This window comes from Eucalyptus grandis, chromosome 6 (assembly GCF_016545825.1).
Source record: "Eucalyptus grandis isolate ANBG69807.140 chromosome 6, ASM1654582v1, whole genome shotgun sequence".
Classification (NCBI taxonomy): Eukaryota; Viridiplantae; Streptophyta; class Magnoliopsida; order Myrtales; family Myrtaceae; genus Eucalyptus; species Eucalyptus grandis.
Window position 1 is genome coordinate 26,809,681 of NC_052617.1, and position 71,808 is coordinate 26,881,488.

Below are 71,808 nucleotides of genomic sequence, written 5' to 3' on the forward strand. Positions count from 1 at the left end.
ACCTGAAAACAGAAGGGATTCACTGAAGTGCCCAATACTTTCGACTTTCGAGTTTCGTTCGCTTGCTTCTCCATCTCAAGACCTTATGACGCCCATGGGCGTCAGATGAAATCGGTGCATCGGAGGGCCTTCTGAGGGACCCAAAAATGGGGCAATTAATCTCTTGCTGGAAGAAGATAACGCAATAAATTCACTCCTACCGAGGCACAACAGCGAAGACTTAGTGAAAGGACCATATATGAGTCATTCCTGCTGGTATGTCGTTGCCCATAGGTTATACCAGTACCCACCATCCATAAATTTCTCATTTAAAATCCTGACACCACCATAGCTAATTTTTCGGTCTCTAGTTCTCTTAAATTTCCTCGTGCCAATATACCACAAATAATGTTATGGCGGCCCATTCTCCAGGCTGGGGGGGGAAAGGTGAAATCTTGCGAGAAGATTTCTGATTTTTTTTTGTGTCAGATGTACTGACAAGTAGATGCTGCTAGTTCATGAACTTGGTCGTCCCCATCTAATCTTGTACTTAGCAACTGCCTCCCAGCAGTTATTTTTCGTTTTCGGTCTAGTGGGGATTGCATATCTCACTGAACTCTTCCGTTCATCAACGTCTGCGGCCCCACTAGCATGACAGCTTTCATTTATAAGCAATTTAGAGCAAGAAAGAGTCGCAAACCAGACCTCTCTTCTCCATTTTCTTTCAAAGAAAAGTTACCCATGTCATTTTGCCCAGCATGTACTTGGCCTTGAAGATTCAGACCATGCATTCAATACCACAATAATCACCTCTGCAAAAAGAACAAATCAAAGGACAATCTTGGGCCTTCTTAGGCCCCCTCTGCCTCATGATATCTCTCTCCTGTTGTTGCCAAGGCCATCTCTCTCTCTCAATCAATCCAATTAAGCTTTCTAAAATTCCTTTATAGCAATGTTATAATTCATCATCTCTGATGCACACAAAAACAACCACCAAAACCCAGAAACATCTGAAAATGTCATCCCTCTGTATCTTCGCCTTGGCGATGCTCCATGTTGTGACTCACACATCCTCTGCTCGTTCAATGATGCGAACACCAGAAATGGCCGAGTGGTATGCACTTACAACTTGATCTTGGCTGATTCGCTAACATATGGCATCATCACTTGGAAACAAACTCTGGCTGTTTTTGTTTTCCGTCACATTCCTTAGTTTTGCTGCTAAATTTGAACATGACCAGGAATACAACTCGGAGGCAGCTCGGGACGGGCTCGTGCCGAACAGGGAATCCTACTGACGATTGTTGGAGGTGCGACCCCGACTGGGAATCAAACCGAAAGGACCTGGCTGACTGCGCCATCGGGTTCGGCCGCAATGCCGTGGGCGGACGAGATGGGAAAATCTACGTTGTGACCAAATCCTCCGACGATCCGGTGAACCCACCGCCAGGCACCCTGAGGTACGGCGTGATTCAGGATGAGCCCCTGTGGATCATCTTCGATCACGATATGGTCATCAATCTCGAGCAAGAGCTCGTGATGAACTCATACAAGACCATAGACGGCAGGGGACAAAACATCCAGATATCGAACGGCCCGTGCATAACCATCCAAAATGTGAGCAACATTATCATACATAACATCTACATTCACGATTGCCTGCCTGCGGGGAATGCTCTAGTGAGGAACTCCCCGCAGCTCGTCGGAATGAGAGGCAAATCGGACGGCGACGGCATATCCATATACGCATCCCATGACATATGGATCGACCATTGTACCTTGGCTAGCTGTAGTGATGGGCTGATAGATGCGGTCATCGGCTCGACAGCGATGACCATCTCGAACAACTACATGTTGCATCACAACGAAGTGATGCTAATGGGTCATAGTGATGACTATGTTGATGACAAAAACATGCAAGTCACCATTGCCTTCAATTTTTTCGGTGAAGGCCTGGTTCAAAGAATGCCAAGGTAAGAAATTTAATCGTGCTATGTTTAGTAATGCAGAGAAATTCCCTGAGAGTGTAAACAACAGAGCATCATTTTTGGTGGCCGGACGTATTTGCAGGTGCAGGCATGGATACTTTCACATTGTGAACAATGTGTACGCAGGTTGGGAGATGTATGCAATCGGAGGAAGTGCTAATCCGACCATCAACAGCCAAGGAAATGTCTTCATCGCATCAAATAGTGACCGCACCAAAGAGGTGAGTCGGAATCGACATGCTGTAGGTTTTCAGGCCAGGAATCTTTTTCCTGGTCATTGCCGGTATGAGGTGCTCCTAGCTTCAAATTGACTTGAATCATTCATGGCCTAAACTGAGCTCAGAATGCAGTCATGAAAAAAATTAGGAAGCTTGCCTAAATCTTGTTTATTAAACCCGGCCCTGCTTAATGGCCAAAAACTATGGCTCGGTGACATTGCCGGGCCTCCCTAAGCTGCCTAGGTTATGATTAACTCTGTATCACAAGGACACTTATGGCTTCAACTTCAACCTTGCTTAAATCTTCTTTTCTTTTGGTTAGGTGACCAAGCGGGAAAATACAGCTGGAAATTCAGAGTGGAAGAACTGGAATTGGAGATCAGACAGAGATCTGATGTTAAATGGTGCCTTCTTTACACCTTCCGGGGAAAATTCCGCTTCAAGTTACTTGAAGGCATCGAGCATGGTGGCGCGCCCAGCTTCACTGCTGACTACTAAGGATCCAAGTGCCGGTGCTCTGAATTGTCAGATTGGTGAGCAATGCTGAAAAACATCCTGGAAGCAAAATATCGAGCTTCATTTGTCAAAACTTATTTATTAAAATAATGTAATGTCTGTACTTGAACGGAAATATCGCTGCTTTTGGACTTCCAAACGTTCTGATCTGCGATCAAGAATTGAGTTACACCAGAAACACTTGCTGAAGCATTGACAACTAGGACATGCTGGGTTAAAATTACGACCATGAATTTGAACCAAGGCCGTTTCCGAATCTGGGGTAGCTTTTTCTCTATCTATCCAATGACAGCCAACCGTGTTAAGGTTCATTCGGTAGTCATCACTACTTGAAATGTCTGGTACCTTCATCGATCCTACTGTCGAGAACTGTAGGATCTATCAGGTACTATCAGTAAATTGCACATTTTCCTTTTTAGGTGGATGTTAAACATGCAAAGTCGGAGGCAAAGCAATGTAAAAGGGTAGGTACTTACACGATCCGGTTCAGGACAATCAAGTGACCTAAGCCATCTCGCCCTTTTATTCGTTTCTGTGCACGGGGCCAGACCGCGAACATGGAACAGCACAGCCTCAGCAATCAGTGTTCCTTACACATCTGGCTTTCAATGAGGCAATAGTCATCACATTCGACCCTCTTTCAAAGAGGAATTCAACCCCCGATGGCATTTGACCTTTCTTCCCGAAGAACCATGAACACTCGTCGGCATTTGCTTGGCCATCAAGACACTTGTTTTAACAGAATATAATTCAAAGGTAAGTGATCCAGTACGTATTAAGAGAAGACAATCTTCACAGGTAAAACTCAGTTTCCTTCCACAAGTAAGACATACATACATAGATTAGTCTTCCCAACACCTTGAGTTTTACAATTACTTTACACTCCCATAATCCGCCATTACAGCGACTGCTTCAGCTTCCAAACCTAAATTTCAAACCCCAAATCACTTCTCTACTTCTCACCCCCCATCCATAGACTTCACCAACGTTCACCTCCACTATACACCATTTGCCACCCATCCGACCAACACTGCCACGCCAAAACACGACCATCATCGTCGTCGTCGTGTGAAACTACTACCCAAATCCATTCTTCTAAGCCAAGTCAATCACATGTCAAAGGGTGGGGAGATTTGAGTCAAGTCGGCGCAATTCGACATAGTTTTCGACTCTTCCCCATGGAGCAATTCTAGTCGGATCTAGCTTTTCACCAACGCTACCTTCCCAAAAACTCCTTCAATGGCCACAACAATGAGAATGTGGAGCTCCAGCAGAAAGCACTTCAAAGAAGGTTATTCTAATGATTAAATTAATTGGATTAGCGATTTAATTACTTAGGTCTATTTAAAATAGATCCAGGACCAACTCCACTAAGCCCCCCACCAACTCCCCCTCCTCTCTCGCCAATCTGATGAAACCCACCATAGCCGTACACGTGTCCCTGGTGCTGACCCTGGCCCACGGGCATCATCCCGTACGCTCCGCCGCCGCCGCCGCCGCCGCCGCTACTCTCACTGTCGTAGGCTCCGCCGTCCTTCTCTCGCACCCCCGCCGTCTTCTCGCCTTCCAACTCCCTGAACCTCTGCAGATACACCTTGAGCGGCTCCACGTACTCCTCGAACCCCAGCGTGGTCATCGCCCACAGCAGGTCGTCGCCGTTGATCGTCTTCCGCTTCTCCCTCTGGCACTTGTCCGACGCCTCCCCCGTCACGAAGCTTATGAACTCCGACACGCACTCCTGCACCGTCTCCTTCGCGTCCTTGGAGATCTTCGCGTTCGCCGGCAGCGCCTTCTTCATGATCCTGCTCACGTTCGCGATGGGGAGGAACCTGTCCTGCTCCCGCGGCGACCAGAGTTCGCCCCCGCCCCCGTTCCCTCCCGATCCATGGCCTCCCCCCGGCGGCGACTCGTTGTCCGAATCCACCATGACGCCGGTTCCGATTACCGCGCGAGCTCCACCGGAGACTGCCGTTCGCCGGCCGCCGAAAAGCCACCGACCGAAGCGGCCGACCGATTGGCAGAGATAACGCTTGCACGAGCAATCAAGCCTTCGATGGTGAAATTCAGTTTGCGGAATTCGGATGACCGCCTGAGCTGCTATAGAGGAACAGCATTCTTCTTCGTCGATAGTCAGACGGCGAACGCCTTCGCAGGACTCGAAGTAGACTCGATCACGGCGAGCGGAAGGCGCACAGCTCGGAACCCGAGGCTGATCGACGTCTCCGTCGGAGACGAACGCCGGCGAGATTATCCGTCTCCGGCGAAGGGAATAGAGAGAGAGAGAGAGAGAGAGAGAGAGAGAGAGAGGTTCTGGGAGGAGAGAGCGAGTTGGGTCCGTTGGATCGTGGGGCATAATAACGACTGCCGTTCGGACACGTGGAGGCACGCGGGCCATTGCTCGGCGATAAGTATTTTTGGGGGAAGGAGGGCGGGGGGACGGAATCCGATTGGTTGGGAGGCGGAACGATCCGGGCCATCGAAACGGCATCTGTCACGTGGGCCGTCCGATCGGGGGCTCCCTTCGTTTGGTCAATTTCTCCATCAGTAATGGCGCTAAAAAGCATCCAATGCCAAATTGCCAATAGCAAATAGCAATTGCAATAGAAAGTAGGTGTAAAAAAACCGAACGAGGCTCTTAGATTAATAGAGCCCTCCACCTAACTGGCCAATGATTATGGTTTTGATTATTCATCCTAATGACAAAGTTTGGCGTTCCACTATCTGAAAAAATTATTTATGAGTCGTGACTCACGGGTGTTGCATGAATATAGACAGATCTTTTGTACTGAGCATAATCATTCACTGTGTCCACTCCCCAAAACCTTCGAGAAAATTAAAAATATGAAATTTAATTAACCAAGTACTTTTTCCTTTCTTCCAAAAAAAAAGTACGGTTTTTAATTAGTTGTCTTATCAGTATTATATTATATGTAATGTTATCGAGAAATTGAAGTTAAAAAAATCTATTTTTATATAGAAGCATTAGGTTCCTCGAGAGGAACCAAGCCTCTTGAGTTTTATCATCATTGGATCTAGAAATGAAAATATATATATATATATATATATATATAAAGGCACCATACTTCCTAGGAACTAAAATCACCCGTGTAAATATTTAAATAAATGCACATATTGTCTTGCTTTCAAATATTTCATCTTTCCCTTATCTTCATAATATTCGAATATTGTAGCGTAGTTTATTCCAAAGAGGGAAAAAAAAAAGGTAAAATGGGCTGATGAATACTCAAAAGAAAAAAATGTAAAATTGGTCAAAGAAAATGAATAAATTGGTAAAAGCAAAAAGCTAACTATCCAATTTATGCTAAAAGGTTTCTTCCATGAAATTTATTATTGGTGCACTTGGTAACCATTTCTCGAAACGATTTTTGCTTTGAAATATTTTTTTTTTATTTTGTTCCTTAAACGAATTTTTAAACATTTGAAAACATTTGGTAATTACACAAAAAATCTATTTTTGAAATAAAAATATGTTTGATATAACCTTTATTTTTTTAATAATTTAGAATTTCTTTTGTTTTTTATAGTTTTATTGCATTCTTTTTAATTTTTTTCCTTTTCTTATTCTCTTCCTTTAGCTGGTGATTAGTCTCGAGGGAGCCTCGTTGGTGGTTGGGCAAGATTGCGCACCTTTTTGGCCGGTCACTAGCCATGATCAGTAGCCAATGACCGATTAAAGGAAGAAGAAGAAAATAAATGAGGAGAAAAAAAATGGCCAACAACTAACTAGAGGAGGAAGAAGAAGAAAATGAATAAAAAAAAACTTAATTCTTGTTTTTGAGAATAAAAAAATAATTTTTATATTTTTTATTCTATTTAAAATCTATTTTCCAAAACAAAAACAATACTAAATGAATTTATATTCCTTTATTATTTTCGAAAAAAAAAATAAAAAAAATACTATTTCATAGGGGTGAGCAGCGATCGGTCTAGGGTCGACCCAGACCGACACTGGACCGGCCAACCCTCGGGCCTTGGTCTTGGTTCGATTCCCAAGAGAACCGGTTGGTCCTTGGTCCCGAAATTTCGGGGACCAACACTATAGGGAGTTGGTCTTCGGTCTAAAAGTTTTTAGTCGAGTCCTAACTCTTGGACCAACCCCACTTGTATATTATATTATATTATATTATTTATAATTCTCTTATATATTCAAACCTAAGTAAAATGTATGTTATATTATATTATATTGAGATGTTCTATCAACAACACTAATAGTAATTTTAATTTAAAACTTTTGTTGAGTATTAATTAAGTGTCGTTTGTTTTGTTTTTTAGGTGTTTAGAAGTTCAAGTGAATTAACAAAATGTGAAGTTATATATTGATGATTTATATTAAGTATTTTGAATTTTTTATGGTTTAATTGTATTTTACTAATGAATTTCAGCTGCACTTTGTTTTTCAATTTATGTCAAATGGTAGAAGTTTTTGAAAAGTAAAATAGTACTGTAGTTGTTACGGTGATTTGTTAATCAAGTGGTGTGAAGCTCATTTTTTGATTGAATAGACTCTACATAATCAAATGCAAGAAAACGTTTTTACATATGATGTCATGAATAGTAAAGATAGATGATTATAAGAACTTTCCATCTTGTCTCATATCTCGATGAGCGATTAACAAGTATAAAATTTCTATTATTGTGTTATCTTAAATTTACTAAATATGTATTGGTATTTATAATATAATTGCACAATGTCGAATCGTCGATGGATGTGTAATTTGAATTTATAGGTTTACTTTTTAAGGGAGTATAAAAAATAAGACGAAAAAAATTATCGATCGATCCCAGGTTGACCTGACCGACCCAATGATAAGATTGGTCCGATCCTTGATCCCGAATACAATAAGATTGATCCGGGATCCTAAAATGAACCAACATTTGTCTGATTCATCCAGAGGTTAAAGGGTGGCTCGGACCAACCGGACCATGCTCACCCCTACTAATATTTCACAAACAAACCCTAATTGTCCTTGCAAACAACCAACCTCATTCTCTCCTTTTCTTTTTCAACATTTTATAGGAAAAATTGTTTTAAGTTCAAAAAATAGCAAAAACTCATTTAATTTCTCCTTTATTTAAAAGAATTCATATAGTGAAAAAAACAAAAACAAAAAGCCAAAAACGGTGTCTAGTATTCTGTTCCGTCATTCAAGTAAAAATAATCCCCAATAGCAAGTGCTACATTCCATTAGTTTCAGTTTTGGCCATACGAAAGAGAAGCATATTACAGATCTTTGTAACATTGAAGCTTTCATTAGAAGCTGGATCACTGTCACGTGTAACAAGGGACATGATTCGAATAAAAAGGCGCTTTGCCAAAGCTTTATGAACAATTTCTCCAGTACCCAACAGGTAAAAATGCAACTGCAAGTGCAAATCATATAAGAAACCACAACAGGGTGCATTAATGATCTAAATCCAGCATAATCAAGAACACTCCCCAAGTAAACCAAGGCTTCAGGGGCTCGCACCCCACCCGAACACTTACTCGGGATCAAGCAACAAGGAAAGAGGTGACGCGGCAATGGAAACAAGTTTTCTCAAGTCCCCATGGTTTTGAATTTGAACATAAGCTAGTTGCGGCACTGCCCGAGCAGCTGAGTAATTGATACATCCTCTTCTTAATTTATAAGTTAGATTGCCAGCATGTACAAATCACTTTGCATGAAAGCTGGCTCTTTCACAACTACTAAACAGTCGGTACAAGATGCACAATGCGAAAAACTAGACACAAAAACTACAACTACCTACACTGTATTTTACGGGTCAGGCCTTCACTTCCGGGGCATCTGCTGCTGGTTCGTCTTTCTCAGCATCACCTTCTCCATCCTCGTCGTCAGCCTCATCGGCAAGTTTAGTGAGCTCTTCCTGGATCATCAGCTTTATAGATGACTTTCTCGGGGTGAGATCTGCGTCGAATTGCTCCGCTGAAAAGTTGCCAACTAATTCATTAGGCTGCCAAAAAAACACTAACAAATGGATTTTCAGCCACCAGCGTACGTACCCACATGTCAAGATATTTTCTACATTTTAAAAGTACCTAGATGGTATGGTTTTCCTTTGGTTTCCATGAAGAACCACCTCACTTGTTTGATTAGGAACATTTCCTTACCGTGAATGACTCATTTACATAAATTTTTGGGGATCAGAAACCCATATACATCATTAATGGTGAGATTCTATAAAACTCTCCTTCTAAAACCCACAGAAGTGCCCTTACTACAATACCAAAGCTTCAAATTACAACAAGCTCATCCATCGAATTTAGATTCAAAGAAAAATTCTAAAAGTACTTGGAAGAGTCGCTTTAGAATCTGAGGGGTGACTCGGATGATAGCATGCTCACTTAACAAAGTTCCAGTTCAAACTTCTGTGTTTCAGCAACTAAACACACTTTTTAATGATAACTCCCTATCCATACTATATCACTTGTGTTTGGGACGATTTGTCCATGGACATGTAATACAACCAATAACACACCTATACCCCATTATTCATTCATGAAGACATAATAAGAATGACTGTACAAGCACACCCCCTTATTGATTATAACAGCATAAGTGCCAAGCCGGCTCCAAAGTACCACAAAAAAATAGAAAAACATTTGGGCAGGTGTGACGAGTTTTAAAAATTCCTATGTCAAAAAAGACCTAAAATCATTCGGCAGAGTCCAGAGGCTGGGTTCACATGCAGCAGATGAAGGTTAAAAGCTCACAGATTTAGCCACCAAGATTAACAGAGGGTCTATTGGGAATGCAACAGAACAATATAACTTGCAAATGACTTGGCAAATCAGCCAGCAAAATGATGAATTGCACGTGCTTAGTATCACAAAAATAATTCAACGTGGAGATAACATACCTAGCTGTTTGAGAATATCGGTGAAAGTGGCCTGCAGAATTGAAAACCCATCATATGTTAGATGCAAATAGCTAATTCAACATAACAGTGTTGAGATTACTCGCCCAAAAGAATAAATAAATAAAGGCATAGACGGAGCAGTTACCCTTCTTCAAGAGGCTGTAATAAAAATGCAAAAGGAACATTTAAGGTGTACAATGCACTTTCCAACCAACAACCACCAAAAACAGAAAAAAGCTTAGAATGGCTTATCTTTTTTGCCACTTAAAAATCAATAATCATGCAAACATCTTGCAAGCAAACAAAATAAACATTTTAGATGATCTGAAGAATCAAGTTGCAGTGTGCACCGAGCAAAGGAAGAAATGCAAAGTCACCAAGCTAAAATCACACCGTATTGAAGTCAACTTCCTTAAGAATTTCACAAATTGCATTTCGAAGCTCAACATTGCTGGGCTTGACAATCCCTTCCTTTGATTTGTCCTTTCCTCTGCCACCTTTTTTCCCTTCCACAATAAAACAAATTTCAGTAGGTTCCATTTAGAACAGTGCATTAAAATGCCATTCCTCACCTTGTTGCACAAAATTCAATTCTAATCGCCCATAGTTTATGTACCTTATCCCACAAATTGTACTTAAGATATGTATAAATATGTGAAAAATCATAAAATTAAAGGGATTCTTATCAATTCAAATGGTACTTAAATGAAAACAAGCATGAAGAATCAATGACATTTCTTTAAATTTTGAGTTGCTCAGCTAGAATGATTGCTCCAAGAGACCCCTATGGTCTCAGCCTGGACCCAATGAAAAGAGGTGTGATCACTTCATGCACATAAAAGTTCACTCAAGCTTCAGATTAGACACTAGCAAGAAGTGAAAGTACATCCCCTCAATAACTATTGAAAAGGAGGGGAGACTGCATTGCATATCCAAAAGCACAAAGAATAACAAATGGAATGAAATGGAGTAATCAACTGACCAGGTTTCTCCTTGGAGGCAGACTTTGCAGGTGTCAAAGACTTCTTGGTTACTTTTTGGTTCTTCTTCCTAGAGAATACCGTAGGACTACTGTCACTGTTGTCATCAACCTTTGTGCGCTTTGATGATGATTTCTTTGTTGTTGCTTTGGGTGGTGGACTTGATTTGTTTGACACCGAACTTCTCCTCCTTTTGGTTTTTCCAACAGTTTCTTTTTTAGCAGATGATTTTGCACGGATTCTTTTCTTTTCCCTGTGTCTTCCTCAGACTCATCATCAGAGACCTCTTTTTCCTCACTTTCTGATTGGTCTGGCATCTCCTCATCAGACTTTTCTGGAACACCATTTTCAGTCTCTTCTTGTTCTTCTTCTTGTTCTTCTTGTTCTTCTTCTTGTTCTTCTTCTTGTTCTTGTTCTTGTTCATCTTCTTGCTCTTCTTCCTTCTCTTCTTCCGAATCATCTTCTGTATCAGAAGCAGGCTTCTTTCTTTCCTTTTTCGAATCATCCTCACTCTTTCTTCGACTCTGAAAACAATCCAACCCATAAATAATGACACACCATAGCAGTGCCAAATGATTGAAAGTTGAAGCCCAAAAAGAAAAATTATTAGAGAAGTAGTAAACACTTCAGGTTGTTGGTTATTCGTGATTGGTTCAGTCATTCAGCTAATGATAAAGAACCATTATCATCAATATCCCAGTGCTTCTGGTAAGAAATGAATGATACCTTGACTGTCCGCCTTGAGGAACTCTTCGATGCAGATGAAGTTCCTTTCACCACCCTCTTGCGCTTTTGGCCCTTCCCAGACTGCCACGTGTCGAGAAGATTAAAACGTGCAAAAATGCAATTGCAAGGAGACCAATCACAATATCAAATGACTTCTCATAAACAATTTCAGATGGCCAACCTCTTTTTCAGCAAGTAACACAGTTGTCGTGGCATGAGGAGCCACCAAGAAGTCAATCAGCTTCGTAACAATATCTTCCTGGAAGTGCAGACCAACTAATCAGTACAAATGACAGTTGGCATTGTAAACAAAGAATATACTATCTTCAAATCAAGCAAACAAGTCAAACTCATTGGCCCTACTACACAGCCAACAAATATCATATGAAATGATCACTCTCAAGATTGCACCTTCACTATGACTAACAGACAATTTCAGGGACCAGAAGGAAAAAGAACCAAGCATTTCCGAAGAAAATAGTGTCAAAAGAGATAAGATTACCAAATGTAATGTTGCACCTACCTTCCTAGTGGATGTCTTTGAGACTGATATGTCAAGTACATCACACAATTCGAGCAATTTCTCTTTAGTACACTTGTCAAATTTTTCCTTCACCTTATTCCTCTGCTTTTCCTGCAGTCACAACATAGTTAAAAATGAAGCTCATAGACAAGCCTTCAGTAATCCACTAAGTCAATAATTTTCAGTAGTTTGCCAGATTAAAATCTCCTCCACTTCCAAACACCCCAACCCCCCCAACAAAAACCAAAAGAAAAGGAAAGAAAAGCAATGCTATAGGCATATATTTACCTCATTATCATGCCATACAAAACCAGAAAACCTTGATATATTACCCTTGATCTGGAATGCCTGCAAAAAATAAAGAAGAGGAAGGTTATCAAACAGTGAATAGAACGCGTTCACGCTCAAGAATTTCAGAACCAAACTACTCTCCTAGGACATCTGTTTAACTCATCTAAAGTGTATAGACAAGAAGAGGGGCAAATCACAGCTGGCACATTGAGAGATAAGAACAAATGTTACCTTCCCTCTCCTCCCAAACAGGATGTTATGCAGCAGCTTAAAGGTGTCATCTGTCTTCCTTCTTGACAATTTGAAAGCCACTGACAAAATGTAGACAGAGTTGTTTAATGCACCTTATCATTCTGCATGGATGAATCCCATAACATGCAGAACCAGGAAAACACGTCAATCAAAGTCATGTGCATTTCCAGGTTTCAGGCATTCTAAATCTCAACACATTCTATAGTAGACCTAAGTAATTGTATGCTGACTGACTTTTGCGTTCACAACCCTTAAAAAAGATGGTTGTTTCCCAGGAACTATGGACACAGTTTCGAGAATTCAGTGAGCTAGAAGAAAAATGAGAGTACCATTGGGTATGTCCTTCAATGGTGTTCCACGGCCCTGCAATTCCCAGATAATATGATCAAATGCAGATCCTACACACACAAATCCAACAACGGCAACAAATGCAGGGTTTGATTTAGTTTTACGCACCTTTTCTATTTGGAAATCTTTAGAGGCATCTCTCTCAATAGATGCCACCAACCGCTCTACAGACTTCCTCTCTCGTACGGGACGATCTACAGTAGGAGTCCTAGGGGTCCTGTCAAGCTCCTTCTTCTTATTTCCTTCAACTTTCCCCCCAGCAGTCCTCTGCCTCCTACGCTTTTTTGTCCCTTTCTCCTCTGTACTTTGCTCAGCCTTCTCTGTCACAGTCTGCTCCTCCATACTCTCGGTCTTCTCCTGTTCCTTCTCCTCACTCTCCTCAACCTTCTTTTCATCATTCTTTTCTTCTTCAGCCTCTTCTTCCTTCTCTTCTCCAAGCTTCTCCTCTTTAATTTCTTCATCCTTTCCTTCCCCATTTTTTACCCCATCAATAACCCCCTTAGTCCCCTCCTCATCATTCTCCTCATCTTCCTTCATTTCCTCAGGTACCTTCTCCTTTTTTTCAGCAGGAGCTTCTTCTTTCAACTCTTCCGTTTTAGGTTCTTCCTCTTCTTTATGTTCTTTCTTATCACAGCCTTCCTTTAAATCCTGGCCTATATCCGCTTTCTCAGTCTCCACTTTCTCTTCATCTTTATCATCTCCCTTTTCTTTCACTCCATTACTTTCCTCAGTTTTTCTTTCAGTCATTACAATGCTGTCGCGAGGTACACTTCCGTTCTCTGCAGGTGCTACTACTGCTTCTGATTCAGAAGCTGCATTTGCCAAACCTTCCTCGCCCATAATTCACTTGATACGAGTTGAATTATTCAATTAATAATGAACTTCTTCACAACCTAACAAGAATATGATGTATCAGTTCATAAGAAACAATTTTGACTGAAACCGGACATACAAGAAATGAAAACATTTTAACATTTCCGTACACATCATCATGGACTTTCCTAAGAGTGAAATGCAAATTCAACACGAGGAACATTGCTCAGTGATCAAAGGAAAAGGTCTGTGCACATAAAAAAATGCTTCAGCTATCTAACCTCAAAAGTTAGCTTTAAAGGTGACCCCTTTGAAGATTCAACTTAAGTGGTTTTAAAGCCAGATATATAACCTAGACTTCCAGGAAGCACTTACTGGCCCGAGTCAAATCACGAGTACAATTTGGAAATGATCCTAATGATAAACCAGTGCCCATAAAGTGAAAAAACCTAAGGAAAGGCTACCTACGGGTCCAATTAAAATAAGTAGTGTACTTCTGAAGTGAGACTCCAACGTGAGGACAGCCTTGCTAGAGTACAGTCAATCCAAAGATCCATTGTAGATGCTGAGCAAAAATACGATACTAATTAAAACGGATAACTCTATACATTAGTAATGGTGATGCTTAAATTCGTATCCAAACCGAGATAGCCCTAAAAATCTCCTTAATACCACGTAAATCCAAGAAATGACCAATCTTACCCCAACAACCGCCATTTTCTATACAAATTGTGGTTAAAGCTACTGAAAATTAAAGGGAAAACCTTTCTACACTCACTGAAGAGGAGGAAAAAAAAGGCATTTAAACACACGGAAAACGAGAAAACAGTAAACGAAGATAGAATCTCACGTTCGGAAACCCTAATCCCAAAAACACTTCAAATCAAAAAACACAACGAGAAAACAGGAAACGAAGACAAAATTTCACGTTCGGAAACCCTAATCCCGAAACAGAGAACCGGGGCGAGCTTCTTTTTTCCTTTCTTTTTTTCCTTTCCGCGACCCGCAGAAACTACAATTACACACTCCTCAGCCAGCAAAACACGAAATTCCAACAGAAGCAATCCGGTCTCTAGAGATTCTCGAAACCCTAGCAACGCGAGACGTCCCCCCCCCTCCCTCCCTCTCGAGTCACCAAAAACGCCAACCGACTCGCGACGGCCCTACCGACCGCACCGCACGGGGAGGGAAGGAGAAGCGAAAAAAGCCAGCGGGAGGCGAGAGCACTTACAGAGGAAAAGCTCGGCGAATTCTAGCTCCGCCGAACAGCCTGAACGACAGCGAGACGAGAAGGAGGGGAAGGAGAAGGAGATGAAGACGCGGTCTTTAGTTCGAGTAGCGTCATGCTTTCCTCTCTCTCTCTCTCTCTCTCTCTCCGGTTTTCTCTCTCCTGACCGGTGCGCCAATGCGGAGGGGCGGAGGAGGGGTAGTGAAATGGAACGGATTTCAGAGGCGGAATTAAAATGCAGTTGAATGTGGGGCGATCCCCGCCGACGGATCGGATCTGCCCCGCCGAGGATCGTTGAAATTTCGACGGCCCGGATGCGATGTTCGTTTCCGAGTGCCCCCAGTACGGGGGGCGCCGGGGGGGGAAGTTGCGAGCATCTGAAAATATTTAAACGGAACGCAGAAATGGAATAAAAAATAAAAATGACTTTTTTCTGCTTTCATTTGTTAGTGAAAAAATATATAAAAATTGAAAAAAAATTGCGCATGATTGTTTTGGTTACGTGTGCATGGCAAGGTGAGACAAAACCAGCTTCTGCGTCTATTTTAGTGACATCGCCCCGTAATTCACAAATAGAAGGTCCCGAGCTTGAATCATTCTTTACATAAAAGAATGTATCAAGTCGTACGTCATATATGTAACGATTAGCCTGAATCCTAATAAGTCGAGCTTTTAGTTGATAGGTAAGTTTATTTTTGTGTAAAAGCACATATCAAAGATTTAAATATCGACATAACTTTGATTTTTCCATTTTTGTTATCATGGACATTTTTCCATTATAAGTCATCTTGTTGATGTAATTGCATGTACATCCTAGCTCAGATATCCTTGCACGTGAGGAGTGTCAAGAGAAAAGATCACAAAAAATCCTAAATTTTGTCTAAAATGACAAATTTACCCTAAATTTTTTTGTAACATTAATCGTGACACATTTATCTCGAACTTTTTTCGTGGCACAAAAATCTTGAAATTATATCCGTGTGACATATTTATCATAAATTATAAGACATTTTTCTTTTACTTAAAAAAATCTTTTTTTTTTTTTTTTTTCTTCTTCCTCTCTCTTCCCTCCATTGAATGTACCTAAGCTGGAAGACAAAGTCGGTTTCTTGCATATACAACCTTTTAGCAGAAAACTACTCTGACCTTTAATTCAGAACTTAGACATACTCAGATATGCTAGAATTGTAACATTTCTAACTATTCCGAGTATCTAAAAAAATTTAAACGGATCGCAAAAATGGAATAAAAAAATGCTATGAAAAAATAAAAATGTCTTTTTCTGATTATTTTGGTTACGTGTGCATGGCACAGTGAGACAAAACCAGCTTCGACGTCTTCTAGTGATATCGCCCCAAAATTCACAAATAGAAGGTCCCAAGTTTGAATCCTTTTGTGATAGTAGTATTTCTTTAGATAAAACAGTGTATTAAGTCATACGTCATATCTATAACGGTTAGCCCGAATCCTAATAAGTCGAGCTTTTAGGGAAAACGTAAGTTTTTTTTTTTTTTTTTTTTTTTTTTTTTGTGTGTAAAAGCACATGCCAAAGGTTTAAATACCGACAGACATCCGATTTTTCCATTGTTGTTACTGTGGACGTTTTTCCATTATAAGTCATCTTGTTGATGTGATTGTGTGTACGTCCTACCTCTGACATCCTTACGTGCGAGGAGTGTCGAGTAATATACCATAGATGTAATTGTGAACTCATTTCCTAAAGGCTTAAATATATGAAAATATAATTTCCAACGGGATGAATATATTATGAATACCAAGAACCTCAATGTACCTATCGTGCTGAAGATCGCATCCCTCATCGTAGTGATGAGTTCTCACCATCCAATGGCGATCTTTTTGTAATTTTAAATTCGTATATTTTTGTTATGGTTGTATTATTCTCTCGATAAAGCTTAATCATATCAGCTTGTCCTTCCTTGTCAATTATTTTTATGGATAAAATGTTAAGTAAATGAAAGTAATTAAATCAAAGCATTGCGCGAAGTAATAAATTTTTTTTAAATGCTAATGAAATATCATTATTTTGGATTGACAAAAATTAGTATAATTTATAAATTGTTAACAAAAAATATCAAGATACCTCATTGTGCATAATGTTTTTAGTGTGTTCTTATGTATTCATCTAACGTCTTACATGCTAGGTATAAGAGTATATTGTCAATATAATAGGGAAAAATGATAAATTCTTTTTTTAAATGCTATAGTAGCTAATGAAATTAATAAAAAGTTCACCAAGAAAGTGAGATTTTGAGATAAGAGGGACGAAAAATGAAATATCATTATTTTGTTTTATTGACAAAAATTTTAGTATAATAATGCATTTTTTTTATAAATTGTTAACAAAAAATATCAATTGGACTATCACTTTAAATTGCAATTGGAAGATTAATGACAAATTAATTTATTTTTATTGTAAATGGGGATGAATGTAGTAATTTAAAGTGAGATTTACCTTGCAGGAGGATTGCCTTCCTTAATGACCTAAATTCTCCTTGCCTTTGGTTTTCATGAGGGGAACCTACCGGTTTGGTACCTAAGGGTCCCCATCACCACCTCCAGGCTCAGCAAGGTGGATTGATGCATTCTAGTCAACCCCATCACAGCAAAAGTACAATCTTGGACTCATCACCTTCTATTCTTTGTTGGCTGTCTACAATTGATCAGGTCAGTCTTTCATGCCATCCAAGTATATTGGGCTAGTGTCATTATTTTACTTATGGCTGTGTTGGATCAAATTGAACAAATTCTCAGACAGTTTCCATGGAAAGGCCCAGAGTTGGGTAGAGAGGGTGCGAAGGAGTCCTGGGAGGATGTCTGTCGCCCAAAAGAGGAGGGGGGCCTTAGCATCCAAAGGCTTCGTGAGTATAACAAGGCCATCATGCTAAAACATATTTGACTTTTGTTTTCAAACAACAAATCATTATGGTGTAAGTGGGTTCACTTGACCTTTTTAAAAAGGACGAACTTCTAAGTAGCCAAAAAGCCAACCTTCTCCTCATGGGCTTGGAAGAAAATCCTCCAAATCAAGACTAAATTTTGCAAAGCTCCTTCTATTGGAGGATTGGGGATGGCTGATCGGTGTCTTATTGGTTTGATAATTGACATCCCAGGGGTCCCTTAAACTTGCATTTTTAGGATTCAACCATTTATGGCTCTAGTCTTTCTAGGCAGGCGACAGTGGCAGACCTGTCCACCAACCATGGTTTGATGGTCAAGATGGTCTTGGATTCTCGAGAGCTTCCCCTTATGGTCCTTGCCCAACACTTAGATTGTTTTAGCTAGAAGGGGAACACTTCTGACCTCTTCACGGTGGCTTTAGTTTGGGAGATCATTAGGAGGAAGAAGGCTCGGGTCTTTTGGCATTCGTTCATCTTGAATAACTTGATTACTCCAAGGTACCAAGTAAACCTGTGGCTTATTGCCAAACGCAAGCTTCCTACCCAAGCTCTGTTATTATCTTATGGTAGGATAAATAGTGCCTTGTGTCATTTTTGCAATGAGGTGCCGGATTCTATAAATCACCTATTTTTTGAATGTCGCATCACTGCTGGCAATTGCTTTCTTTTGGGCCGCAAGATGCAACCTTTTGTGGAGAAAGAGGTTGCGGGGTGAGAACCTCACTTGGGCCATCTCCTTTCTTTCAAGCAAAGAATTCTATAAGTGCATTGCCTATTTCTCTTTTGGTGCTCTCTGTTATCTTATTTGGAAGCACAATAACAACATCCTTTTTAGGGAGCAGAACTTAGCCATTCCAGCGATGAAGAATCATCTTTTTAAAGTCATCAAATACAAGGCCATCACTTTCAAGAGTGTGGACGATACTTTTAGAAACAGGAGGCTGAAGCGTAACTGGGGTATCGATCCGATTATCTTCTTTGCTAGGGACTCTCCTGCTTCCACAAGGCCCTAGCTTGTCTACTGGTTATCGAATGGCTGCTCTCTCTGCGTGCGACTTTCTCCTTGGTGGCTCTTCACTTTTGTCGCTGGCGGATGCGGCCTGAGGTTGTGGGGTCCATCTGGCCTTAGCTACCTAGTGCTGTTTCTTGCTAGGTTCCTTTTGCCTACTGTTTAGGCTGTTATGTGCTTGTTTTTATATGCTTTGTTTGCGGTCTTTTGTTTCACTTCAACTTCCTTCCACTCATTCTGACGTGTTGTCACTTTGAGTGTAAGTTTTTTGCACTGATCTTTTGTAAATTTAGTTCAAAGCTTAATGTATTCTTACCTTTTACCAAAAAAAAAAAAATAGCATCATCCAAAAAAAATAATAATAAGGCTAATGTAGGTAGGGGAGAAACTTGGGAAAAATATAAGTGTCAATATTTTGAGAAAAAAATTATGACCTCCAGAGTTGTTAACATAAAGGAAACATAACATGGAAAACCTATTCATCTTACTTTTTACATAACCAATTTCATCGTAGCATCCCCGATTCATAAGACCATCATGTATAAGTTGCTAGGAAATAAAGCAAGGGATACCATTAAATTGAATTATAAATTGTTCTCAAATTCTCGTTTTTATTTCATTGTTTAAGAGAATGATGGATATAAGGACATACAATATATGCCCAAATCATCAAACGAAGTTGTTTGTGGTGGACCTATGCCGAGAGTTTAAGGCATGTCTAGATTGACTTTTAATCACTACCTTTCACGTTATTAAAATATAGGTTAATATTCTGAAAAACCCCGAACTAATACACCTGTAACAAATTTATCCCAAACTAATTTTTTACCACAAAAAACCTAAAATTGGTACACTTTTGACAAATTTACCCTAAATTAGTATACTTGCGACAAGTTTACCTTATGTTAGTTTCTGTTAAATTTTACTGCCAAATTACTGAGTTAAATGACACGTGACAGTTGACTGATATACCAATTTATGATTTTACTCTTTGTTTGTCACAATTATACAATTTTTGTGATTTTTTTTTGTATTAATTCAATTTAATAGATGGCATATTTATCACAAATATATCAGTTTATGGTTTTTTACGGTTGAATAAATTAGTTTGAGGTAAATTTATTATAAGTATACTAGTGTTTAGAGTTTTTTATGGTCAGTTAGGATAAATTTATCATAGGTGAACCAATTTTGGGTTTTTTATGGTCAAAAAATTAGTTTTTGGTAAATTTGTTACACGTGTACCAGTTTAGGATTTTTCAAGGTATTAATCCTTAACATATTGACACTCATGCACTTTGATTTGTTTATACTTTGAGACACCTGACTTTTTTTTTCAATATATAATTATCGACGAGTAGATTTACATATTTTTCTTCTTATGAGTTATTTAAGTCAAACAATATTTTAAATTTTGATGAAAAATTAAAAAAAAATTTATTTTTGTTTAAAGTCAAACAAATAGGCCTTCAATATGGGAGTCCGGTCAATCTATTTCATCTATGCCTACCAATTGCGAGCTTCCTATCACATTACATATTTAGCATTTTATGGAAAAAATGATATAAATAATCTCTAAACATCGGTCAAATATAAATTTTAATTTGTTCAATGTGATCATTGAATTATACATAAATATTCAATTTAATCTTTAAACTTTTAGTTTGTCAATCTAGCTCAACAAAGTCAAATCAGTTTTGATACTATTCACAAGTTTTCATAATTACATTATTGCCTGGATTTAGGGATATATTTTCAATTCAATCTATTTCCTTAATCAACCAAAAAAAAAAAAGGGAAAATACCACAAAAAATCCTAAACTTTGCCCAAAGTGACAAATTTACCTCAAACTTTTTTTTATAACATAAAAGACTCCGAACTTTGCCAATCGTGACAAATTTACTCCAAACTTTTTTTCGTGACACAAAAAACCTTGATCTTCTATCATTGTGACACATTTACCCTAAATTATAGGGCATTTTAGTCATTTTACTTTTTAAATTTTTTTTCATTTTTTCTTCTTCTTCTCTCTTCCCTTCACTGGCCGTCGGCGGAGGGAAGCCGATGTCCAGCGAGGGTGGCCCTCGACTGGGTCGGGTGAGGGCACCCCTTGCTAGGTCCTCGTCGGCGTCGGGTGAGGGATGCCTTTGCTGGATCTAGTGAAGGCCACCCTCGCTCAACGCAGGCAATGGTGGCCATCGTTGGCGTCGAGCGAGGGCCTCCCTGGCCAAATCTAGCAAGGGCACCCCTTGCCTGACCTAGCCGAGGGCCGCCCTCACTAGTGTCAAGCAAGGGCAACCCTAGCTAGCCCAGCGAGGGCGACCCTCGCCAGACGCCAGCTTCCCTCCGCCATGGCCAGTGGAGGGAAGAGAGAAGAAGAAGAAAAAAAGAAAGAAAAAGGAAAATCAGAAAAATGAAAAATATGAAAAATGCCCCTAGTAAGGTAAATGTGTCATAGTTTGCAAAATTTGGAGTTTTTCATGTCACAAAAAAAAAATTGGGGTAAATTTGTCATTTTAGGCAAAGTTTGGGGTTTTTTGTGGTCTTTTCCCCCAAAAAAGAAGAAGCTATCTTTGAATTACATATTTGGTCTTTATAAATATTATTATAATTTCATTTATGTATATTTAATTTATGATATTTATTATAGTAAAAATCTCATTTAGAGTTATATTATATTTATATTTATTTAAGACATTCAATACAACGTAATTTACCAATAGATTTTTCGTACTTATCTTAATCTAAATTTCTGTTTCTAACTTTTTACATAGAAAGAAAAAAATTTCAAGTTTTTATTTCATGTCTTCATAATTAAATTTAGTTATATCTATAAATTTGAAAATTAAATTAGTAGGAGTATCAACCCGATATAACTCTAAATAATGGTCTGCTTTTACTATTGAGGGAAGATCTTGAGTTAAAATATACTTAAATTGAATTATCGTAGTGTGTTTAAACAGTAACAACAAAAGGCTAAAAAAGTAATAAATAGATAGCCATGCTTCTTGATTTAACAATTGGATTGAGATAAATGATATTAAAAAAGCTGGCAATAGTGTAATTACGAGTTTTTTATTTATTTATGAAAATGGAGTGATTAAATTAAATAAGTCGAAAGTTTATAGACTAAATTGAGCATTGGGGATATTTAAGAATCACATTTAACATATTAGAATTTTAATGATGATATTACATACAGAACCAAAATTTAAAGATTATTTGTGTTGTTTTCTCTATTATAAGTGAAAAATGAGATTTAATTACAACACTAATCATATATATCTCCAATGTAATTATTGAACTTCTAATTTGTTCAACCAAATGCTTAAAAAAAATTTCAGTGTTTCTTTTCTACCAATTCCAGCAACATTCAAGCCCCACACGTCGGAACCAACCAAATGCATTATGTTGAATTAACGTGTCATTGTGCAGTGAAAATCTGTTTAAAATGCAATTAATCATAATTATTATTTTTCATTCCATGAAATTAGTTTTCAATGATCAGAGTAGTTTCCGTCATCCAAACTTAAAAAATCTGAAAGTAATTCCACAAAAAAAATTGTTTTTATCAAACAAACTGACCCTCAATACTCTTTTTATTCTTTTATCAGAACACAACCTTTTATTATCAAAACACAACGGAAAGATCCTGCGAGTAGAGATCACAAATGGTTGAATCCACCACCTTCGCCCTGCTATAAATGAGATGATCCCATATCCACCTACCCGTGATGCTCGCAGGACAAGTTTACCCGTCCGTTTTTTTTGGCATTCATATTAGGTATCTCATGTGTCTCATCTTATAATCATCGATTTACTGGTGTTTTCCCAATCTTAAAAGAAAAAGAAAAGGTTATTGTCAAATAGTGGCTTCCTAAGAAACACAATAATTTATATGCAATGCTTAAAATGTGTAAAACTAAACTCGATATCTAATGGGTTATGGGGTGGGACAATATAGATACGGGTCGAACGATTGTGGATTCAAATGTGAGAGCAATGTTGATAGAGCATAGTTAGCTAATACATTAATGGTAGATGATGAACAAAAACATCAAATTAATCACAAAAAATAACTTTGTTCTAAGTAGATCTTGATCCCTCTTGCGAATCAACTGTGCTTTAATAAGCTAATTTTTTAACAAGATAAATTTATAATTAAATTCAAATAATACATTTTCAACGGTGTCTCCAAAAAAAATGATGGAAAGACGGAATTTCATGTTCGAAAAAGACTGGAGCCAAAATTTTAAAGTTAGATGAGCATAAAGCCCTTTCTTTTCCATCATTTGCCTGCTCAACAAGTAAAGTTTCGAATTCCTCAACTAGGGAGAGATCAAAATGACTTTTCAATAGATTTAAGAACTTGACGTGTAAAGCTTCGAATTCCTTAGCTGGGGAGAAATCAAAGATGACTTTTCAATAGATTTAAGAACCTGACGCGGACTAATTATCTCCACCGATGCAATGCAAGTAACTCTCAAATGCACCCAGACAAGTGAGACTTAGAACGCAATCTGAAGACAAGGACGAAGGTCCACCCGTCGTGGATTTAGCAAAATACCATTTGCTTCACGAAAGCCCTAGTGAGCAGGACATGAGGAGGAAAAACGAAACGTTGAGCTTCAACAGACAGATGGGAAAAGGAAGCAGGAGGGGTGTTCTTTGAACATGAGATCTAAATAGATAGACTGCATCTATTGCAGTGAGGATCATTGAAATTCCAATGGTCCGAATGTGATTTTCGTTTCAAAGTGCCAGTATAGGGAGAATGAGCATCGATAAATAATCGAAATGATTGGAAAAAAATGGAAAATCATTTGCACCTATAAGAATAAAAATTGCTCGTAATGATTTTTGTTCATGTGCTTCTTTTTGCCCAAAAAATTTGTAATCAATACATTTGAAAATCCCAAGAAGGTCACAAGTTTGAATCCGATTGCCAAAGGAATGCTTTTTTTATATGTGAATGTGACTATGTATTAATTTATATGTTACACGTTTCATTGTTGGTCTTTCCTAATAGATTGAGCTTTTAGGGAAGGTACTAAAGCACATATCAAAGGTTTGAATCCCCACAGACCTCTCATTTTCCCCTTTTTGTTATTTTGTTTTGTTTTTTTTTTTTTTTGTTATTTTATTTTTTTGTTCAGGCCATTTTATCGACATGAATGCGTCTACATCCCATCTTGCACGTTCTTACATGCGAAGAGGACTGTCAAGTAATGTTCTATATAACATAAAATCGTTGACTCAATTACTAATGACTTAAATAGTTGGAAAACATAGTCTTCGGCAATGAATGCATTATGAATATCAAAAACCTCGACGTGGCTGTTGCGCCAAGGATTGCGTACCTTGTCATTGTGATCAATTATCATTTTCGTATTGTTGCATTCAATTTTTTTTATTTTTATTATGGACATGGTATTCTCTTGATAAAGTTCTAAAAGAACAATCACGTCGATATCTCCACCCTTGCTTAGTAAGCAAGAGTACAATGCCATGAGCGAGAGAAGTGGGGGGTGAGAGATTATAAAGGATAGTGGGCTAAGTTCAATTGTCATTGTATTGAGAAATACTTACCTCCCAAATTTCTAATGTTAGGGAATTAAAACAACAAAAAACTATTCGTCTTCACTTTTTTTTTGTTGTAATAGTGTGATTCTAGCACCCCCATAGGACCATAATGCATGGGTCAATCTAACATAAGGACGTAAAATATATACACATCTAATCTAACAAAGTTGATTGCAACTCGCATACTTTGACTTACTTTTTCAACTCGAGACACTTAAAACTTTCACATATATACTAATATCGACAAGTGGATAACATATATCATAATTTATGTAAATTAAGATAATTTTCTATCCTTTTTACAAGGAAAAAGTTTTTTTTTTTTTGGTTTTGTGTAATGTCTAACAAACAGGCCTTATAAAATGGGAGCTTAGGCAATCTATTGTGTATTTGCCTAGCAACCTAGGCACCGCCTGCGAGCTTGTGATCACATTCCATTGGCTCTTTAATTTTCTAAGGAAAAAAAATTGAGCAACTCTCATCCGACATGCCTATTCATGAGACTTAGTATACGAGTCTTTAAATAAAATACCTGAATTTCTAATCCCTTCAATTAAATTTTAATCTTTCTTCATTGCCGCTCCTGGCATAAATTTAAGCGTCATCAATCGGTGCTAACCAAAAGTATTTTGTTGAAATCACCGATGCAATCGTGCGATGAAATACTGTTTAAAATGCAAAGTGATTGCTCACGATGATGCGAATGATTTCACATCAGCTTTTTTTGGGTATACATCGACCAGCAAGAAAACTTTAGTTTTTTTTTCCCCTTGAAATTAGAGATTAAGGGCTCGTTTGATAATATTTCTCTTCCTGGGAACAATTTCTAAATATTTTAAGACATTTTGTAACTATATGAAATTTATGTTCCCAGAATAGAAATACGTTTAACATAACCCCAAATATTTTTGTAACTAAGATTTTTCTAATAATTTTATTATATTTTTTTTTCCTTTTTCTTCTCCTTCCTCTAATCAGTTGCCAGCCTCGGCCACACCAGGATTGGCGAGGTCCACGCCAAGTCTTACCTTGGCTTAGTGAGGCTCGGCCTTGCCTTGGTTAGGCAAGACAACCTCACTCAAATCCGGCGAGGCTGAGCCTCGCTTGGCCACCGTAAGGTCGGCCTCGCCCTGGGTAGGTGGCACCAACCTTGCAGTGTCCGGGCAAGCCTCATCTTGGTCGGGCGAAACTCAGCCCTACGGCCATCGTGAAATAAGTATTCTCCGGAATGTTACCAAACAACACCTAAGACATTCGATTAGGAAAATTATACAATTTCAAGAACCTCAATTACTTGAATCACAAGTCCACATAATGGAAAAAAATATGTTAGTTTATTGATCAAAGGGAACTGCAATTATTATTATTATTTTTAAACCCGACACAAAGAGATCCTACAAATAGAGGTGTCGCTGAAGGGATGATTGAATCCAATCACCACCTTTACTCTGAGATAAGTGACAAGATCTCGCGTCCATCCCGTGCTTCACGCGAGGCAAGTTTATAGGCTCATTTCTTGCAAGGCATCTGGGTCAAGATCGTACAATGTGTCTCGTCTTATATTTGTCCTAAGCTTGGCTTGAGGTTAAGAAATTTATTGAAATTTAGTATTACGATTTTTCAAATCCTCGAAAAAATAAGAAAATATACTTGTCAAATAGTAGTTTAATAAAGAAGGGAAATAAAATCCATTTTGCTTAAAACTTGCCTTCCGGGGCACAATCAATATAAATTCTTTCCAAAACAAATGTTTTGGATTCATATTCCATTCCCGTAGTAGCCACCGCTTCAGATCTTTAACCTCTGCAATTTTTAGCAGGGAGTAATCTCCATTATAATGAGATGTCCGCAATCCGCATGGATAATCCCCAACGATCTCAGTAAAAACTAAAAGGGCAGAAACATGCCGACAAATGTGGCTATTGATTGAATTTCCAACTCTTTCCACTTCCTTCATTCATTGTCATCGAAGCTTTCTTTGATTTTGTTAGACAGGAGGTGGGCTTGAGGTGCTCCAATAAGATGGTCCGGACAAATTTAAATTTGATATTTAAAAAAATTTAGATGCAAGGCGGGTCACGAAAAAAAAAGGAAAAATTCCAAATAAGAACATCAAGTGTTCTTATTTTCTCAAATAAAGGCTTGAAATAATCATATCAATTATAAAGAATGGCCTAAAGTGTCATTACCGTTTCAAATAATGGCTTAACCTCACCGGCAAAATATTCTGGCCGATCAATGATATTTTTGTCTGAACACAAGTTAAATTTAAAGTAAATAAGATTAAATTTTTTATCAAAAACTTAGAAAAAATGAAAAACACAGACAACGGTACCCCTTGCCCCTCACCTAGCATCCAACCCTTGTCCAACGACCAAGTTGGCCTTTGTTGCCACCCTACTAGTGATGGGGTAGCCGCCACCCTCCTGCCTATGTTTTCCTTTTCTTTTTTTTTTTAATGTTTTTATGAAAAAAGACAAAATAAAGAAAGAAAAAAGGAAAATATTTAAAATTTTAAAAGATGAAATTGTCATTCATAGATAGTGAGTTCAAGACTTTCTTTGAGATTGATATGCACAATCCAAGTTTTTTTATTTGAAATAAGATCCATTTTAGGTTATTATTTGAGAAAAATGAGAGCATTTCGGACTTTTATTGAAATTAATCTCTAATTTAAGCCCTTATTTTAAAAAAATGATAGCACTTTAGGTTATTATTTGAAAGTTTTTGAAAAAACGATGCTTTATTGCAATGACTAGAGCACCCTCAAGCGACGTCCGTAATCACAAGAGAACCAGCCCCCTTTCGGACAGGGCCGCCCCCCGAATATTAAAAAGAAAAAGAAAAAAAGAGAGATTCGATTCGATTCGAAGCAGCAGCGAGCGTTTTTTTGCCAAAGACTAGGGTTCTTAAAATTTAATCTTAATTTAATGGAAGGGTGCTACTTCCCCCTCATTTCAATCAATCCAAGACCCCCCCCCTCCTTTTTCGCTATAAAGTAGATTCTCCGGGGCGTGCTTGTCCCGACCGATCGAGAGGACCGCAGCGAAGGTTGTCTCTTTTTTTTTTTTTGGGTCCGAACGCATTCCATTCCTCTCTCGATTCCTCGCCTCCGAAGTCCATTCATTCGATCGTCGTGATTTTCTCCTCCTCCTCCTGGTCTGCTTCGCCCCGCGGCGGATCCAAATCCATGATCGTGCGACCCCTATGGACCACCCTCAGGCCGACACCACTCCAGTCGAACAACAACAGGAGGAAGACGAGTGGGGTAAAAGTTCTCGAATTTCTCTCTCTTTTCGTCTGGTTTTCGCGGGTGCCCAGTATTCGTCGGGAGCCAGCGTTGATATCCTTTGGGTGAATTGGGTTTATGGCGATGGGTGTCGTCTGGATTCGGCATTGGCACGGCTGTTGCCGTGAGAGCTTCAGTGATGGGTCGAGTTGGGGCCGATGTTGGTGGCCTTGCTGCTCTTGGTTTCGACATTGGGAGAGGACGAGCGCGTGGCTTGTGTATGATGGGAAGCCGGGAGCTTTTGTTGCTCTTGATACCATGTTGTTGATCTGATCGTGATCAAAGAGTCTGCTCATTTTGTGCTGCCTTCCTTCGAGTCCAAGATTGTGACTGTGGAGGAGGTGGGAAGTAGGTGTTGTAGGATGCTGCATATAGCGAGACATGAGATTTGCAATCCTGGGCCGCCTCCCGTACCAGTGATTGTGATAGAAGGCGGATGCTGCAAAACTGATTTTTGGGATTTTCTGGGGAAAATAGAGATGTCTCCTACGTTATCTGTCATATATGGAAGTATCAACCTAATTTCATAGGCATTACAATAATTAAAAAGAGTAAAGAAGGAGGATTTTTAATGCGAGATCTGAAAACGTGTCTTTTGGGGGTTAACACTGTAAGGTTTTGGGTACGACTTCCAATTCTAAGAGCTTGGATCGAGTAGGTATATCAATATCGATTCGATCTGAGTTCTCTTATTGGATTGTGCATTCAATGAATATTCTCAATAGTATACCTTGAAGCAACTAATGGTTTGGAACAAAGAAATGGAGGAACACAAGTCATGTGGTATCATAGGAATTGATAGGTTGGTAAAAGAAAGAAAGGGTGCAATGAGGCAGAGGATAGGGAAGTACGGGGAAGGGAAGGCAAACACTAGCTTTTCTATGTGATCATATCACGTTTGGTTCTTCGCTATTTGAGAATCACCATTGCATCTCGGTGTAGGTGTGGGATAACCCTTTAGTGCTTCTTTGGTTCTTTGATTCAAGAGATTTCTTCTTTGATTTGATGTATGCCCGGTCCATTCCTTCCTCATTTGTGGGTTCTCTCTACTACTATAAATCTCACATTTGTCATGGGCAAAGCAATGTGTCTGCTCAGAAATTCTGAATCTTTTAGTTATTAAGGGAAATTTGGGGCCATTTTTCTTTTACGAAGTGACATTTTCTTCTGGAGCTATGTTACCACCCTCTTTCCACTTTGGGTCTAATTCAAGGGTTTTCCTTGAATAGCTTAGATGAGACAAATTTATCTTTGAGGATGAGTGCTTTCACCGTATGCTTCACCAACTTCTGCAACATATGTTCTGAAATGTCTATTCTTGAGTTGTTCATGGTCAATGCAGGGCGCTGCATAAAACTCATTCCATAGTCTGTATTTCAATGTATTCTTGTCTTCATTAAGCATAGACTGCCAACTATACTTTGATCTAGTCTGAATCTCTGGTGTCCTTTACAGACAATGATGACTTTGTAATTCCAAGCTTGGGTATAGGTGAACTAGATTTAGCTGGAGGTACTGCACCAGAGGTAGATACGCCATCACCTTCTTCTCCAAAGGTTAGTCAGTGGAGCCAATATGCTGTTACAGTTTCTTGTACTAATCATAAGAAGCTCAGAATTGTTCTCTTGTAGTGTCGTGTGGACAAATAATGTTTCGTGTATGTAAATGTCATATTCCTGCAGGCAAAAAAGGAAGAGACCATTTACCTGGGACCACACGGCGCCCCTCCGTCACAAGCAAAGAGTCAGACACTGAACTCTTCTGGCCGCAAGCAGCGTCTCAAGCAAAAATTGAAGGAAGCAGATAAAAGAATCATTGGCTCTGGGAGGGAGAATAAATTAGAGAACATAAGGGAGCTTGTTGGTGACGGAAAAGCGAGTTCCAATATGTCAAAGGGTTCCTCTAGGGATTGGCTGGATCCACACTGTCAGGAATCCCAGTTTGAGAAGTGGTGTCCTCAGTGAGAGTAAAGGTTCCAACAGCTCAAGACATTTTCCTAAAATATTGAATTGTGGCGACCTCTGTTATAAGGCTTGATGCCTGTGGAGACTTTATATACTCCAAAGCAATGTACTATGACGCTAGTCTGTCAGCTCGACTTTTTTGTACTGTTATCATAAGAGCACCTGCAATAATTGGCTTACATGATCACTTATCGAGCATAAATAAGAGCTTATGTTTCTCAAGTCCTTGGCCGTGGAGTGATGAATTTTTCAGTCCTTTAAGGTTGAGATGCGCTGGTAATGACCTTCATATTGTGGATCGGTTAGGAGTTTCTGTTCATGAGCTAAATGGAAGGATATGGTGCACAAGCCACTATAACTGTCCACCAGTGCCGAACTATTGGTATGAACTGCAAAGTGCAGGTGAGATCTCAACCAGTTTATACTTCTACACGAGTTGTAGTGCTAAGTAATTCAAACACCTCTTTTGGGTAATCTGCATGTGGTTGTGCCAATTGAAGTGCTAATTAATACTGCAATATGATTGTTTGTTCTTGCGATTGCCTTTGGACGCACCTAATTGTTGCTTTAAAACAAAAAAAAAAAAAGGAAGAAACACTACACCAAATTTTCCGTTGTGAGAAGACACGCATTGAGCAATTCCACATCTTTTCCTTCGTTTCTTAAATTAAGTTTGATATAGGATTATATTAACACTTCAGTAGCCGTACAAAGTATGTCTTGCTTTAGCAATTGTGTAGTCCGAGCAAGTCGATAGATCGGTTGCTGTTAAGGTGGCATCATAGAATGCCCAAATCAGTTGAAGCATGATTGAAGTAGAATTCCTTTCAGGATACTTGAAAACCAATGTCGTGGTTAAGCACCGAAAACAAAAGGGAACTGTAGAACAAAACTGATAGTCAAAGAGACGGTAGACTAATTAATTGCCTTCAGCACTCGTTACATTAATCAGGACTTTGTCTGCTCTTTCTTCACAGAATATGAATGTAATGAAATCCTGAACTTGAAGAGCGACAATAATGAATGACAAGCCGGTATTTGTTTCAAGCTCAAAACTGATGGTCAAAGAGACAGTAGACTAATTAATTGCCTTCAGCACTCGTTACATTAATCAGGACTTTGTCTGCTCTTTCTTCACAGAATATGAATATAATGAAATCCTGAACTTGAAGAGCGACAATAATGAATGACAAGCCGGTATTTGTTTCAAGCTCAACTGCTAAAACAATGATTGACTAAGAAAAAGCAAAATACACCCCTCAATGGCATCATTACCATCAGGCGTTAACGTATGGTTCTGACTTCCAATCAGTTGCCAATGAACGTGATTTCATGTTCCCGTTACTTCAAGAACCATCGAGTATAAAACTAGTCAATAGTTCTTGAGTTGATATCTAGAAATTCTAGGCCTACTGCTTGGGGTCTCAGACCATACTGATCTAAATATTCGTCATTGTAGAACTTGCTTAGATGCCTCATCCCATTGTCACAGAGGATAGTCACTATAGCGTGACCCGGGCCTATTGACTGGGCAACTCTGACCGCTCCGACACAGTTCATGGCCGAAGAACTCCCCAGAAAGAGCCCGTCATTTTTTAAGAGGAACCTGACAAAAGATCAGCAGACGAAGCAATCAATCTCCAGTTGAGGTCTAGTAACGAGAACCACAAAAACTTTATTTTCCTTTTCGGCAGCAATAGAAATCTCCATTTTATGAGCTCCTTAGCTATAGTAAGTATATGCATCGACACGGGAGATGGAAAAAGAAAACACACCAACCTTGACATCTCAACGGCCTCCAAATCCATCCCCTGAAAAGCTCCATCAAGATTCGCCATCTTAAAATTCTCCGTTAGTCTGTTAATTCCAATTCCTTCAGTTACAGTGTCGAATGGATTCTTCAGCCTTCGCCCTTCAGCCTCCTCCTTTGTGTACATCACTCCCCTCGTCACCTTATTGAATAAACCAGAACCCGGCGGATCTATAAGAAAGCATTTGACCTTCTGACTTTTCTCCTGCGGCAACAAATTAAGGAACTCATTTGGATAATCAATCACTCAAACAAAATAGCATCTATATTACCACCATAATGTGTGAACTTATCAGAGGAAGAGGTTATACTGACCTGGAGAAATCTTGAAACTCCAGCCAAAGTGCCACCAGTGCCTGCTGCCGCCACAAAGGCATCTATATTACCACCGGTCTGTTCCCAGATCTCAGGCCCGGTACCTTCATAGTGGGCCCTAAAATTTGCAAGGTTTTCGAACTGGTCAGCAAAAAATCCTCCTTTATAATTATGTAATGGACTTGAACTAAGCATCTCTCCATGACAATGGTAGCCGTTGACATGCTCTAATCGTATACCATCTGTCTGCTCATCCATCCTGGATTTCGATGCTAACTCATTTGCTTCTGTTGCTCGTCTCCTTGCGATATTGACAAAATGATCTCTATGTGTAATTGACACTGGCCTCACCCTTTCCACAGTAGCTCCAAGAGCTTCAAGTATTTGAGACTGAGATAAACAGACAGGAGAGAGTCAAAACACAATGCTAAATGGAAGGGAGAGAAGGACAAGATTCTCCCCGGGGCTTAAACATAATTCCACAGACAAGTTAATTGTTGTATACTTTAACAAGGCCACAGGTTGCAACAGCTTTGCTGTTATCATGCATTCTATCTTATCTAATCAAACAGACATTTAGACGTTAGAGATTATGACAAAAATAGCTGTTATGGAAGTTGACCATCATTCCATGAGGGAATGCAAATATAGGCCAAAAGAGTATTTTGCCAAGCTTGAAGAGATAAGGATTACATATATTAAAATACACAATTACATTATCGCACCAATTATGATCCTCTCAAATTCATCAACCAACTGAAAGGAGAAGGTTAGAGCCAAAAAAAGAAAAAAAAGAAAAAAAAGAAACTACGAGTTTGTTTATAACTTCTCAATGAGAAAACACCATGTCAATACCACTCCGCTACCACTGGTCAAAGAGTCAACATTAAGTTCCATTAGTAATATCAGAATCTTGTCATCTATATGATAGTCTAAAACACCTCGAGAGGAGATTATTTTCCTTCCGGAACTTGTTTTTATAAGAATCCAAGCAGTATAAACTATCAACAAGATGGCACAAGCATTTTGTTATTAAGCACCACATGCTGCCAGTGCTGAATATTCTCATGCCAAAGCAACTACCATAGGGAAGAACGCAATTTGTGTATCAACCAACATCAAGAAAGTCATGACGAAAATGTTCCTTCAAGTCCAAACTCATGCTAAATCCAGCTCCTTGTTTCCAACAAGAGGTTTTAGCTCATAAAAGTAAAAAAAAATAAAATTAAATGGATAGAACCTGGCAACTGTGACACATAACATAATGGAACAGCAGCTTTTGTTAGGCAATACAAAACCTTTTCAATGGCAACATCATCTGGGATAACCACATGGCATTTGCATCCATACGCAGGAGCCACCGTGGCAAGGCTAATAGCCGTGCTACCCGCGCTGCCCTCAGTGACCACTCCTCCTCTCGCTAACTTACCAGATCCCAGGGCCTGTTGAATATGAAAGTCAATAAGGAATCCAATGACACAGTCGATCAACAGAGGAAACCAAGTGGCGATTGCAAAAGTCCTTTACCTCCTCGATAATCTTCACGGCAACCCTGTCTTTTACACTCCCACCAGGATTTAAGAATTCGCACTTTCCAAGAATCTGAAGCATAATTTGCAGGCAATTCAATTAACTTTCAAACAGGTAGAAAACCAATCTCCACACTGGACAAATTAAAACGCGCAGCCTCTTCATTTTTCCATTGTTAGAGACGAAAAATATCGACAAAATGACCTTAGAACGGAGTTCGAGCAGGTTATGATCCGATCACTACGAGCACACGGAAACTGATTAGGCATCAGCAGGTTTTACATTAGTTAGAATACAGCTAGAAACCGAGGAATCGCAGCAGCCGGAAGTTCACAAATTCAATTGCGATTGTCATGCCAATGAAAAAGCACTTCGACACGAAAACGATCCACGTCCGAGCAGCCGGTGCACCTAACGACGGCTCGCCGCGGAATTGCACATATGCTTATCATCTCAAGCTACAAAGTAGAGCTCGAAAATTCGATCGATCCCCGGCGAAAGGAGAGAGCGAGAAAGAACGACCGAGCGAAGCAAGAGACGAAGCTAGACACGAGACTTTACTTCGCAGCCGGTGGCGTCGGAGAGGCTGTTGATTGCGGATGAGCGGCGTGTTCCCGATAGCGCCGATCAGTCCGTCCTTGCCGCGCCCGTTCCGCCGCTTCTTCTTCTTCTCCGGCGGCTCCCTCCTCTGAGAGCGGTGGCTGCAGAGCAGGTACGACAGGACGGCCAAGGAGACGGCGGCGGCGGCGACGGCGCCCGCGGCCTTCGCAGGCGCCATCGCGGCGGTTCCGACCGCCGAGCCGAGCCGAGCCGAGCCGAGATCACCGCTGCAACGATGAGGATTGAACCGACGAGGGGACAAGACGAAGTTCGTAAATTGCGAGCCGAGAGAGAAGGCGGTTTAGGGCGAACTCGCGACGGGGACGGAGTAACGGACGTAACGGCGTAATTTTAATGGGCCTGGGCTTTCTGAAGTGGGCCCATGAGAATTCCGTCGTTGGAGAAGGCAACCGATCCGAGTCTAGGCCAATTTTTTTTTTTTTTCTTTTCGGTTAAAAAAATCCCCACGAGTAAAAACTATGTTTACCGTCTTCCCTATAATTTCCAAAAGCTTAAATCGCTCTCCACATTTGCAAAAGATGAACCACACGTGAACCAATCCTCAAAAGCGATATTCGAGCGGCGATCAATGATTACATCGCTTGCATAGTTGATATGACTAGAGACTGGGGTCTTGTTTGATTAGCAAAAAAATGAACAGTTGAAAAAAATTCAATGAAAAGTATTTTTATTATCGACAACAATTTATATATGAATATTTTCCTAGATGATAAAGATGTTTTTCATTTGTTCATTTGTGTAAGCAATACAACTAATCATTTTAAAAAAAATGTTTTTCAAATTGTGTATTTTCTAAAGAAAAAAAACAGAACCTAAGAGCTGACTATTGGGCCCCAATGTTGTAGTTTCGAGCCATTGCTCACTCAAACTAACAATTATATGTGTTATGTATTCCTCGCGTCATGGGGATCATCCGCATAGATAACCCAGAGTTGCAAAAGAAGTAAATAATTAATACTGATTAGTTGCGTACCAATTTAGATCGTCTTATATCATTATGACTACGAAAAGACAATTTTTTATTCAAATCCATGAATCATACATGAATTTATCCAATTTGTCATATATTTTGGCTTTTGCGATTGAAAAACCACGAACGATTTTTCAATTTATAAAAAAAGAGAGAGGGAAATTTTTTTTATGTATAGGTTATGAGATACTATACATATAACTGAAGGACTGGATCTGATTCCAAAAAATGATTTTGGGACATCCGAGCAAGGTTAAATTTTAAGAAAACGGGATTTGAGATGGAGATGACCTTTCGCCCATCTCTAAACATAGGGCGCACTCTTCCACATTGATTTTGTACATTCGAGATGTTACTCCGGAAGCACTCCCAACAAAAATAAAAGCAAACACCGCAAAAACAAAAGCAAACCCTCAGGTCGATATGTCCTTAGTTGAAGTCTACTTATTTATACTTGTGGGTTAGATCACAAAGCGCATGCCATGCAATTGGTTTTGAGTTCATATAACAATCTTGAGCTATGGAATCAAATTGATTCTACTTGGGAACCGAATCAGACTGCCTTGAGAGGCCTTAAAAGTCAGTCCGGTCCAATTTCAGGTTCTTGTTGGAATCGGTTAGATTCCTAGTTTCAAGTGAAGAATCACTCAAAAATCAAATCGATCAAATTGAATTTGACTTGGTTTCGTAAAGCTTGAAAATTCTAATTTTTCTCTTGGCATCTCTTTTTTTTTTTTTTTTGGTAACCCAGGGAACCTCGTAAGCTGACAGCCGGCGAACAAACCCTGGAGGAGCGACTGCGGGACCACCACCATAGTATTCCAAGTAAGAATCCCTAACGACGTTTCTGGGATTCGAACTTCTCCCCTTCATAAGGGAGAGAGCCCAAGCCAACTGCGCCGTTGAGGGCGGTGGTAACTTGGCATCTTTTTCTTTATCTCTCATTTTTCCTTTATTTTCTCAAACCTCACTCAAACATTTCATAATTCTCTATTTCTTTTGCTCGCGAACCTTTCTCCTTGCTAGCTCGCAACTCACCCTTGCTCATTGAACCTCACAACCCTCGCTGGCTTTTTGACTTGCCTTTACTCATTCGATCTCGTTTATCTTTTACTCTAAACCTTTTTGTTGTTCATATTTTTATCCTATAAAAAATGAAACTAAAAAAAAAAGGAACAAAAGAAAAATAGGTTTTCGAGTGGACCCTGAAATCAAACCAACAAACAAGGTAGGTGCTGGGTTCAAAAAATTGGAAACCGATTCTAATATAGTGGGTTTTATCCATTTTGAAACCGATCACTCTTAATGTGTGCTATTTCTATTTCAGATCCTAAATAGGATTTTATGCCCATGTGTGGGATATTACAGTGGTTTCCAAATAGATACCTGTGGTACATTAACAAAAATGATTTGCAATTTTTTTTTTGAAAAATAATTATTTGTATGATTTAGAAATTATCAATAGATGTACAATGCTTTCATTATTGAAAAAACGATATATGCTCAAAATTTTTTGCCGATGATGTCAATAATCTTCATTTATTTGTCGTTTTGCAAACAATAAAAGCTTAATTTTTTTAGCATCACTTTTCCATTCCAAGATAAAAACTAAAAAAAATAAATATAAAAGAAGATCAAAGGGTCCAACAATTATATCGCATCACTCTAATTCATAACTGTTGATTACTTCACCACAATAAGTCGGAGTGATGAAATAATTAATTTACTGAAGAATCATATCATTAACCATGTTTTGTGTGTGCAAATATTATACAATTGATTTCATCCATAATTTGACTTTCTCGTATATAAGTTATTGTCTGAGTTAAAATGTAAATTCCCATGTCATCAATTCGCCATGTATGGCATGATGAGATTCCACCTGTACAGAGTCAATTCAAACCGACATTTTACATTGCCTTATTGGCATGCATCCGATAGGAAATTAAACCCGCGAATAACTTTTTTCTGGGAAAGAAATTTATCAGTACCGATCACGTGAAAAACCTTATTACTCAGGTAAAAATTCAATTGCCGACGTGCACACAGTCCTTAATTTCAATAAATAAAACCATCAGGATCGGAATCTCAAATTTCATTATCAAGAACCACTCGTGACCGGAACTATAACCATAATTTAAAAAAAAATCAGTTGTTGCTATTTTGTCCTCTTTTTCCTTTTTTTTTCTCCTCCCGTCCTTTTAAAAGATGAAATCCAGATCCGTCCAAGGTAAAAAAAAAAAAAAAAAAGGAGCGTTCAGAGTCCCAAACCGTTGAACCTTTGTTGACTATCCCTCCCCAAAAGCCCTTCCCTCCCCCAAAAGAGAGCACAGAAACAGACAACGAAAAGGCAAAGCTCTCAGAGAATATCTGCACACTTCCCCCAAAGGACACTCTGCAACCCTCTCCCCCCCTCCTCCTCCTCAATCATCTCCTTCTCCTTCTCCATCTCCATCTCCATCTCCATCTCCAGCTTCCCGTCCGAGACTCCGATCCATCCATGGAGATCCCGGAGAAGCTGCTCCGCTACAGGTTCCACCTCGTCGCCGCCCTCCTCCTCGCCGCCGTCGCCGCCGCCCTCGTCTACGCCGCCCCCAGATTCGTCACCGTCCTGGCCTACTTCTGGCCCCTCCTCCTCTCCACCGCCCTCTTCCTCGTCGCCGTCGTCGTCTTCGGCAAGACCTCCCCCCCCGCCGCCGCCGAAGCCTCCGGGGAGAAGATCCTCGACTACGTCGCCGGCCAGCCGGAGCAGGACGCCCCCCTCGTAAGCTCCCTCGAGAGCTCCCGCGACGAGTAGCTTCGGGACGGAGGAAAACCCCCCCCCTCCTCTTTTTCTTATAAATATTATTTTTGGTAATTTCTGACTCTTTTCTTCTTCCCCTTTTTTCTTTCCCCTTCGAATTTTCTTCCGTTTCTCTTCTTTCCAGTTGTCCCCGAACGTTGCTTGACTGAAATAAATAGCTCATCAGTGAATTTCTCTTTCCGTCCTTAAAATTACGAATGAATTATTTTACTTCGCTAAAATTTCACGTGATAAATAAAAAAATAAAGAAAAAGGGCTAAAAACCCTGGAAAAAATAGACAGTTTCCGCCGCGAAATAGTTTCTTCAGAATTATCTTTTACATTCGACAATGCGAATAATCCCGTACTGGAATTTTGCTAATCAGCTGGCAATTAGGGCTGCGATTGGTCGGGCGAAGGTACGATCTGGGCTAAACGTGCGCACGGTGCGTACTGCGCACCCCCCGCCCCGCTTTACACGTCCTCGGGAACTCGGGGCGCATCTCCTCGTGTGAAAAGAATCTGCGGGGTATATTTTGGTCCCGGAGAGGTTTTATTGTAATTTTCAATGTACGGATCACGCGTTCTTGTGGAATGTATTATTTTTGCGATTTATCGATATTCACGTGAGATTGTGATATCTCTTCCTCTCGTGGATGGGATGTTGCGACAGGAATTCAATCGCCACCGTTGGCTTGCTAGGTGATTGTTCGATCGTAGGAACTTGATCTAAAGAAATTGAAATTGATCGATGGCCCGAAATGATTTCGAAACCCAAGTTCTATTTATTTTTAAAAAATAATTGATCTGAATTTTTTTTTTTTTAAATAATCGATTGTATTACTTATAAAAGGGAATGAATGAAAAACTATTATTAGTAATAATCTTTTTTTCATTGTGTTCAAAGATTTTTAAAAATATATATTTTAAAATTAATCATTTTTCATGTAATAAATAGAGTTTTAATGTTGAGAAATATCTTTCTGTTTTTGGGGGTGTCGACTCACTTTGTCTATCCAAGTAATTATTGCTTGCCGGAAGAATTTTGGTACGAGGGGTGGATTATGAAAAGTGTGGAAAATAAAAAAACAAGATTGGAACATCGAGATGTGGGCCCCGGTCAATTGGGCCGAGAGAGCCCACCGCGGTAACTCTGACCACGCAAGCCCCTATCTATTGGGCGAGAAAGAAGTCGCAGGGTCGTCATGCTTACGTCACAATCGGCTGGCAAACGTCTCCTCGACGAATTACCTCAATCACTGTCATGGTTGCGTGGGGGCTCGAGACGTTGAAATTATTCGTCTGAAAAGCATTGCCAAAATTTCAAATTGTTGGCGTTAGTTTTCCTTGTATTTCTCCTGAACTTTCCCAATCGTCGTACGCCTATGCTTTGATGGGACACTTGAAGTGCGGTTTTGGTTGGGGGGGGAGAATAGTGCTTTGATGGTGGAATGATGCGAACTCAAAAGTTATGCAATGAGCATTTCTTTGAATGTTTCGTATGAGACGAATTGATTTTACCCTTAGTAAATAGGACCGAACGGCTTATCGGGGGGGTCTCGTGAGCCTTACATCTCGAGAAGCGAGTCATCTCTTGGTACCTTGAAGAGCCATCGGCCTTTGTCTATCTCTATTAAGACAATAGATTTTTGATGTGATTCGACAACACCACTTGAGCACTACCATATCAAGTTACTAGGTCTAGGCCGAGGCTAATCGTGCTTAGTACAATTCCGTGTCAACTGGCGAGATCGTATTCATGTTTCCTCCTTACCAATATAACAAATTTGATTTATTTAGATGTGAATAGTTAAATTATCGTTTTGTACTTGTCGTTCGCTATTAAGATTTCAAATATATGATATTTCATGATTATGGACAAGTTGTTTAACTTGATTTTATGATGTTTTGTTGATAGATTATCGTGATATGTATGGCGAATTTTATGAAATATTAAATATTATATATCAAGTTTGTGTGGATGAGTTGATTTCGTGTTCGGGGTTTATTATGTCTCAGTGGATCTTAGAAGTGTATCGATCTATCAATTCGTTATTGTATTGTGTTGCACTGGTTATGTCAGAGAAAATTGTCTAATCAGTCTTAGACTTATTATACAAATCAATTTAGTCATAAACTTTTTATTTTTTATCAATTCCGTCCTAAATTTTTGCATTAAATTCTATTGTAATTATTCTGGCTAATTTTATTGGACAAACATGGATCACCAGTGATGATTTTACTTTCACATTAGCAATTTGTAGCAAAATTTGAGCAGAATGACTACATTTTCCATTAAGATTTATGATTAAATAGGCAAAATAACAAACAAATAAATTAAGATCAAGTTAAAGTTTAAGATCAAATTATCATCCATATGATAAATTTAAGATCAATTGGCTCATTTTTTGGTTGTGTTGCGTCAACTCACTAATTTTCGAGACGTCTTCCCATTTTGCAAGTCGGCATCATTAACCGATCCTATTGGTTTTGGGCTAATCTGTTCTACGCTTTACGCACTGATGTCTACAGGATATAAACAGGACCCGCGAACACAAATCATGACCCTAATCTCTGTGACTTCTTGCGTGTGATCTAGACAACGACCTGGCATGCTTATTGAGAGAGATTAGTCGGTGGACAAGCGACATCCAATATCCAAAATTCTTTGTTTTTAAAAAAAAAAAAAAAAACACGCACGTTACAAAGAACAAAACAAAAGAAGTCCTGTTCTTGGTAAATAAATTATGGCTATCCACGTAGGCACTGAAATCTTGTCATCCTAATTCGCTACTGCTGCAAACGCGTATCTTGTCCTATCTACTGATTCGGTCTGTCGATTCCTGGAATCGTGAAAAAAAAAGCCACCGACCAATCGCGTTTTTTCCCGTTTCGATCTAAATTTATCGACCCCAGTCACGTTGTCTTTAGCAAGGAGGGTCGTGTTATATATAATGTATTTCTGCCAGTCCTGGTGGAGCACCTGTGGAGATATCCGTGGATTCGTGGGTTGAAAATGGTCTCGAAACTCGAAAACAGGACATTGCAGGACTGTGGGCTTATGCCTAGTGATGGGATAAGATAATGTAATCCTTGCTTGGACATCGTGCTTTATTCTCGTGGGTCTGCGTGATTGACTGACTGTCCATCTTTGTTTTTGGCTAACGTTCATTTGGGGGGTTAGCTTAGCTCTGTTTGCATCGTGATTTCGGGAATCCATTAACAGAGGCTCATTGTGGTTTTGCAACGATGGAAGTGCTGGGATATTTTTTTTTTCCTATGTGTTATCTTCTTTTAGACGTGGGAATCTATGATCTTGTTTGGTTCCATTGAGGAGGAATCCATAAGTGGACTATCGTTTCAAGTAGTTCTATTCCCATAAGATCATATTCCTTTTCTATTGAAAGACAAAGAACTTAAGGTCTTAACAGGAAAATAAAAGTAGCCCTCGAAGATTCACTGATTGAGATGCCATTCTTCTTTTCTTTTCTTTTCTTTTCTCCTTCAAATTTTCCTTTTTTCTTTTGTTTTGTTTGCAAATGCGGGAGTCAAAACCCCGCATATGTGATAATAGCATCCCCATCCCCCAATTCCCTTATCAATTGGCTGAGTGCCCACTGGAGGTTGCGCCTTAATTGAAGATTCAAGATTTGCAACTTTTTTTCTTTTCTAGGTTAGAAGATTTGCATCTTGATAAAGTTCTTGATTACCAAGTATTCAATTATCTTATTTAGGGGGAGAATATTTCAATTTACTTATTTGGCATTAACTATTCTCATGTCTTTATTTTATGAAACGTATTTTGGCAAAAACATGAACTTGTTGTTTGTAGTTGACTGAAGAAAGCTGTTACAAATTGGTTAGTATGGCCTTTATGACTAAACGTCTATGAATTTTAGAAATTCACGGCTGCTGTTTTTTGCAAGAACAAGGGTTAGACTAAAATAGGCTAGAATATGATAGAAAAAAAAATGTGGGCGACCCGTTATATCCTGACTTTTTCTGGTGAATATTACATTACCTTGAAAAGTATAAAATTAGGAATTCAAAATTGTGAGATCGGTGGTGCGGCTACGATGGTCCAACCCTTTTGGCAATGATCACCACCATTGTGGTTGCATGTCTATAGCGATGGTCACATAAGAGGCGGATCAAGATCTAAGATCTAGTTGCACAGAAGACTACCTTCACTATGGGTTGCCTGTTAGCCGGTGCCACCATTGCACAATGTCACTTTTAGCAATAACCACCGTTGCAATGGCTTCGATAATGAGCAATAGTGGTTGACCACCCCCTAGAAAACCAGAATAAGAGAACATGGGGTTTGAGTTGAGAGGTCGAAATCCCAGGTAGGGATAGGCACGGGGGATGCTCTGTAAGACATTGACTTGAACGGGATAGAATTCTGTCCCAAAAATGGACGTGCGAGGCATTATGCGACGCACGGGGCGAGGTCGTATTGGCTGTGCTACTCGACAATTCTATCCGTGTGTTCTTTTTAGTTTTTATGTATTATATAGATTTGTCATAAAAATAGGGGAAAAATCGAACCCTAAGAACGACAGTTTCTCTGTACACAATCTTATAATTTGGGCTTGGAAAGTTTTGAACAAGCTAAAGGCATGATCTTTTCCTAACAAGATATGATTTCGATCTTTACCTTATGTTCAGCATAGGATAACCTCATCTTTAGCACAGATACAATCTTTTGCTCATCTTTAGCACGATAAGCATATCTCTTGAAGTGTTTGCATAAAGAGACTCGCTTTGTAAAATGGAGAGAAACGATGAATATTAAAAGTACCCTTTCACTTTTTTCATCTTTGCATCGATTTATTTTCCTGTTGTCTCTTTGATCCGATCCTCTATCAAACCTGGTATCGGAGCTCTTTTGGTCAGAGCCCTTTTCAAAAAGAGACTCAATTGCTTTTGTATTAGCCTCTCCTATATCCTTTGTTCCCCCGGTTTCTGCTCATGCTACCTATGTTTCCTCCGTTCTCCTAGCTGCAATTACTCCAAATGCAATCTCTACTCCCTCAATTGGTGAGAGAGTCAACGGAATGAATTTTGTGAGTTGAAAAAACACGTCTAATTCCCTTCCTCTTGGCTTCCCAACTTCTTTCCATTATAGAAGGCACTGGACATGCTCCACCACAGCACATCCAAGAGTGGGAGAGCAACTCCAACACAATTCCAACTCATAGTCCAGCATACACAATCTGGCTAATAAGAGACCGTACGGCTTTTGGGTGGACAATGGCCACCTCCACCAAACCAATCGTCACGCAATTATCCAAACAGCGCTCATTAACTTCAGCATGGGCATATCTTTCTTCTTCATTAGTGGCTTAGTGTTCACTCTGGGCTTCATCTCTCTAAATGCAATTGCAAATAATTAATAAAGGCGGAAGATCAGTCACGCAACACATGAAATTTGTGATTAACTCTCAGCCATAGATGATATTATTTCTTAAAATGAATGTCAAACTCATCTATTCCGTGGCCTTGGTAGTGAAAATGACCAACTTGGAATTGAAATTTTGGTGCAAACCCAAGCCAATCCACTTCCCAAGAGGACTTTCATGGTCTTCTCTCATCTCATGAAGGCCGTTTTAAGAAGATAATGATTTCTTATTATTCTAAATAAAGGATTACAAAAATATATATGAGCAAACCCTCTAAACATAAAATGACTATTCTACAATCACTAACATATTTCCTAACACTTCCTCTCGAGTTGGGATGTAGATATCAAATAATCCCAACTTGTTACATAAAATACCCACTCTACTCCCTCGTAAAGATTTAGTAAGTATTTGCAAATTGATCCTTCATCCTTGCATGTTGAAGAATGATCTACTCTTTCTAAACTTCTTTCTTGTACAAAGTGACAATTGATCCTATCTTCACTCATGGAAGATAGGATCGTTTGCAATATGATAGTTGATTGATTATCACAATATTATACCGATGGGTCTGATGTTGAAATGCCAATTTCTGACAATAGAGGGATCCTAATTTGTTGCTCAAATTGACAAATATCAACTTGCCTCAAGGAAGTAATCATCTTTTTTCGAGAATCTAATAACTCATTCATCCACATCGTACGAGGAACGTGTTGAGTCTGTAGTCATTTCATTGCTAAACTCCTCTAGTATCATTCACCGTGTCTCTTTACGAGATGTGCGCTCTTTTAATGCAATGAATTGAAAATGCATGTTGCTTGGTACATTAACACATCTTCCTGCTTCAACTAGAGCAATTCACCTATCACATGTGCCATAACTCCATATTGTACTTCAACACTTCATCGAAAAATCACATGTTGTTTCTTGGTTTTCCAAGCAACTAAATTACCTCGAAGAAACATGCAATTGCTCGAGATAGATCTCCTATCAATAGGATATCCAGCCCAATTTGCATCAAAGAAACTTGTGGTATTTAGATGGCCATAATTCTTTAAAAGTAGTCCTTTACCCGGTGCTCCCTTCAAGTACTTGATAATCCGAAGTACAATATCCCAATGAGTAGTACAAGAAGAACTCATGAACTGAGTCACTGCATCGGCAACAAAAGATATATTGTGTCTTGTGACAGTAAGATAGTTCAACTTACCTATTATCTCTAATACTTCATTGGATTATGTAATAATTTTTCATGTTTTGCATCAAGTTTCACATTGGGTTCCATAATAGTATCAACCGGTTTTGCTCCAAGAAATCCAACCTCATCAAGAATGTCAAGTACATATTTTTACCGTGATAAATTGGTACTTGCATATGAGTAGGCAACCTCAATACCAAGGAAATTTCATAGACGTCTCAGATCCTTAGTATTAAACTTTGTACGCAGAAATTGATTAAGTCATTGAATACTACTTGAATTGTTACTGATAATGATAATATCATCCACATATACCACTAGAAGGATACAACTAACCGATGAGATAGATTTAAAGATTGAATGATCTACTTGACATGGTTTTATTCCAAACTTGATAACAGCATCACTGAACCTACCAAACCAAGCATGAGGAGATTGCTTGAGTCCCTACAAAGCCTTATGTAAATGACATGCCAAATTCTCCCCTTTAGCAACAAACTTGGTGGTTGCTCCATGGACACTTTCTCAGCCAACTCACCATGTAATAAGGCATTTTTGACATCCAATTGATAAAGAAGCAAGCCAAAGTGCGATGCTAGGGAAATAAAGGCATGAACAAACGAGATTTTGTCCATAGGTGAGAAAATGTCATCATAATTAACACCATACCTATGATTATATCCATTTGCAATCAACCAAGCGTTCAATCGCTCAAGTGTGCCATTATGGTAAACCTTAATAGTGAAAATCCAATGACAACCAACATATTGCTTCTCCGCAGGTAAGGAAGTGAGCTGCCAAGTGTGGTTCTTCATGAGCACCTTCATTTCATCTTCCATGGCTTGTCGTCATCCAGGTTGAGCAAGAGCTTTAGTAACACTGCTAGGCACAGAAACATAGGACAAGAATGAGATAAAAGGTAGAATAGATAGGGGATAAACGATCATATGACACAAATTGAAAATAGGATGATGAGTACGAAGATAATAAAAAAAAGATCAGATTAAGGAGCATAATGATCCATAGGGTGACCAACATAAGAGCGTGTACCTTTTTGAGTAGTAATGGGCAAACCGGGATAAGAAGATGGTGCAAAAACTGATGAGGGAATAGATGAATCATGTGTTGGTGAAGACTATACTATTGTAGTGGGAGTTGCACTACGCCAAAGATAGGTGCAGTCAACACACTAAAATCTTGTAAAATGGTGTTGAAGGAAGTGAGTGGTGGAAGTATTGGTAAGACACACCTGCCACCATTAGGAGTTACAATAGGGATCCTCTGAGCATTATAATGTGGTTGGTCCTTAAAGATTATCACATTAGCCGACATGAACACACGACAACGAATGGGCTATATAACAATTGTAATCCTTATGAGTTCAAGAGTATCCCATAAAGACACATTTCTTGACAGGAGAACCCAACTTATCAAGACCTGAAGTAGACAATGTACCAAACAAATACAACCAAAGACACGTAGAGGTAATGGAAAGGAAGGATGATTTGGATGTAAAATAGAGAATGTGTCAACCCCTAAATAACAGAAGTTGGAAGTCGATTAGTTAAGTAGCAGTTTATAAGGATGGCATGGCCCCAAAAAGTTGTAGATGCATGGGAAGCATGAGACAATAAGCAACATGAAGAAAATTGCAATTTTTGTGCTCGGCTACACCATTTTGCTGTGGAATATAGGAACAAAAAATATGATGAATTATACCATGAGAATCAAGAAAAGATTGAAAGCTAGAAGTGTCAGCAAGATACTTTTTGGCATAATCTGATCGCAAGGTTTTGACAAAAGTATGATACTAATTCAACACTTCAAAATAAAATAGGTGAAAGTAATGAAAAATCTCAGTACGGTTTTTTATTGAGAACAACCAAGTTATTTATGAATAATCATCCATGAATGTAACAAAAATATTTGAAACCAAAGATATCGGAGACATGACATGAATCCTATACATTTGAGTGAACTAGCTCAAATGGACTAGACACACAAATTTGAATGCGAGAACGAAAAGAGACTCTATGGTGTTTACTAAACCGACAAGTTTCATATTTAAAGGAACTCACAAACTTGGACTCAAGAAATAAACGTGGAAAAATATTTGGTGACCGATAACTAGCACGCCAATGCATTCAATACACATGAGAGAATGAGCGCTTCACAGCTCTAGCAGCTAGCATCTTCTTATTTGGAGTTTTATTGGGAAGACCAAATATATTTTGAGAATGCAATATATATATATATATATATATATATATATATATCAGCTTCATATGTAAACGCAATTTGCTATCTACGCAAAGCTCCTCTGAAATCTCAATTTGGATTGCAATTTAATGGACACTTTTGCAACTAATTTCTCTAAAAAGATGTGCCTGTAGCTGAAAATACATTCGCGTGGACTAATCACCGCCCGATAACATTTTTGCTAGACAATGAAAACTCGAGATTATTAATTGAAACCAAGTACTATCAAACCCTATTCTCATTCTATTAAAATTTCCGCCCACTTTGGTATATTGAAATACCGGAAAAGGGAAAAGACCAGATGGGTTGAATTTCAAATCCAACCTCAGAAACAAAAGCTGGGGATCGTCAATAAACCCATGAGCCATGATAAAAGCCCAATCGATGGGCCGAAACATTGGGCACTGAAAATATGGGCCCAATCTTTGTACGACGGCCAGAGACAATTTCCTCCCAACAGCCATAGTCTCCAGGACCAATTGAAATTGAGATTTCTATTCTGTTGTTCTCAATGATGTTCACACGGGAGAATGCTAGGAATCGACATTTTAGCACTAACCCGTGGCACGATGACCCGCAATTGCGTGTTACATGATTTTCGTCCACTAAGGTCTCCCTTTCGGCACAATGACCCACGATTGCGTCATGCATTCGATCAACTAATTGATATGTGAGCGAATTCGCAGGGTTTACGTGGTCTGACGCCGTCCCCAAATGAACACACGACCTTTCCCCAAAAGTTGCATAGGCCCATATAATAGGAGATCGACAGGAAAGGTGTCTAACGTTTTGTAGTAACATCATGGGATTCATCGAGTCTCGATGCCATCCAAGAATGAAATTTCACCTTCTTGGTCACGTCGACAGTGATCGCACCGACACCCAAAATCACTAGTTTTCTAGGAAAAGTGCAAGAATGAAATCTCGTCGATGGCTTCGCAAGAAAGGTTCAGAGCGTCCTCTGCCATGGCTGCTGAAACCCTTGCGGTGTTGGAGCCCATCTGAGTACTTGCAGAAGATTAGTGATCTTTGGGCTCCAGTGGAATGACCCAACTTGGAAATGTTGAGGCCCAACATCTTTGGGCCCTCCCACCTTACCGGTTACGTGGTAAACCTCCAACCCTTATGATATATTTCATGTTCGGAAGCCCACCGACTTTGTTCTAAAAGTATTGGAAGATGAGATGATAATGATATTTTCGACCAAAAACGAAAGTAAGAGTACCAAAAGCATACCGCGACGTTTCAGCCGAGTAGCAGAAATATACCTCTACGTTTTCGAACGAGAAGTTTACTGCCTTAACTCAACAGAATTGCGCCTTTACGTGTGAGATAGCCATTTCTCTTCCCAAAGATGCTCCTACACGTTTCCCGGTATCGATCCACGTCCCAAACCTAACCAACAAAATACAAACCTTGACGCTAGCTTGGCTGCCATATCTCCCACCGCTTAGGTCTCTAGCCACTTGCTCATCGCCTCCCATGCCATGCGAAGCCATCTGAGCGATAGATTTTTTATGGGATAAGTACACTAATGGTGCCATAAGTTGTGTACGGCGCTCACTTTGGTGCCAAAAGTTTCCGCCGGATCACTTAAGTGCCAAATAAGAGAAAAAACGATCACTTTGGTGCCACCGGCGAGAAATTCCGGCTAAAATGATTACGTGGCATTTTTATTTAAAAAAAAAAGTTGCTCGGCTTTTAAATAACGTCGTTTTCCATCCTCTTCAAAAAATGACGTCGTTTTGCTCTTGTACGTGGACACCCTCACAAAAATGACGCCGTTTAGCTCATACATGGGTTGAGATTAGGGTTAGGGTTTCTTCCTCGCCGCTCAGCCACCGTTGTTCGCCCGCCAACGCTTGGCCACCATCGCTCGGCCACCGTCGTAGATGCTTGACTAGGTAAGCGAGGAGAGAATGAGATTGTTGCTCAAACAAAAAATGGCAGAAAGAATAGGAGGCGAGGGCAGAGGAGGAGGAGGAAGAAGAGGGGTTGAAGGTGCCGCAACCGGTGCGCCGCCGCCGCCGGTGCCCTTGTTGGTGCTGCTCTGGTGCGCCTCTGGGTGTTGCTTCTTTGGTGCCGTTCGCTGCTGGTGTCGCTCTTCAAGGAAGAAGACAACGTGCCTCCTCTCTCCCCTCTCTCTCTCTCTCTCTCTCTTTCAATTTGGGGATTTAGGGTTTTGATTTTGGGGAAAGAAGCCAAACGACGTCGTTTTTGTGGTTTAGATGTTGATTATGCTCTGATGCCCTTCTTGACTTTCTCTTTCCTTTTTGTTAGAATTTTCAGCTCAATAAATTAGGGCTGACAAAAAATATGGAAAGATCATATTGACTTTCTCTTTCCTTTTTTCAGGTATTGAGTTTTTTATTTTTATTTTTATTTTTAATGTATTAGGGTGAAAAGTCATGAATATTTTTGGCACTTTCCCTTTTTGAACATGAATAGCTAACGATGCGAGTTAAGACTTAAAAGATGAGATTTAAATGAAAATACTGCCGTTTTCTTGTGGCACATACATGGTGATAGGCTGTGGAGGCAGATCGCGATGACTGTAGGGAAAGGGCAACATCGAAGGCAGAACGTGGGGCCAAGGCAAGGGCAGCGATAAGGAAGGTAGAGAGAGGTGTTAGGTTTCCGTTTTTTAGGTAAATTCTGAACTTAAAAGCATTTTGGTCATTTTGGGTTATTGGGTCATCTCTATTCAAAAGTAGAACCGATGATCTTTTAATATGTTACAACAAGGGGATGTAACTCACAAGAGATAGGACATGAATAATTCAATTTTTTTAGGAAAAAACATGGTGAACTATACCAATCTAAGAGGAACTCGAATGTATTGCGTATCACATGCAAAAGAAAACTTTATCTTGTCAGTAATTCAACTGGTGTAGACTCTACAACTCGCCGACAATAATAGCACTAACTTTTGGTCTTGAAGGTGACCACTGTTTTTTCGATACCGATACACCAAATTTCAGGGCGTAACAATTTTCCTTCCACCCGAAGCAATCTAAAGTTTGGAATCACCCACAATGATGCCTCTCTCTCTTTCACCCGAATCGGATCAGACTTTAAATTTAGTTGCTGCTCTAGGTGACATTGACTTCACTGTGAAGAAGAGATAGGGCCCATGCACGTTGAAGAAGAGAACCTGCTTGATGATCTTGATAGGATACGTTATAGACATTGAGACAAGTGACGGAAAGTGGATCTCACTTAGTTTCTCAGCCATAGAAGTGTAAAGGAAACTCAGATTCTCCTTGCCACCTGTGCCAACTACTTTTTTTTTTTTTTTTTTTGTGGGTCGAATTGTGCCAACTACTCAAGGGACGTTTGATACAACAAGTCTCTTTCAAAAATACAAGCAACAGTGTTTAACCTCCCCCATTTTGATGTAACATTATAATCTTCCTATGCTGTTCTGTTCTACTACTAGTTAGACTTATCAAACGGATGGATAAGATTAGATTTGAATTGAGTCGAAAATGATCTGATCTAAATTGACCAATTTCCATACAATACACATCTAGTAATCTATACCCAATTTAATTTGACTCATATTACTAAAATACTTTCATATTGAACACAGTTAATGAAAACTCATATTCAAACTAAGGTGAAAAAGTGAGATCAAATGAGAACAAGAGAGATTGAAAAAGGAGTTATGGAGGTGGGTTGAGTTTAAGTAAGTTAAGAATCCATTTACCACCTATATTATATTAGGCTTTACCATTCTAAATTCATTTATGGACCATTTATTGAATATAACTAACTTATGTAACAACTCAACCCATCATATATTAGTTTAAAATGCTACCTACTGCTAACTTATTCGGTATTTAGCATGTGTTTGCACGAAAAAAGCTTTAGATATTACCATGGCATTACTGGTTAGGATTAGAAAGTTGAGAAGCTTAGACTATTTGGCGGAGAAAGGTCAAATACAATAGTTAAGCAATGTAAAATAATACTTGAAGACTCTCTTGAAGAAGCCATACATACACAAAATATAATTGGGACATTAAGAATGTGATACCATACTAGAAATTTTAACTCAAAAGTCAATAGTCAAGTAATTTGGGAGAATACTTTTTACAGGGACTATTGATGCCATTGTCTATTTGGGTCCCACTAACTTTTCTTGTCTATCAAGAGCCTGTTTTGTTTACACTTAAGCAAAAGCGAAGGGTACATTTTTGCTTTCACGTCAAATTTTAATACACTATCCAAAATATAGAATTTATAAAAGAAGAATATGTGAATTACGTGTCAATATTTGAATGTTGTGAGATTTAAGAGTTTTAATTAAAAAAAATCAAGAAGAAAAAGCCATTTCAGACAGAGCCCGAATGACTGTGATAGAAGCTATAGCAACAACAAAAAAGAAAAACTTCCAGGAGTACTCAATATCTTCTCGATTCAGTTTCCTTATTAGCAAGAGTATGCATATCATTATTTGGATCATGTGTACGGCTACGTATTTTGACATGCATTGTATCTGATTCAAATATTGTACAAGTCCTGATTTATCTACCTTGAACGAGCTTCTTCCCTGAAAAGGCCTGCTGATAATTTTGGCACACTCTAGCTTATGGATGATATCGATAGATGCGTCTCCTTTTGTAGTCATACCAAGATGGGAAGATTGGTGGGAGAGAAAAAGGAAAAGAAAAAAATAAAGAGAAAAAGGAATATGCATCCACAAAGTTAAAGGGTAAAAATAAAAAAAGAGCAGTGGAAGTGTTATAGATTGAAAACCCCCATGCAATTCAATCAAGAATGGAACAGGAGATTCCATGTGCTGATAAAGGAAGCACAGGTGTCCTCTTGATGTTTGAAAAATTGGTATGAAATTGGGAATTATGGTTTTTTGTTGATCAGTTTAATCTGTATTCTCCTTGGAGGAAAGTGAATCTTCTTTTTGGGATTCGTAACTATATTGTCACATCTACATTTATCTTTTTGTCGCCCATACAGTATGTGGGTATGGATGGGTCTGAAAAACCACCAGATGCTTCCACGCGAAAGGAGGGATTCCATGGGAAATTTGGACTTTTTTTCCCTTCTCCTTCAGAGGTTGGTGATGATTTCTCCTCCTTAATGGATTATACAGGGCAGAAAGCAAACCCAATTATGACCAACTTGGTAAGAGTAAATCACTGTACTACAAACCCTAATCCATATTATGTATTGTAATTAAGTGATAAATGGCTCATACTCACACTATATTTTGATGAGTTTTTTTTTTTTGTCATAGTATTTTGATGAGGTTACAAATTCGAATAATGTCCTAGGTGAACCTTTGGCTTGATTATGCCTGACATACAATGCCGCATGTCAAGAGCGGTGGACTAAGTAATTTTAACTTAAATAATCGACAATGACGTGTAATTCTTTTGATAATGCTTAAAGAGTGATAACTCTGCTTTTATCGCCCCTTAGTATACCCTTCTTATGTAAAAAAAAATGATTATTTATGAGCAATAGATTTTCATAAAGTCCAGCGGAAAAAAGATAAACATTGAAATTCTAAATGAGGGTTTGATTATCGAAATAGTGAAACAAACTAGTCAAATTTCATGAAGTTAATAATTTGTTCTTAAAATCGGAATTAATTGGTATATTATGTATTAGAATAATTTTGTGGGACAACTTAAAGAAAATAAGTAAATGATGCTTTCTGAGACCGTTGGGCGTTCCATCAATCAAATGTTAAGGTTAATACTAACTATATGACAGCTACATTAGCCCAAAAATGCCAGATTGGCCTCGGATATATGTGGCTGCGACTCAAACTAAACCAATAACCAAGAATCGTGGCATTTAAAGATAGTTGTGGATCATCAATTTATGCAATCAAGATCAGCCACAACAATCTCTTTCATATGGGTTCTCTGCGTCTGGTGAACTCTAGGCATTTTCTTAAATTGATCTGACACCTGTTTTTATATTGTAAAGTACCGTTTGAGCATGCGAACTTAAGGAAGAGATTAATGATATGCAAGAAGTGGAGAAGGCATCATATTGAGCTAGCTCTTGAATGATTTGCCTTGACTTTCAAAACGTCTTCTTTCTTTTATTTTCTTTGGGTGTTGTGAAAAAAAGGTTTTATTAATCTGGCAAAGGGACAAAAATTCCCTCAATTAGATAAGTCACTAAAGCTGTGTTACCTGTTGGCAGCTAAAGTACTTTCAACTTAATACGGGTTATTTGGGTGGGGCTAGAGTTATATATAAGTGAGATCAAGCATAAGTCATTAAAATATTATGGACAAAAATGCGTTGAGTTCATCAATTTAAATTAGACCCATTTCAGTCCATTCAAAGCCGATTTGATCCATCCATTTAACAGCCCAATTTTTAATTATTATTCCACGCGCGACATTATAGTCCCATCTTCATGTTTGCATCAATGTTTGCAATTTAAGGTGCAATTAAAATTATATTTTCTTTAGGATGTGGTCAGAATAGAAGGTCTTTGGTTGGATCCCATTGAGGTAGTGTAAATAGAATATGGATGAAATTATTCAGAAATAGGTATCTATCACCATTATACAAAGCTATACAATCCAAAACAAGTGTCCTTCTAACTATCTATCGTTAATATTTGTCACATATACTTCAAGAACTAATGCTTTAATTAGCACGCAATTGCACATTAAACCACGAGGAGTTGTTGCTGTTGTTGCTGCGTTTCGATCATGATTCCTTCCTTCATCCTCCGAATGAAATCATCGAACTTCTTGTCCAATTCCTCCGCTGTCATCACATTATTCCCATACCTTATCTCCACGCCATATATGTAATCTTCACTAGTGTCATCCTCTCTCTCTCCTCCACATTCATCTAATTCTTCTTCGCCATCAGGATCAGATGTTGCGGCTATGTTTCTCGCTTCCAAAGTCCGGAAGCCGATATTGTGTTCTTGTTCTTCTTCTTTGTTGTCGTCATTGTCGTCGACCATGCAATCCTCATGAGTATTGTCGTTGTTATTCAACGTTTTCCCTTCTTTCTCAAGGTCTAAATCTTCTTGCACAACGTCAGGGAGAACTCTGTCGTCAATGTCCGTGGCAAGCAGCTTATTCTCCATCATGTGTAAGGTCTCCTTGGGAGGATCTTTATCGCCGGTGCTGTGCCAGGAGGACCTGGTGGTCATGGTGCCAATGAAGCCCGAGATCTGCATGAGGAAGACGAGGATGCCGTTGCAGAGTAGGAAGATGCAGTTCTTGTTGACGGCGTGGGTGACGAGACGGAGCAGGAAGGTGGAGAGATGGAAGTGCCACGGTGGGAGGAAAGAGATGAAAACGGGGCTCGAGAACAAGAGAGAGAAGACAGAGATGGAGAGCAATAGCTTTGTGAAACGACTCAGGTTTTGATGGTTAGTTTGGTCCATGGCTCAAGGTAAGAGAGAGAGAGAGAGAGAGAGAGAGAGAGAGAGAGAGAGAGAGAGAGAGATTTTGTGTATGAGTGGATACAATGTGGAATAGGGTTTGAGATGAGATGATAATAAGTGCATATCATCAAGAGCAGGATCGAATAATATGAAGGGTTGCTTGGTGTGGGAGGTCCTATTTATAGACTTTGAAAAAAAGTTGGAGGCCCATGTCTCAAACTCGATTTTCATCCTACACGTCTCCAGAAGAAAGAGGACAACGTACGGTTGCTTAACGCTCCATAACTATAAAAGAATACACGGAGGGGATTAATTTCCAAATACAACACGTATTAATCGCGTTTAAGATTACATTTAATCGGATGGGATTTCATTTCGATATATCCATAAGATAGAACATTATTGAAGCGATTTAATTTGTATTGGTGTCCGATGGCTTATATAGCAGCACTAAAAATATTAGAAAAAATGTTGAAATTTTTTTAAGCCAGAATTTACTAATGTGGATATCAACCGTCTTATGTGATATGACTGGTGTTAACGTGGACATTTTGTAATAATATTTTAATTCATATCATTTTAATTTTTAATTATTTTTAACATTTTTCTTTTATTGTCAACTGAGACCAGCAAAGGTTACCGAGCCCTCATCGGCCAATGGGTGAGGCCGCCTTATCCAAATCCGAGTGAGGCCTGCCTCGCCGGTTGTGGGTGAAGCCGTCTTGAGAGAGAGAGAGAGAGAGAGAGAGAGAGAGAGAGAGAGAGAGAGGTTATGGTAGGTACGCCTAAGCCTATCGAGTTGGCAAATTCTTAAATCTAACGAGACGTAAATGGTTAAAACAATAATTACATTGATCAAAATAATTGGTGGGAGAGGTTATGGTGGGTACGCCTAAGTCTATCGAGTTGGAAAATTCTTAAATCTAATGAGATGTAAATGGTTAAAACAATAATTTCATGGATCAAAATAATTGGACGGCTTATCTAACAATTAATTTCTACCGGAGTAAAAAAAAATCGGAGGGGTTATTAATGTACTCTCTGATAGGCGTTTAAATTAGAGGTGGCAACCACTGGGATTCGCCCTAGTGGCCACTCTTCCAACATGGAAGGGGGAGGTGAGGGGTTCAAATCCCCACATTCTCAGGGGGGATAGGGTGAGGACGAGTAAGTTTCAGGAGTGGGTTTCGACTCCCACGCCCTGCAAGAGGCATGGCAAAAGTCTGAAAGTGAGTGTAGAGTAGACATAGAGTAGGACTGACAAAAAAAATAAAAATTAGAGGTGGCCCAGGCCCAATAATGGTATTGGGCCAAGCGAGGGAGGACGACACAACCACCCCAGTGGTCTTCGACAAGCTTTATGATGGCGCCGTTGAAGTCGCCTAGGGCAAAAGGAGTTTTGTCTCCTTATCGTTTTTTTCTCTTTTTTCCCGTTGATTTTTTCGATTTCTTTTTTCAATCATCTCACCATTAAATTTTTATGCTGGATATTAACCATTTTTTTTAAATGTTGGATATATCAAGAAATGTTGAAAACTATTAATTTTGTAATTGGTTTTTATCATCATCAATTTGTAACGGTTATATAATGACCATCTATTAATTATCAATAAATTTATAACAGTCTTTTCAACTACTCTTCCTTTTGTTTGAATATTAAATTTTTTTTAAACCACAACCTTGAAGACAAGCAATTAGAAAAGAGAATTTCTTTTCCTTCTACTTTTCTTTTTCTTACCGGGTTATAGACATAGCGTTGTTGTTGTTCTTGTTCTTTTTGTTATTCAGAACGGAATACTGAAGAAGGTTTATTGTATATTAGGAGGATAGCTATTAAAGTCTATCGCATCAAGTTTTATACTTCAAGAAGCAAAATTATCCTTACGGATAGTACATGTCTTAGATGAATGATTTTATTTTCTCATACTTGTCAACAATATTCCAGCAATTATTATCATTTCCATGTTATGTAACAATTTTTCCAACACTTCATAAGGCACTTAGGATTTTATCAAGAATTATCGGGGTTTATTCAAATACAAAGGTGTCTTTAAATGTTTAATGGATAATTTCTATTCTATTAGGAATTTTATAGGGTAGACCAAACACATATTGAGATCGGAACCTACATCAATGGCCAAGAGAAATTCCAAGCTTTTTCCTTCTTGAAGCATAAACAAATGGATCAACCAATCACAATTTGCTATCTACACAAAGCTCCTCTCAAAATCTCAATTTCGGTAACCACTGGGATTCGCCCCAGTGGCCACCCTTCCATCATGGAAGGAGGAGGTGAGGGGTTCAAATCCCCATCTTCTCAGGGGGATGGGGTGGGGACGCGTAAGTTTCAAGAGTGGTTTCGACTCCCACGCCCTGCATGAGGCATGACAAAAGTTTGAGAGTGAGTGTAGAGTAGGAATAGAATAGGATTGACAAAAAAAAAAAAATCTCAATTTTGGTCAAGAGGGGATGGATGCTTGTGCGATTAACTTTCTCAGCAAAGATGTGCTCATAGCAAAAGAACATATTTGCGCTAACTAATCGCCGTCCAGTAATATTTGCGGGACAACGAAAGCTCGAGATTATCAACTAAAACCAAGTACTATGGAACTTATACAATTGACATTTTTCCGCTCACCTTCTCGAATATTTGAAATATGGAAAAGAGAAAAAGGACCAGGTGAGTTGAAATTCAAATCCCAATTTAGCAACAAAAGCTAGACATAAGTGTCATAATTTTCGTACGCGTTCACTTAAATGCCACAATTTATATAGGTTGCTTACTTAAATATCACGACTTTTTAAAACATTCACCATAAATGTGATATCATGTTGAATTTTCAGATTGAGTGATTTTTTTTTTTTTTTAAAATTTTGGCACATAAGTGATTAATTAAAAGTAAATGCCTTTTAGAAGTTGTGGAACTTAAATGATCGTAAAAAAAAGTTATAGTATTCAAGTGGGTTCCGTAAGAATCTTACAAATTAGCCAATGATAACGTTCAATTTATGGCCCAACACATTGAAAACTCAAAATCTGGGTCCACACTCTTTGCACGATGACCCGAGTTAGTTTCCTCCAACTTCATTGTCTTTCGGATCAATTGAAATCGAGCTTTTTGTTCTGTCCATCAGCAGTGATGTTCACACTACAAAATGTTAGGATTCCACATTTTAAGCGAATATTCAGGAGAGGCTTCGGAAAGTCGTGATTCGTGCTACATAAACCTCGTCCACAAAGCTCTCCTTCTGGCACACGTTCGATCAATTAATCAAGTCGCAAGGATTATGTGGTCCAAAGTCGTTCCCGAACATGTGACCTTGCTCAAAAGTTGCGTAGGGCCATACAATGGTAGATCGACGAGAGGTGCCAAACGTTTGGCAGTAACGTCATTAGATTCATGAAGCTTATGTTAGTTTACGTATTAATTTTTCGATGCTGATTTGTCCTAGAAGGCTAGAGATTTTGGTGTTTATTATCAACATGACAACATGACCAAGAGGGCGAAATTTCAGTCTTGTCGAGTCAGTTATGAAAGCTACGCGTGCTTTGTCAAGGGGAGGACACAATTTTAATTAATGGGGGCTAATTTTAAGGTTGGGCCGTTTCACGGTTGGGCCGCTCCTATTCTAAAATATTGAACCTACCTGCATAGGGTCAATTCCTAAAATTTAGAACCTAAAACTAATTATGTAGACCTTAGACTGACCCTACTAGAATGGTCCGGTTCGAGAGTTTGTTTGGGGAATCAATAGATTTTTTGTTTTTGTTTCATTTTTTTTTTTATTTCTTGAAAGGATAAATTTACTCTTTTAGTGCTAAAGCAATGCGACCCAGATATTTTAGAAATTTGCCATGAGTTCACTCATTGCCTATTTTGGGTGCACCTTTATGGCCTTCTGTTTGGAAGAGTGACAAATGATCTAGTGAAAGAAATAGCCTCTAAACTTGGGGAGGTTGTAGATGTGAAATTGGAAGCAAAAGGAAACAGTAATTGTAAGGTTGGCAAAGCAAGAATCAATTTGAATTTGGCTAATCCTCTAAAGACATAAATAATCATCAACTTGAGAAGTAAAAGCTTTGGGTAGAATTTAAATATGAGAGACTTTTGCATTACTGTTATTCTTGTGGAAAAATCGGGTATTATGCAACCGCATGCAAAGATGTACCATATGAAAATTAGGGGTTGGAGGAGAACTTGCTAGGCAATTATGGGCAATGGCTATGAGTGGAAGTGCGGGAACTCAGCCCGTATGAAAAGATCTTTTATGGCAAACAAGATTGAATTCAAGAAGAACAAGACACGATGTCAAAAACCCCCATTTCTACTAAAACTAAAGAAGTTAAGAAGAGGAAGGAGAAAACTAAGTAGCCTATTTTGTCATTGTGCGGACAGCAGCTCTCGGAGGATGATTTTCAATAGAAGGCTGACTACTCTACCTCTCCTTTAGCACTTATGATAATTGAAGACAAAGGAACACAAAAAAGAGGTAGCAATTGCTTAGATGAGGAGTCTACTATGGTGTTATACAAAGAACAGCTGAGGGAAATGGAAACCGAGCTGAACAAGGTCTAGTTAGGTGCAAAGCTAGAAGCACCAAATTTCCTACATCAAAAAAAGGGAAAGATTTTGCCTGTATGGTGCGCAATCCTCAAAGATTCCATCAAGTGACAAATCACAGCTAGTGGAAACCCCTATAACATAGGAGGAGGAGACAATTAAGTGGGCTTTGGTAGCTAGCTCTCATAAGCCACCGGGTAATCCATGAAGATATTAAATCGGAATTGTCAAGGGTTGGGCTCACCCTTGACAATTCAAGCTCAAAAAGTCTTAGTGACTTAGGAAAAGCCCAATATAATCTTTTTAATGGAAATAAAAATCAAGAACAAATGGTGCAAAAGGTGAGATGATGGTTGAAATTTTAGAACAACTTTTTGGTGAACCCAAAAGGAATTGCGGGGGGCTTGGCTATCTTTTGGGATGACCATGTTACATTATCAGTCAAATCGCATTCAAATTATCTAATAAATGTGCACTACCAACTTCAAGAAAATAAACAGATTATGAGAATCACTTTCCTGCATGCCCCAAATGATTTCAAAGAAAGAGTCTTATTATAGGAGGAAATTCAAAGAGCAAGCGTTACAAATCATATACCTTGGCTATGCATGGGCGATTTTAATGAAATTTTGTATCATTGGGAGAAAGTGGGAAAGAGGATAGTAGAATACTTCCGACTTACAACATTCAGAGATTTCCTACATGCTTTCTCTCTAATAGATTTGGGATGTAAGGAGTGTGCGTTTACTTGGGCAAATAGAAGAGAAGTAGAAGAGTATGTAAAGAAGAGGTTAGATAGAGCTCTATGTATTATGGAGTGGAGGGTCGCCTATCCAAATGCTGAAGTTATAGCACTACCAATCATCGGCTCTGACCATAGTCCACTAATTCTAACAATTTTACCAAAGCATGAATGTAGGATAAGAGAATTTAGATGCGAAGCTTTTTGGGTAGAAGATGAGGAATGCAGACACATTGTGAAGAGAATATGGGTTGATTTAGAACCCCCATGAAGAAATATAGCGGAGAAATTGCATCTAGTGGCCAATCAACTTGCTGAATGGAGCAAAAAAAGATTCTTTAATGCACAAAAGAGGATCTTCTAGCTAAAAAATGAACGTCAAACTCTGATGAATAGTCACGAGACACATTATGATAATCATAGAGTTCAACAAGTAAACCAAGAGATTGAATTCTTGTGGCGACAAGAGGAAATGTTTTGAGGAATGAGGTTTAGAATCAATTGGCTGAAATGGGACGATAGAAATATAAAGTTCTTTTATGCAACAACCATACAAAGGAGAACTTGACACTGAATTTCCATATTAAAGAATGTGGATGGGGAGTGGGTCAGAAACAAGGAGAATCTTAAGGAAATGACGAGAAACTTCTTCATCAACCTTTATATGTTAGTGGGTTTTAGAAATTTTCAGCACATCCTAAGCCAAATCCCAACCTCAATTGATGCACCTATGAACCAAAAACTAACTAAACCATCACTATGGAGGAAATTATTGCTGCAACTCACCAATTGGGAGCTACTAAAGCTCCTAGGTAGGATGGTCTAAACGGTTTGTTTTTTCAGCATCATTGACAAGACATTAATCAAGATATCTTTAGGGAGGTACATAATTTCTTTGAAATTGGACACCTAAACCCAAATTTAAACAGAACCCAAATCATCCTCATAAGCTAAAACAATTTTGACCTATAAGCCCATGCAACTTTGCCTATAAGATCATCTCCAAAATCTTTACAAACATAATGAAACCTTTATTACCAAATCTAATTACAAATAGAACAAAGTGCTTTCGTGGGTGGTAGGCAAATTCAAGATAATATTCTAATTGTGCATGAAGTTCTTCATAGATTAAGAACACGGGATAGGAAAAGAAAATTCCGAGCTATCCTAAAGCTTGACATGCAAAAGGCATATGATCAAATTGAGTGGGACTTCCTACGGGAGTGCCAAATCAAGATGGGGTTCGATGAAAAGTGGGTGTAATAGGTCATATAATGTGTTTCAACGGTTTCATTTAGTATTAAATTCAAGGGGGAACTTATGCCATATTTTAAGTCAACTTGAGGTATTCACCAAGGAGATCCATTATCCCCCTATTTATTCATCCTAGTAAGCCATAGTAATAGGTATGCTTTGTGGAATCAAATTAAATATCAATTGTCCCACTCTTTCACATCTATTTTTTGCAAATGATTCTATTTTCTTCCTAGATGGTACAACAATGGAATGTCAAAATTTGGTAACTATCCTACACCATTATTGTTTTGGATTAGGCCAAGCTATAAACCTAAATAAATCAGGAATATAATTAAGCAAAGGCTATTCAGAAAGATTAAGGAGGAATATGGTGTTGAGTTGAGAGTTCCAGAGATTCATAAAACGGGGAAATATCTAGGAATCACATTGGATTTGGGTGCCTCAAAGAAAGAATTGTTTGCCTGAATACTTGCAAGAGTAAATATGAAGTCAGAGAGTTGGAAGGAAAATTTGCTATCAAAAGTCGGAAAGGAAATAATGCTTAAATCAGTGGTGCAAGCAATCCCTCAATATGTGATGTCCACTTTTAAAATCCAGTTTCAATTATTAAAGCCATTGAAAAGAAAATAACAAATTTATGGCGTAGGAATAGCAACAAAATAACTAGTCTACATTGGAGAAGATGAGAAGTTCTTAAGCTTAGGAAGGATGAAGGAGGTCTTAGCTTCAAGGATCTACTCACATTTAACAAAGTTATGCTAGGAAAACAAGCTTGGTGAATTTCCCAACATTCGGAGACTCTTTTGAGTCAAATTATGAAGGGGTTTTATTTTCAAAATTGTGATTTTTGGCAAGCAGGGAAAGGTTCTCGTCCATTGTGGGGTTGGCAAAGCTTTTTAATAGGAAGAGAAGCTATTGCCCCTCAAATTATGTGGGCGCTTGGGAATGGGAAAAAGATTTATAGTATAGAAGATAAATGGTTGAAGAATGGACCAATTGGTGGCCTCGCGATGAGAAATGAGCCACTCAAAGTGGTTGATTTGATAGACATGAAAGTGGCACAATGGAAAGAAACTTTGTTAAGGTCTATGTTTGATGATTAGCAAGTTGCGAAAATCCTAGCTATCCCTATAGGCCTCCCAACTATAGAAGATAAACTGATTTGGACAAACAACAAATCAAGAACTTATACGGTGAAGAGCGGATACTTTAGCAACAAAAAAAAACAACCAACCCACAAACATCAACACCAACATCATCATATTAGGTCAATCCAGAACTCTGGAAGCATATTTACGAATCGGAAATACCCCATAAGATAAAATTCTTTCTATGAAATGCATGCCAAAATACTTTACCAACTTTGGAAAACCTACACGGGAGGAAGATAGTACCTGCACCTATATGCCCAATTTGCAACCTCGAATAAAAAATGATTGAGCATACCTTGCTATTTTGCCATTGGACTTCTCAGATCTGGAGTAAGCAACCCCTGCAAGTCGAAATAAATCGAGTGGGTTTAACCCGATTTGATGAGTGGTTGTGCAAAGTAAAAGAAGATCCAAGGAGCTCACAAAAATTCGATCATATTGCAACCGCCTTATTATGTATTTGGAAAGACAAAAATCACTTTATATTCAGGAAAAATCCCCTCAATCCATATCACACCCTGTTCAAAGCCTTGGTGTTATGAGAAAGTTTTGCAACTTGGAATTGAAAGCCAAAAATACAGATAAAAGGTGAAGACACACCTCAGAAGTGGTGACTCTCGAACCCTAGAACAATCAAGATAAACATCGATGCCTCTTTCCTCAGTAACTTCGAAGCACACCCAACGTTCGTTTCAAACAGAGGGGCTATCTTTTGCAATTTTGATGTTCCCTCAACCTTTGAGCTAGCCTTCAACTCAACTAGAGAAACTGGTGCCGGCAAATTTGACGCTCCCCCAACCTCTGATCCAACTAAAGGAGTGATCAATTGCAACTCTGAAGCATCGCTGTTGACACATATTTTTAAACAAAAAAACAAAAACAAAAACAAAAACAAAAACAAAAACAAAAACAAAAACGACAAAACAAAAAAAGAAAAAAAACACTTAGGGGTCGGGTTGGGTCGGATCCGGCCTGGCTCTCTTCCCTTTCCCCTTGTGCTGGGCCCGAGCCCCCTTTTCTCCTATTTTTTCTTTTCTCTCGCAACCCAAGCCATTACCCCTGCGGCCCAACCCGTGCCAGCCAATCTTCCTCCTCCTTTCATCCTTCGCGTGCGGAACTTGGAGGAAAAAGAAAAAGCACAGCAACGGAGGGGATGGGAAAGATAGTAGAGGGTGAAGCAAAAAGAAAAGACAAGAGCAAGAGCAAATGAGGGGGAGTTGAAGCCAGAGTAGGAGGAAATGGAGAAGGGGGAGGCATTGCTGGGAGAGAACAGGGAAGGAGGAAAGGACGAGAATATGGGAGAATGTGAGGGGGAACTAGAGAGAGAATGGGGAGGGAAAGAGAGTTCTAGGGGAGAGATCTGAAAGAAGAAGGGCAAGACTGCCGCCACCACCGCTGCTGACGTGTCGCTCGACCACCACTACCGCTGTCGTTTCCTTTGGAGCCCAAGTCAGTATTTCACCAAACATCTTGTGTGCGTTTCTCGGAATCAAGCTGGCCGGAGCTTAGCTCGATCGGTTTGGGTGAGCTTCGGCCCCTCTTCGACTTGCTATTAAGTTGCTGTCCATGTGAGTCGCGTTTTAAGACCGCCGGTACTGGTTCCAATCCTGCTTGAGCTGAGAGACCCTGTTCTAGTGGCGCATCCCATCTATTCGACAGAATGTTTGAATCAGATTTGATTTCGTTTCCTTAGATTTGAGCGTTTAACAGCCGTGGCAGGGGTTGCAATGGCCAGCAATGGGCGGTGGATGGCCGGGTGACGACCGAGGGAGGTTGGAGCCGTGAGTCCTCACACGTGTCGTTGGAGCTTGCCTTGAAACCCCCTCTTGTCGTCGTCGAAGCCCTTTGGCCTCGGGGAGTCGAAAGTCGCCTCCACTAACCGGGATGGCCTCGTGCTTTGGGAGAACCGCCCGGAAAGTCGTCGTAACTCCTCTGGTTGCAACTAAGCAATCGTCGACCAAAGGAGGAAGGGCGAGCTGGGCTAGATCTTTTTGGCTCACTCTGCCTCTTTCTTCCGTAACCCACACCCCAAAGTTGGTTTGGGCTGTGGGCCTGCGGACTCTTTTTTTAGGGGAGTGCGCCGCCATTTGAGGCCCAATCTCACCTACCCCCAAGTAGGTCGGACCAAGGAAGGTTTGACCGGCCCACCCCAACCGAGTCGAACCCAGGTCCCATCTTGATCGGACCGGACCCGGCTTGGGTGAAAATAATAAAAAAATATAATTATTTTTTATTTTTTAAAAAATCGGAAGTTAAAAATATGTAGGGTTTGGCTAGGAATTGCTATATTTTGCATTCTTAGTGTAATTAAGCCTTTATTTGCTCGTGTATTGATATATCGCGTGTTTAATTTGCATATTTAATTATGTTTAAATGTATGTGCTCAATTTTACTGTAATTAAGATCTTTGTAACTATAATTATTATTTTAATGATTGCGCACCCGCATGATCACCTCGCATATTAGTGGATAGATGTAAAATCAATCTAAATAGCTTGATAAAAATATTTTCTTTTAAAATGAACAAGATTAGGTACCGAAAAAGCACTAATTGGTCAATTAATGTAATCAAGTCTTCGACCCTATATTCTCTAGTTGCGTAGGAAGTGAGGTACACTCCAAATATCTCACTTGGTTTTTAGCTGACCCCAATAGGCTAGTGGCGACTTCTTATTGCGAGATTCTTAAGAATATCCCAATGTCACGTGAGGTATGGGCTTGTGAGAGCCCGTGCTTAATCATGGGCCTTAGGTTCGTCATTTAGGCAATACCCCTAAATCTTATTCCCTCCCCCGAGGGGAAGGTTGCAACAACCGCCAAGCTTGGATTTGACCAAGGGAGCGGTTGACTGCAGATCTGAAGCAACACTAGGCTTGGATCTGACCAGGGGAGTGGTTGGCTGCAGATCCAAAGCTCCGCTAGGCTCCGATCCGACTAGTGGAGCTGTTGCATGCATCTGCTGTGATTCCCTTGGCAGAATCATAGACGGGTTCGCAAAGTCAGTTAAGGTCAGCTCAGCAGAACAAGCAAAAGCAACAATGCTTGTTGAAACCCTAGACTTTATCTTCTCCAAGTTTCCCTCGAATAGAACAAAATGGAAGCTACAAGTACACTATGACTGCAGTATGCTCGTGGAAAGCGTCTTCACTTTAGTTGGCTTAAGTTGGGAAGTACAACCATTTGTGGACCGGGTCAAGACTAAATTGAAAGAAATCCCAGGCCTTACTTTGGCCCATTGCAATAGAGACACAAATAAAACAACGGATTGGCTAGCCAAAGCCTAATGCATGAATTATCTCCCTAGTATTTGGGTCACTAACCCCCCATCTGCACTTTTAGATATGTTATGTGTTGATGCTCTTGATGTACTTGCAAAGAACTCAGTTTAGTAATAAATATCATCCATATTTTCGACAAAAAAAAAGTGCATTTCCATCAACACACCATTAGAATTGTCATGTTGAGCAACAAAATCGCGAGAAGTGAAATACCGGTAAAAAACAAATAGAAATCTAAAGTAATAGAAAATTATCTAACTTTTCTTTATTCAAGCAAAATGAAATTTAAAGCAACAACAAAAGTTTTTACTCCCCAAAAGCAACAACTTATAAAAGAAGAACACGTAAAATAAAATAAACAATAGATAGTTCAAAATACGTAACATAAAACATGAATTATAGAACTTCATTCCTTATTTATCCATGAAAGATTTTTCAATTTTTAACCACAAGAAAATAAGACAAATGAAAAGCATAATTAAAATGGGTTCGAACTAAGGCTAGTTTGGTTCGGGAACGGGACTGCATAATGCCAGTTCACAATTTTCAGGATTGAGAACCAAATTGTATCTCACGAGAGCCGAATTGCACAGTGCTAGTTCGGTCCGATTCTAGGGTTTATCTTGAATTGGAACTCACTCTAGACTTCATTTGAGATTATGATTAACATCACTTTCAGTTGGGAAATGATCCACTGTTTTGAATCAAGACACAACTAGGTTTTTTCAATAGGAAAAGAATGTAAAAATATACGTTGAAGTTTCACCGTAATAGCAATCAACTTTTTAAGCTGGAAGTTTACTCCCGCAATTGAACAAGTTGGTACATTTGATATAGGCATTTCTCTTTCCAAAGATATTCCTACCCATGGTCTATTTTCATCCCTGCTTCTCTCTCTTTTTGAATGTCTAACTCAAAAACTTTAACTAAGATGTGGGGATTAGAAGCAGCTTGTTGAATTTGATGAATTGGGGGGAGGGGGGGCACCTAGGAAATAACTTACGGCATAACCTAACTTTGATTCCATATTATAATGTCCAACCCAAAAGTTTAAATTAATAGATGGAGGGAGATCACATGTATAAATTCCGTCGACCAACGATGTGATTCATTAATCTTTTTCTCTCATTATGAAATTTTGTGGAATCATTGTCAACTATTTTAGAATTACTCCTCACATGTAGGCTGAACTTTAGCCTAAAATTAATCATGTAAATATATAATGAGGAAGCAAACAAAAGGTCTGTAAAATATTCAAACTTAAGACTGTGAAAATTTATGGGATCACTTTCAATTGTTCTAAAAATGTAAATTATTAGATGAATACGTGATTTAATATTTAAATATTCTAATGTGAGGGAGTGTCACTATGCCTAAGGTCTCAATCTAAGGTCATGGTGGTTATGTTGACTTTGAGAGAGAGAGGGAGAGAGAGTAGCAACAAAGGTGATAATAGGCTATATGTTTTTTAGGTAAATATGTCTAAACCTAAATACATTTTGTGGTTACTTGTTGATCTCTATTTAAAATTAGAAACAATGTTCTTTTGATATGACAACAAGAGGAAATAACGCACAATGTCTAATAACCAGGGTATTGGGCCGATACGTCGATTATTAGACACTGTGTGTGAGCATAGGTCAACCCAGTAGGAAGCCTTGTGACTTTCATCACCTCATCCTAGGTGTGAAAAGCTACTATACCTTCCTATTTAGTGGTAGCCTCTTCGAAGTAGAGAAGGAGAGAATACCCCTAAAGTTTTACGTCTTAAAATTCAGATGAAACAGTTTAAGGACTTATTTAAGTCCACAACTCACAAGAGATGGCCTATGAACAACTCAAATTCTTTCTCAGAAATATCATAATGAACTATTCGTAATATATTGTGTTTTGTTAGTAATTCTACTGGTGAAGACTCAAGTTCTTGAAATTATTGGCAATAAGTTGCTCAGACTTGGAATTTAACCTCTGATGATGATTTTGAGATTGGTAGTGCAGAAATTGCTTCTCTACTACGTTATTCCCAAATTGAATGTCTATTCTTTATGTTTTACTTTGTTGTGGACTTCCTTTTTATTATTTATTTATAAAAAAAGATTAAAGTTGAATACAAAAATTCAACGTTGTAAATATGATATCCCTATAGTATCTTAATAAAATATAAAGTAACTCTCTAGGAGGTAATAAAAAGAATATTTTATTCAAGCACTTATTGATTCCAAGATTAGCAAGTCGGGCGGCAGAGTGATATTCTTCTCGAAAGTTATGTTGCACTCTAAACTCAAAGTGAAAGCGGCCCGATCTTTAGATATCTTGAAGGAAAGTAGGGCAAGCATTATCAATCATAAGCTTTGGACTAACAAAATTAGTGATGGTTTAAAGTCAATCTTAATTATGATCTTATGAACACCAACTCATTTTGTGAAGTTGAATCCCAACCGCAAAACCCAAAGTTTTATTTGTGTTGAAAAACATATTGCTATGAATGCCGCAAAACCACTGAAGCAGTCACCCCTTTGTTTTTGAATAAACCCCTTGCACTAGCAAGTCCTTGGTTGCCTTTAGAGGCCCCTGGAGTTTTTAGTTTAATCCACCCGAAAGGTGGAGGTCCTATCTAACCAAAACTGGGGAAGTGCATGATTTACTTAACATCGAGTTATTTACAAATGAAACTTTAGTGATTTCCTTTGTGTATGGCCGAATGATGGGAATTCGATACCCTTTATTTATGAGATTTGAATTCAACCACCACGAAATCCATTAAGAAGTATTTTTTTAAATATTGTTGTGGGACAAACTCAAGCGATATCCTTCGAATAAGTGAACAATCCTTTAGAACATGTAAAGTTATTTCCACATGAGATTCCTATCTAAAGCAATATAGATTTCCTTCCAATTTGCAAGAGTCTTCAATTCATTAGTAGCAAGACGAAAATTCTAGTACGCTCAGGTCCTTACAACTTTCAAATGGTCAATCATATACCATCATATTCTTCATCGTCTATCCTGATAATAACACCTTACACACTAACTTAACAGAAAAAGATTGGCTTCTAGTGTCCTCCCACCAAAGAGTATCTTCCCCATCAGAGGCTAATAGAATTTTGATAGATCTGATGTGAAAGATTTTTTATGGTATAATTCCCCTAAATATCTGAAAATTCAAATTTCCATTTAGCACATAATCACAAACTTTTCTCTCCATCTTGGAAGGAGATGGTTGGGTACAAATGAATCCACCTATTTGTCGAAACCTAACATGACTTCCATTTCCAAAACTCCATATAGCTCATTCTTGTAAGGTTGGCCATACACTGACAATCTCTTCTATCGAGTCACCAGATTTAGCATGAAAATCAACTATCTGTGAACAATATTTATGGTTAGAATTTGCACCCAAAGATTATTTGATTGATTTTTGGAATTCCATGTTAGCTTCATCATAAATCCTTGATTAGTCGGTTCAAGAGATTTTAAAATCAAGATCACAGCATCTCTTAGGCTTGTAAATGGACCTCCTTTTTTGGTTTTGAAGGTGACCACTGCTTTTTCTATATGGACCATTTTTGAGGGCACAAAATCTTTCCTTTCACTTGAAGAAATCTAATGTTCGGAATTGTACACAATGATACTATTCCCTCCCCTCCCCCCTGGCCCGAGGGCCCCTTTTCTCTCGATCAGATAGTGAATTTAGTTGTCATGAGATTGACTTCATTCTGAAGAAGATATAGGCCCCTCATGCATGCTGGAGAACACCTACTTTATGAACTTGATACATTATAATGAGACAAGTGATTGAAAGTGAAACCTATTTAGTTTTTAGCCATAGAAGTGTAAAGAAAACTCATATTCTTCTCGCCACCTATGCCAACTACTCGTGTTTTAATACAACAAGTCTCTTTCAACAATACAAACAAAATATTTCACCCCTCGCAATCCTGATGTGACATTTTAACCTTCCTATTGCGGTTCAATTCAACTGACTCCTACTAACTAACTGATCATTAATTGGGTATCGGTTCAAATGACACAAGCTTTGGATACTATTGTGGCATTGCCGCTTAGAGTCAAAATTCAAAATTAATATCTCAAAAAATCCCAAATTAGTACATTTGTGATAAATTTACCATAAATTAGTTTTTTAACCACCAAAAACTCTAAATTGGCACACTTTTGAGAAATTCATCTCTAGTTGATATACTTGTAACAAATTTACTCTCAATTAAATTCCATTCAATTTCTAAATTAGATGACACGTAGCAGTTGACTAGTATATTAATTTGGGATTTTACTTTCTATTCGTCACAGTTGTATTGGTTTTATGTTTTTTTTTTCATGGTATTAATTCAATTTAATGGGGGTATATTTGTTACAAATATTACCGGTTTGGGTTTTTGGGGATAAAAAAAATTTGTTTGGGGTAAATTTGTCATAAGTGCATTGGTTTGAGATTTTTTGGTTGTCATTTGGAATAAATTTATCATAAATGTACTGGTTTTAAGTTTTTTGTAGTTAAAAATTAGTTTATGGTAAATTTGTTATATGTCTATTAGTTTGGGGTTTTTCATGATATTAATTCATTAGAAAGTTAAACTTTTACATGGGAGAGGTCTTTGAAGTAGTACTTTAACACTTGCTAGAAGAATGGGGAGCCATATATACATGAAATCAAATTTCAGTATCGAGAATCTGATATTATATTGAAACTTTCAACTCAAATGAAAATAGTCCAGTGATTTTGAATAATACCTTAACGCTGACTATTGATGCCATTATCTATTTGGGTTCCACCATCTTTTTCATGTGTATGGAGGACCCGGTTGTTTATACTTAAGCAAAAGCAAACGGTAAATTTTGGCCTTCCCACAAAATTTTAAGTACTATTTGAATTTCAAAATATTATGAAAAAAAATATATGATTCGTTTCAATATTTGGGTTTTGTCAAAGTTTTAAGGGTTTCAGGTAAAAAAAAAAGAAAAAGAAAACAAATCAAGTGCATTAGTTGTAAGATTTGTATTAAGTAGACCGTAAAAAGTAAATATCATTTCGGATATATCTTAAATGATTATGATGGATGCTGGAGGGGGCAAAAAAAAAAAAAACCCTGGAGTTCCCAATATCTTCTCCATACGTTTCCTCATTACCAAAGGCATGTATTTTACAAATTTTGACCTATGTCATATTTGATATAAATATTTCACGAATCGTAATTTATATACCTTAAATGGGTTTCTTTCCCAAAAATACTTGTTGAATTATTTGGGAAACCTGAGAAACACGCTAGTTATGGATAATTGAAAGATGTCTATTTTCGTGGTCACACCAAGAGGGGAGATTAATGGGGGAGAAAGAGGAAAAGCAAAAATGAAAGAGAAACGGGAAGAAGATGCATCCACAAAATTAAAGGAAACGCAAGACAAAAAATAAGGGGCCAAAAAATCCAGGTTGCTTGAGCAGTGGGAGCATTGAAAACCCCCCCATGCAATTCAATCAAGGATAGAACAGGAGATTCTGTGTGCTGATAAAAGAAGTACAAGTGTCAAGTTGATGCTTAAACATTGGCATGAAATTAGGTATTATAGTTCTTTGTTGATCAATTTGATATTTATTCTCTTCCAAGGAAAGTGAATCTTCTTTTTGGGATTTGTAACATCTACACTTATGTTTTTATACCCCATTATATGTGGATCTAGGTGGAATTGACATCCCGGCAAATTGTTGAATGCATGGGAAATGTGGGGATATCACTCCTTTCAGGGGTGGTGATGGTTTCTCTACTTTAATGGATTACATGTATAAATATAGGGTTTGAGGAGAGCGTACAAAGAGAACCAAATTCATGATCGTGTTGATAAGAGTAAAGCTCTATTTATTTAATAAAAAATGAATAATTTGCAAAATGGTTTCTTTAAAATGATCGTTTATATAATTTTTAAAAAGAATTAACAAAAAATATTTTCATTTTCCATAATTTTTTTTATATAAATTGATATCATTAATGAAAATATCATTTATTAACTAATTATTTTTAGTCAATACAAGTGATCATTTTAGGAAAATATTTTTCAACTCATTATTTTTTTGTGAAACAAATGGAGCCTATATCACTATTCCACCAAATGCTAATTAATAGTTTATGAAATAGAATAATCCTATGTGACAACAAAAAAGAAATTAAGTAAATTATACATGACATCTACATTAGCCAAAAAAAGCCAAATTGGCCTAGGATATATATGGCTGTGGCTCAACCTAACCCTAGAAAGCCAAGATTAGTAGCATTTAATATTAGTTGTGATTTATCAACTCGTGCAATCCACACAATAAAAATCCCCCACGACAATCCCTTTCACATGGGTTCTCCGTGTCTGACGCGATCAAGGCATTGTCACAAATTGATCTGATCCCAAAAGTCAAATGCGAGACTTTATCGGTATTTCCTAATTAATTAAACCTATTTTTAGGAAAATTATAAAAAAAAATGCTTAACGTGTTACATGTCAATTCATTTCTAAACCTGTAAATTATTTCAATTTTTTTTTTCTAAACCTTCTAATAATTTAACAGTTTATTCCAGCAAATTTTAGTTAGAAATTGCTAACGCGAATACTAACTGTTCTACATGACACGACTGACATTAACATGAATAATTTTTTTAATTAAAAAAGATCGATTTTTAAAGCATTTTTTCAATTGTTAATTTATTTTTTCTTTTCTCTTTTTTCTTCCTTAGCTGGTTGTCAAGCCTTAGCGATAGCCAACGATCAACCATAGGTGAGGGCTAACCTCACAACTGTCAGGTGAGGCTCGCCTTTGCCCAAATCTAGTCAAGTGGAGCCTTGTCGGTCTCAAGTGAATATTCAAGGATTTTGAAGAATACTTTGACGCTAACTAGCCATTATCTATTTGGATCCCACCATCTATTTCATAAGTATGGAGGGCCTCTCTTTTTACACTTAAAGCAAAATCATAAGGTACATATTCGCTTTCCCACCAAAAATTTAAATACTATTCAAATTTTAGAATA

The 71,808-nt window shown here is 38.6% G+C and overlaps 7 protein-coding genes across 7 annotated transcripts; 3 read left to right on the top strand and 4 right to left on the bottom strand.

Moving 5' to 3' along the window:
* Positions 1-828: 828 nt before the first annotated feature.
* LOC104449127 (pectate lyase) lies at positions 829-2,998 on the top strand. The gene is made up of 4 exons (XM_010063157.3): positions 829-1,093; positions 1,221-1,952; positions 2,050-2,188; positions 2,508-2,998. Exons 1-4 carry the CDS (start codon positions 954-956, stop codon positions 2,730-2,732), a joined length of 1,236 nt encoding a protein of 411 aa, XP_010061459.2. The 5' UTR covers positions 829-953; the 3' UTR covers positions 2,733-2,998.
* LOC104449128 (nuclear transcription factor Y subunit B-2) lies at positions 2,343-5,079 on the bottom strand. Its single transcript, XM_010063158.3, has 2 exons — positions 3,178-5,079; positions 2,343-2,740 (listed from the first exon to the last, which is right to left on the bottom strand). Exon 1 carries the CDS (start codon positions 5,052-5,054, stop codon positions 4,032-4,034), a length of 1,023 nt encoding a protein of 340 aa, XP_010061460.2. The 5' UTR covers positions 5,055-5,079; the 3' UTR covers positions 2,343-2,740; positions 3,178-4,031.
* Positions 5,080-8,244: 3,165 nt separating this feature from the next.
* On the bottom strand, positions 8,245-14,930 carry LOC104449129 (ABC transporter F family member 4). Its single transcript, XM_010063159.3, is given in 13 exon segments — positions 8,245-8,646; positions 9,581-9,611; positions 9,974-10,086; positions 10,563-10,814; positions 10,817-11,084; positions 11,287-11,367; positions 11,468-11,545; positions 11,810-11,920; positions 12,098-12,157; positions 12,332-12,411; positions 12,682-12,715; positions 12,809-13,593; positions 14,745-14,930. Coding segments are annotated over 12 exon segments (2,001 nt in total). The 5' UTR covers positions 13,541-13,593; positions 14,745-14,930; the 3' UTR covers positions 8,245-8,485.
* A 12,284-nt stretch (positions 14,931-27,214) lies between these two features.
* Positions 27,215-29,727, top strand: LOC104449130. The gene is made up of 3 exons (XM_010063161.3): positions 27,215-27,520; positions 28,997-29,097; positions 29,224-29,727. Exons 1-3 carry the CDS (start codon positions 27,460-27,462, stop codon positions 29,503-29,505), a joined length of 444 nt encoding a protein of 147 aa, XP_010061463.1. The 5' UTR covers positions 27,215-27,459; the 3' UTR covers positions 29,506-29,727.
* A 677-nt stretch (positions 29,728-30,404) lies between these two features.
* On the bottom strand, positions 30,405-34,051 carry LOC104449131 (cysteine synthase 2). Its single transcript, XM_010063162.3, is given in 7 exon segments — positions 30,405-31,111; positions 31,285-31,520; positions 31,631-32,020; positions 32,929-33,072; positions 33,158-33,232; positions 33,722-33,754; positions 33,756-34,051. Coding segments are annotated over 7 exon segments (1,299 nt in total). The 5' UTR covers positions 33,939-34,051; the 3' UTR covers positions 30,405-30,873.
* Positions 34,052-37,054: 3,003 nt separating this feature from the next.
* LOC108960255 lies at positions 37,055-37,734 on the top strand. Its single transcript, XM_018875305.2, has one exon. The coding sequence runs from the start codon at positions 37,252-37,254 to the stop codon at positions 37,546-37,548; it is 297 nt and encodes a 98-aa protein (XP_018730850.1). The 5' UTR covers positions 37,055-37,251; the 3' UTR covers positions 37,549-37,734.
* A 15,321-nt stretch (positions 37,735-53,055) lies between these two features.
* Positions 53,056-53,790, bottom strand: LOC104451771. The gene has a single exon (XM_010066365.2). It carries the CDS (start codon positions 53,788-53,790, stop codon positions 53,056-53,058), a length of 735 nt encoding a protein of 244 aa, XP_010064667.2.
* Positions 53,791-71,808: the final 18,018 nt, after the last annotated feature.

What these genes read in the sequence shown, in the direction of transcription:
- LOC104449127 (XM_010063157.3), top strand. Translation starts at nt 954, where the DNA reads ATGCACACAAAAACAACCACCAAAACCCAGAAACATCTGAAAATGTCA. An exon ending in ACACCAGAAATGGCCGAGTG is followed by an intron (nt 1,094 to 1,220) that starts GTATGCACTTAC and finishes GAACATGACCAG; the next exon opens with GAATACAACTCGGAGGCAGC. An exon ending in ATAGTGACCGCACCAAAGAG is followed by an intron (nt 2,189 to 2,507) that starts GTGAGTCGGAAT and finishes TCTTTTGGTTAG; the next exon opens with GTGACCAAGCGGGAAAATAC.
- LOC104449128 (XM_010063158.3), bottom strand. Translation starts at nt 5,054, where the DNA reads ATGCCCCACGATCCAACGGACCCAACTCGCTCTCTCCTCCCAGAACCT.
- LOC104449130 (XM_010063161.3), top strand. Translation starts at nt 27,460, where the DNA reads ATGGACCACCCTCAGGCCGACACCACTCCAGTCGAACAACAACAGGAG. An exon ending in ACAGGAGGAAGACGAGTGGG is followed by an intron (nt 27,521 to 28,996) that starts GTAAAAGTTCTC and finishes TGTCCTTTACAG; the next exon opens with ACAATGATGACTTTGTAATT. An exon ending in CATCACCTTCTTCTCCAAAG is followed by an intron (nt 29,098 to 29,223) that starts GTTAGTCAGTGG and finishes ATATTCCTGCAG; the next exon opens with GCAAAAAAGGAAGAGACCAT.
- LOC108960255 (XM_018875305.2), top strand. Translation starts at nt 37,252, where the DNA reads ATGGAGATCCCGGAGAAGCTGCTCCGCTACAGGTTCCACCTCGTCGCC.
- LOC104451771 (XM_010066365.2), bottom strand. Translation starts at nt 53,790, where the DNA reads ATGGACCAAACTAACCATCAAAACCTGAGTCGTTTCACAAAGCTATTG.